This window comes from Hyperolius riggenbachi, chromosome 1, assembly GCF_040937935.1.
Source record: "Hyperolius riggenbachi isolate aHypRig1 chromosome 1, aHypRig1.pri, whole genome shotgun sequence".
Classification (NCBI taxonomy): domain Eukaryota; kingdom Metazoa; phylum Chordata; class Amphibia; order Anura; family Hyperoliidae; genus Hyperolius; species Hyperolius riggenbachi.
This window is the reverse complement of record NC_090646.1, coordinates 199,268,815-199,340,903: the sequence shown is the minus strand read 5'-3', so window position 1 is coordinate 199,340,903 and position 72,089 is coordinate 199,268,815.

The following is a 72,089-nucleotide window of genomic DNA, read 5'->3' as shown; positions in this document are numbered from 1 at the left end:
CTAAAGTATTTGAGTTTTACCACTAAGCAACTTGATCGGGGAACTGAGGTTACATGGTTGTTATTGACATCTATTGTTATATTAGGCAAAGAAGCGGATAAAGACCTACTTAGCACGTCTAAAGTCTTTAGGCACGCTAACCAGGGTGCTAAGTAGGTTAGCACCGGTTTTCTCAATCAGATCGCGCGGTACTTTGCACGCGCAAAGTCCTAAAGCTCGTTTAGACGTGCTAAAGGGGTTTTCACAGGCGTACTAACAGTTAGCACTGCTTACTGAATCGAGCCCTATGTGTGATAAGTTTAGGTGTGATAAGTTTAGGCATGATAAGTTTAGGTGTGATAAGTTTAGGCGTGATAAGTTTAAGCACCAACTAAGTTAGCACCGCAGTGCACAGCTGATCAAAAGTTTTGCGCTAGCAAAGTCTGGTGCACTTCGCATAGAGTTTAATGGCGCTGCTTTGCGTGCGGGCAGTTCTGCCGAGTACCCGCTGCTTAATCTCCCCCCAGCCGGCTCCCGACCCCACAGCCCGGGTCGGGCTGTCATGCCTCCTCAAAAATGGCCGCTAGAGGTTGCCGCGGCTGCGCAGTCCGCATAGATGCGAGTGCAGCTGCGAGGCTCTAGGGCCCCCCCAATCCATGCTACAGGCTGTCTCCTGTGCGTGGATCAGGGGGAAGGCCCTAGAGCTGCGCAGCCGCACTCGCGTCGATGCGGACTGCGCAGCCGCAGCAACCTCCGGCGGCCATTTTTGAGGAGGCATGACAGCACGACCCGAGCTGTGGGGTCGGGAGCTGGCCCGGGGGGAGATTAAGCAGCGGGGACCCGGCAGAACTGCACGGAGGGCGAAGATGGGGTCCTCCGTGCATTCAAAATTCATGCAGGCACACAACTTTTTTTACATTTGGCCTCGTAAATCCTTTAATGTAAAGGGAAGTTTCATTCTCCAATAGCTCAACTTTCACTTTAATTTTCAATTTGAGTTTATATCGCTGAAACTACTGATTGTTTTGACCTGTAGTCTTTAGTTATTAAGCCTCTGGTTTTGTGATGTTTCCAAAATATGCTTGTTTTCATTGCTCAGGTTTGTTGACATAACTTATCCTATTGGCATAGCTCCCAACTTTTTGAGATGAGAAGGTGAGATGCTTTAAGACGCACCCCTGCCACACCCCTAATCACACCCCTGCCACACCCCTGCCACGCATACCACGCAAAAATAATAAGCAAAAGATAACATTTTAAAATTCAAACTGGCCTTTTCTACCATCACTAGTTTTTCTGCATATTACCATTTGAAATGAAGAAATATAGCAATTTAAAAGATGGGAATAAAGTTTAGAGTCAATGAAACACATTTTTCAGTATAAAATACATAATTCTACATAGGTCAGTCCTGAAATAGGGACAAATGAAGAAGAAAGAGGGACAGAGGGATTTGGTTCATAAAAGAGGGACTATCCATTTGAAAAGGGGACAGTTGGAAGCTATGTATTTGGAGTGCAGACATTGGAATGTGCTGCAATTACCAATGAGTAAACTGAGAGTAAAGTTCACCAATTGAATTTTAGCAGCGCACTCACTCATGTCCCATCTGCAGACATGCCTGAGGAATTTGGTTTTTGCCCTCCCTCATTCCACCTTCTGCTGTACTGTATTTAATGAGCATCTTGTCAGTTTCTCCTTGCAAAAATCAGAAAAAGGACTCTGCTGGGAATAGGGTTAAGGCTGGGAGCACACTTCTCTGTGCAAAAAAACCCCAGCTTTCTGCCACGGCCATTTTTGCGTGTGCATTTTTGGACTGATGTTTTTGTATGCGTTTGCGTTTAGCATTTTTTCTGCATTTACGTTTTCAGTTTTTTAATAATTTGCCTTTTCAACAAGTGAAAAATTCAGTATCAGATCTATGTTTTTTCAAAAACATGTGCAAAATACATACATTTTGCCACTTCATAGGAAATCAATATATGTGATTCGCATACAGTACGTAGAAAGAAGCAACATGCTATATGATTTTAAAAGGCGTATTTGCAAATTGCAGAAAGTTGCCATTTACTATGCGGCCCATAGACTTTCATTGAGTGCGATGCAGCAAAAACGCCCGCGATTTAAACAAGTGTGCGCCCAGCCTAAATGTCATTTAGAAAATCCAGTCACGGAAATCACGTCAGTGCAAATGTGTTGACCTTTAACCTGTGTCGGGACCGTACAACACCCACAACAACTGCTGGACGGTTCACCAATGACCAATCCTGTGTATTTTTTTTTCCTGCTCAAAGGATCGTATTACAGCAAGGACATGAAAAAGCAGATTGAACTGAGAAAAAAAATATAAGCAGGAGATGTCATAGCCAACACTGTGGTCATGCAGTCACTTTTTTGTATTTTCATCCACCTCCTTAGAGAAATAAGATTAAAATATAATCAATTCCAACACCTGCATTCTGTGCCGGCGAGACACAGATAACAGAGAAAAGATGTTTTCCAATGCAGCTGCACACCTGTCTAAATCCCCATACCAGGGCCGGGCTTGGACAAAGCTGAAAGAGAAAGGCGTACGCTTCCACAGTCTTTACTGATTCTTTTAATGGGCTTTGATGGGTTTCATTTAACCACAGAAGAAATGTGCAAAAGCATTTTTATTTGGAAGTAATTGAAAATATGTTTTTCAGCCACATTACCAGCCCTCTCCCCTCGCATTCCCTTTATTCTAAAGAGGAACTCGCACAGACTGGCGTTCCGTGTGCCAATACTGGCATCCAGTGTTTAATCGGCGGCACTGCAGGCGACTGACTCCAATGATTTTTATCATGCGCTTCATGTACAGTACAGCAGCACAATGCAGATTAAAAACGCCCCAGAGCTTGCTCAAATGGCTCATGTGGCTTTTTTTACAGCTTGTTCCAGTCACCTGAATCTCACACAGTGCAAAGCACTGTAAACACTAAGGATTCTGGGCATGCAAAATGTAAATGCTAATCAGGGCATAAAACAGCTACTTTTGTTTTCCACACAGCAGTGTGGTTCTGTTTATTGGATTTGCACATTCTACAGGGCTGAGGAAAAACAAGCTGTGTAATGCAGCATGCCAGTAAAGCCTTCAGGGAATCCATATGAGAAGTGTTCAGAGAAAGGCAACCAAATGCCAGTAAGAGACATGTCAAATCTCAAAGATTTCCCCGAGTCTCACTTACTGGAAGATATTTTCATCCTTCTTTAGTGCAATCACTTTCATAGACTTCAAAGGGAATAGCTTTTTGAAGTCAGGAAGACTACATTCTCATGACAATGGCACCTGTGCTCTGTCATAGAGACGAGGGAGATCAATTTTCCTATTCCTGAACATTGAAACCTGAAAATGTGGGCTATTATAATCCATAAACCCTTATACACTATTCTGAGGTGTGCTATGAACTCATGCTAACGGATATGCATTTTTAATTTGTAGAGTCTAACTGCCCATAATGCTTTGCAGGTGTGTTTAGACAATACATTTGCATTAACAGACCAGAGCCAAAGATGAATGGTGCCAGATGTTTCTCCACAGAACCACAGGCTATCAGTAAATGTGAGCGTGATTTTTTTTCTTCTTTTTTAATCTAGTAATTCTGCCTTTTATAGTAAGATAGAACATTAAATAACTATCTAGCAGGTCTGATTTCTACTGCCAAAGCGCTGTAATTGAGCAATAAAAAAATACTTGTGAAAATATTTCATTTGCAGCTGAGGCCAGAATGAGCATTTAATAAGTAGATCATTTACAAAAAGAAACATACCTTTAATTCCCCGAGGAAATGAGCAATGAGGAAATGGAAATTAAGACTGAGATAAGGTATTGATTCATTGGGCCCAAGCCGGGGAATTTGCTTCACAGGCCTCTCGCTTCTGTGCCAGTAAAGTTTATTGGAGAAGAAGCACATCTTCGTGTCCATCTGTCTGCATGAGAAAATATATAAGCGGCATAATAGCTCTGATTATTCACAACCATAAATCGGACCACAGTCATTGCAATAGCACAACATTTATTTGCACATGTTCTGCAATGTTTTGGACATTTATCACTGCAACAAAGCAGGGGGCAAGATGTCTGTGCAGGGCAGCACAGTGGGGCAATAATGTCACATCTATGATGGATAGCAGTCTCCAGCAAGAAAAGAGAGCTTAATAATAGGACCATGAGGCCACCTGTCTACTTACATGAGCTCTGGGTTCATATTGATCTGAAAGGATTAGGATGGGAATAAGAGGGAATACCGTAAGAAACACTCAGAGGTGTAAGTAAAGTGTGGTCTGGTGTTAGTCGAGGAGCAGAAATGCAGGCATCAAACCAACAAATGTTGATTCCGGTGATACCTTTACTACAGTTAGGCTTTATAGGTATCACCGTAATCAACGTATGTTGGTTTAATGTTTGCATTTCAGAGATGTAGGTTAGTGAACAATGTCCTTTCGCATCAGGACTGCACAATGACAGAAAGGAAAACCAGCACTTTAATGGTGTAGTGGATTGGCATGTTAATAGATGAAGCAAGCCCAGGGCCGGTTCGGTCATGAAGCAAGGTGAAACACTTGCATAACATGCAGAGATTAAAGGGGCAGCATTTCTGTACTGTGAGCGAGATGAAGAGGTCATCATTGGGGAAAAGCAGCTTGTTGTGATGTGTGAGGAGTCTGACAATGAGTCAGGAGGGGGGGGGCAGGAGAGCAGCAGTGTTTCATTTGAATTAAATGAATCAGAGTAAGTTGTTGGATGCTGTGTAATCATTCCAAATCGGAAAAGGGAGCCCAGCCTCAAAAGTTTGCCTCAGGCAGCACAAAGTCTACAACCAGCCCTGAGCAAATCCATTCTTAACTATTAGTAAAAATTGACATTTCCTATCATGTTTTCTTTATTTTTGTTTTGAAATGCTATAGTGAGCCTTTGCCATATGTATATTCTTAGTACAAGCCCAGAAAGAGTGAGAAGATTAAATTGTCTGTCTGCGGTGGCTACTGCTTGCTGGACATATGAGCCTCTGATACAACTGACCAGCCCCTTCCCTGTCCTTCCCAAACCATCAATAAACATGCATGTTGTAAGGATATGTGGGGCAATGAAGAGATGTACAATAATATTCAGAACATGGTGGCCATTTTGACTGGTATCTGATGTAGCATCCATTTTAACCCTGGCTTCAAGTGGAATTAATTTTGTTCATTTTCTGTCTGCTGTGTGGCTAAAATACTATCTTAGATGTGTATGTCTGTTAAGGTAGCCATACACTGGTCGATTTGCCATTAGATCGACCAGCTGACAGATCCCTATCTGATCGAATCTGATCAGAGAGGGATCGTATGGCTGCCTTTACTGCAAACAAATTGTGAATCGATTTCAGCCTGAAACCGATCACAATCTGTGGAGCCGCCTGTAATGATCGCTGCTGCAGCAGGTGTTGCTGGAAGTAGTAGTGCTGCAGCTCAGGCAGTTCTGATCTCTTTCCATGCAAGCTGCATAGCTTTGTCTGCCTTTCCCTGCTGTCAGCTTGTGACTGATTATCATTCACCTGTGTGGGAATCTGCATGTCTGCTCCCATTGGATGACCTCAGTATAAAGATCTGCTTCCTGCAGGACTCCTCGGGTTTTCATAGCTTCAGTTTAAGCCTGTCTTGCTGTCGCTCAGCCCCCGATCGTGTTTCTTGTTCTAAAAGATACTTTGCTGGTTTTGCATCATATATTGGTTCATTGCCCATATATATGCATACCAGCACGTTTATTATTTTCCTTGTATTCGTGTTACGTTGATACATCAGTGTCGCTGATGTATACGTACACGAACTGTTTATATCCTGTGTGCAGTTAGTCAGCTTTCCAGCACGTTTTGGTAGTTTGCGCGTATCGTGAGCACCCGTGCTGAGCTAGTATCCTGGTCCTGTTCGTGGATTGCGTTCATCTCTGCGAGGAGATAACGAATCCTTCTGAATCCTGTCCTGTTACCGTTTGTGGATTGCGTTCATCTCTGCGAAGAGATAACGAATCCTTCTGAATCCTGTTCTGTTACTGTTTGTGGATTGCGTTCATCTCTGCGAAGAGATAACGAATCCTTCTGAATCCTGTTCTGTTACCGTTTGTGGATTGCGTTCATCTCTGAGAAGAGATAGCGAATCCTTCTGAGTCCTGTTCCCTGTATTACTCCAGTCCTAGTCAGCGTTCCTGCTTATGTCATATATCGGTTCATTGCCGATATATACATATGTTAGTCAGACGTTACAAATAGTTTCATTGATAGCTGTAATTGTAATACGCTAGGAAAACATACTTATTGTATATTTGTCTGTGTTACGTTCATCTATCTTGATCCTGCTATTTCCTGACTATCCTGTCCTGTCTTTGTGAGGCACGCCATCGCTGCAATCGCATTGGCTGCCTCATTCCAGTCTGTCTTGTTTTGGACGCTTGCTGTCGCTAAGTAGCCGCTAGCTAGCAAGCGTTCATTCTGTCTACCTGTCCTGATCTCCTCAGTTCTGGTTTATGCGCTCAGCGCTACTTTGCGCTGAGACGTTATAACGAAAGCATTGTTTGTGGCTGTCAGATCTGCACCGGCTCTGTGCGCTACAATCTCCTATTGGAGTCAGTCCTCCCCTCCACTATACTAGGGATAGCCTGTTTCCTTGTGCTAGTGTGTGTACCTCCTCCACGCCAGCTCATGCGTTGCATGCTGACTGTGGAGAATACACCACCAAGCCTTACACCGCCGCTGCCGCCTGTCCCCGCGCATACATTACCTGACGCTGGCTCCCGGGCATCTTCTCCGCATCTTCTCCACGCTGCACCCGCTCCATCCCGGCGCTTCCTGTGTCACTCCGTGACCAGGAAGTTCAAATAGAGCGCCCTCTATTTTATTTTCCTGGTCACTGCAGTGACAGGAAGCGCCGGGATGGAGCGGGTGCAGCACGGAGAAGATGCGGAGAAGATGCGGAGAAGATGCCCGGGAGCCAGCGTCAGGTAATGTATACCTGATCGGATCGGCTGCCGCTAGTGACGTGCTCCCTACCCGCGGGCGATCGAGGGTAATTTCCCGCATGGCGCGATCGACGGACCGATCTGATTTCGGGAGGAAATCGGATCGGCGGGTGCGTTTAGCGCGAACGATTGGCAGCAGATTCGATCCCAGGATCGAATCTGCTGTCGAAACGGCCGCGAATCGGGCCAGTGTATGGCCACCTTTAGACAGTCTGGGTGCTGTCTTTGAAACCTGTCACCTGTAAATGTTAAATCTGCATCTCTCTGTAAAGGGCTGTGAATCTCATTTGAATAAACCAGCTAAGTTCAATACACAGACACCTAGACATTGTGTGAAGTAGGAAGCGATCTGAATAGGCTGCCCGATTTCTTTGAGGTGACTCAGGTAGTCAAGAAACCCTTCTAGGTTTGCATAATCTATCTTGTTAGATCTATTGGTAGATCAGTGGAAATTTCAGCAGAATATAAATTAAAACCATTTCCCTTAAACGTGCTTGCATATCCTCAAGGGATAAATGCAAGCATAAAAGTCCTGTGCTGAGGAACAGTAAGTGTATTTTCCTGAAGGTAGCTCTTGAGCTAGAGAAGTCCTTGATTTCTAATCAGAACCCATGTCCTTCCACAACAAAGTTTGGACCTTTACGCTGGTAAAGTTCAATTTCTGTTTCATTTCCTTTTTATTTTGATAAGCAAATTGTGTTGTGTGTGTTTCTTTGTACCTTTTACTTCGTTTTTTGTAAATATCTCTGTACATATTTCCTTCTGCTCTGTTCCACTTTTTTTTGAATATTAAATCTTTATTTAATAGGCTAGTCTTCTGAGTACTAAGCAGAGCTTTACATCTCCTAGAGAGAGACTGCAGTGTAATTGTGTTACAAGTTCAGTGCCTGATTGTGTGCTCGGATTGTTCATCGCTACCGTGTCAGATTGCATTGTGTGTGTGGCGTTCTCATACATTGGCCTAAAACTCGTGGCTGACCCAAAATATGTAAACCGCCAGCCTGAGTGTGAGCAGCTCGACAGCAGAGTAGGAATTGTTGTAGTGTCTAGCTAGTATTGCCATGGACGATTGCTAGTGGTGGCTGAGTATTGCAGAGTGTTGTTGAGGGTCGACAGATTTTTGTTACCTTGAATAAGGCTGCTCCCCCTCTCAATTTTGGTCGAAACCCCATCAGGAACTGTCTCTGCAGGCTTGCCGTGGGGCTGGTTCCTGACACATGTGAACCCTTCACTTTTAATATGTACATTCTCTATAATAAACATGGCACACTAAGAACCAGTTAAAGGCCACGGGCTTCTATTTGTTGGAGGTATAACATTGCCAAACACAGTAGCCAAATCATAAATATTAACTGAAGCACATTGCCAGACAATAGCTTGGTCTGTAGACCTGGGCATTGTGGCATTTTGCAATCAGACCATAAAACAATTTAACTCTGTGCTCCCACTCTAGTTCTGTCCAGGATCCTCCTCTGTTTGTGGCCACACACTGGTTCGCACATGGTGAGTATAACTTCTGCACAGAGGAAAAAGACTGTCTCAGATTGAAAAAAGCAAAACTGTGCAAAACGGTGCATGCAAATTTGGGCACACCACGCACCGTCATAGGCTGTAATGTGAATTAAGGCTATAGCGGTGCTCAGACAGTAATTTGGGTGCCGTCAAAAGACAGGCCCAAATTACTTTTCAAACAGCGTGATTCGGCCTCTAGCAATAGCTAGCAGCCAAATTAGGTTTTACCCCCTGAGTCTGGGGTGGTCTGGAGGGGAAATAGTAATTAATTAATTAATTAAAAGGACTTTTGCAGGAGCAGGGTAAGCCGGTTTTCTGCTTCACTGTGCGCCCAAATTTCCCAGTGCTGGTTTTTCATGTATGCTGAAAAAGGAGCAGGGCAACGGTCCAAAACATCATGTAATTATGACAGTTTTTAATTAAAAAAACATAATATAACAGCTGGTGCTGGCTCTACTTCTTATAGAGTAAAAGGCATGCACAAGCAGCTTTATTCTACTGGGCATGTGCAGAAGTGCCCAGTACAGACAAGCAGCTTGTACTCGAATATGCTTAGAAGGAAACAGCGCTGCATCTGTGAACTTGAGGTAGGATAAGGGAAGCCTCTGGACTATCTAGTATTTTTAATTTTTACATCAATATTTGTTTCAAGTTTGCTTTATAAACCTAATCAGAGTAGAAATATTAAAGTGGTCTGAAACTCAGCATTTCCTCTTTGTTCTAAAATATTATTTACTGCATAAAATCTACTGCCACAGAAACAGACCAGCATTCAGTTAAACACATCACTTTGTTCTTCAGTGAAAAGCTCCTTCAGCTTCTGGCCGCATCTGAAGAGTTGATAATGTGATCTTTTGTTTGCTGCAATTAGTATCCAGCCAGCAGCGTGCTGACACTGAACTGCACACATTGTAGAACCAGAGAGAGCTGAGAAGTGATCACTGGATACATTATAATACAGTATATAAATATAGCAGTTATACAGTAAAATGCAATGGCAGCTTAGAGAAGATAAACTGTACTTTGGGAATTTGCAATGTGTAGACAGAAAATATTACTTATGCACAAAAGCAAATATGATAACTTTATGGGTAATAAAAAGTAGGAAAACATATTTTTATTAAATGTTTTGTCAAAGTTTTGTCCCACTTTAATACGTTTGAGAGATTTCCGTCTTTTAGACCGATGAACTTCGAAATACCGGGCACTTTAATGGTTTTACAGTTTTGTCCTGTCATTTAGGTCTCTTTCAATAACTGCTTATTATCCCCATAGTTTCAGGTTCCAGGAAAAGCATCCACTGGCTGCACAAACATACTTGTAAATTGATTGTAACAAGCCAACTACAGTTTCTGTATAATGACCCATCTAGACAAGGAACAGGACATTGCACTGAGTCACACTAGAGAGCATGTCTTTCAAAGTATAATGCTCTTCTCCATGTTATCATCTTGACTGTGCACTGAAAGCAAAGGAAAGTAATTGCACTTGTAAGCATCTGAAGTATCTTCTGTGAAGAGTTTCTCTGGTGACAAAAGGCAACAGAGTTACTGACAGAGAAACACAAGTGGATTATAAGCGGTTAAAAGAAAGACCTGGAACTGCTTTATCCATCTTGTATTCATAGTTTTCCTTTCTTGGCCATACTCCATTTTCTCCTCTTCCCCTTATGGCCATGTGTCACCAGCATAACAGTGGACATGGCATGGAAGCAGCTGAGAAGAACAGATTGATCCATTCGTGTGCTTTTAGCTTCCTTTTCCTGGGAAGAACAAAACTCACTGCACTGCATTATTAAATGTGAAAAGTAGCAAAGGAGAGAGGTCTGAGTCGAGCTGACCTCCATCATGAAATAAAAGTAGTACAAGAGGTGATGATGGACATGTTCTCATATTGGTAAGAGACATTATGACAGAATAAATGTCCGTATTTCTTCTTCATAATCCTGAGTGTTGCTCTACAAATGAGCAGCCTGCATTTGTCACAAAGCTCTTATCAACCCATTAGACTGCCGACGATCAGTCATAAGGAGCAGCCATTTTTAGTAAATATGCCTGTCAGCCAGCTGGCAGTAAATACAGGCCATAGGCAAAATAATCTGGTCTGCTTAAGTCACAGTCTTTATTTTCTTCTATTTGATAAGCATAGATGGTTATTACTGAGAACGAATAACTATAGTCGCTACCCTCTCCTTGTTATCTCTTGTTATATTTGAGCACAAAGGATGACAGCATGATCTTTTCCCCCCATTCACCTCACAGCTTTCACATCCTGACTTCCTCACTAAGGGGCTTTTTGTTTTTATAATCAATTTTGTTTCTCTTAGAAAAAAGTCATTACCCCGGACCACTTTGTCAATAATTTCCAGGTCTGTGGCCCTAATATCTACACTAATATCTACTGTATATCTTCTCTGTGATTTCTGGCTGAAGGGAAGAAAAGCCGTGACATCTTCTCCTTAGCCAATCAGGGCATTTCTGCTAGTCAAGGCCTCATGAGGCTGCACAGGCCTTATAGTGGTTAGTGGTACACAAAAGCTTCCCCACACAGCTGATTGGAGTAAGAGGAAGGAGCTGGTGCAGGGGTCATACAACCACTTTGGCTCTAAACTCAATCTATTACAGATTTCACTCTTCACACAAGTCAATAGGGCAGATGTCAGCATAACAAATTTGTACTGTTAACTGATTAACAAAGTCACCTTTTTCTTACCGTGAATAAAAAAAAGTTCTTTCTGAGCTTCAGCTACCCTGAGTGCTTCTTCTATGGTCATGGTGAAATCCCATGAAACCTAGCAGGTGTACGAGTATCTTGGTATTTCCCATGGTTTGAGCCCATAGGCAGAAATAAAGCCAGTGTAATGCTGGGGGGGGGGGGGCATACTTTCTAAGTCAGCATGTGTGCTCCAGACTATGTAGCTGGGTAATGGAAGAGGATACACAGATGGACACAGGAGTAATGAACAAGGGAGCAAGATTGCCCAGATTAACTGCAGCTCTGGGCCACCTATCAGGCTAGATGCTATGTGATACAATACACATCAGACTTAGTCGATAACAGGCTAGGGATCATAAACTAATATCAGATGACTGCAGTACAGGAAGGACGAGACAAAATCAAAGTGAGGGACAAGCCGGATCATACACAGGATAGATAGCAGGAGAGCAAGGCAGAAAACCAGAGAATATACAATATACAATACTGATCTAACTAGAGTACATATATATCGGCAGTGTCTGCGTATATATATATATAGCTCTGAAAACTAACTAAAGCACAAGTAATAACAATTAACAAGACAAACGACAGAGAGACAGATGGAATGCTTTGCCAATCTAGTCGCTGCCCCAGCGACGGCAACATTCACATTGACATAGACAAGACTAACAGGTAGGAGCGTAACTAATGGCAACCGCTGCTTTAGTTACCTCCTCAAGAACAAGGCAAGAAGGAATACTACCAGTCACCAACGTGGTGCTGGCAGAATCCAAGCTTTCAGGATCAGAAGGACTTTACTGTATCCCCGCGGATACAGCAAACGTCCAAGCAAGAAACAAGATTAAACAATGCAATATACAATTCACATGAATGACCCAGCAACAACTCAGAGAGCTGAATGCTATGACTGGCGGGGTCTGAAAAGGGACGCAGACTTTTATGTGGACATCAGCCAATGGATGCAGACATGCAAATTCCCACACAGCTGAATGGTAATCACTCAATCCTTAGCTAGCTTGATTACAAGTTGCTAGCTGAAGGACTCTCATAACAAATGCATGCAATATTATGTAACAACATGCATGTAGGAAATCCAGGGCTATCTGGCTGCAGTTCAACTGTAGCAAGCAATAGGAGGAATCCTAACAGCATCCTGAACTGCTCTGAACTGCAGAGTGATTGCAAATGACAATGAAACTTATTGCGAATGCGCGACCGAATGCAGGCAGATAAGTCAGAACTGGCCGGTTGCAGTCCCACTGCAACTGACAGAACATGCTACAGGAAAGATCCTGACAGCCAGTTTATACATAAGGAGTAAAATTAGTAAGGAGACTGTCAGTATTAGAAAAGTACTGCAGTAAAGCAGACCTATGAAGAAGAGTGTGCCTGTATACACATCAAATAGGGTCAGGGCCAGAATTTCCTAAGGCACTGTAGGCTCGTGCCTACATGCACCTTATGTGGGAGAGGCGGGCAGGGAATGAACAGCAGGACAAGAAAAAATGCATTTCACAATAAAAACACAATACCATCTAGTGGTCATTTTATAATATTACAGTTTAGTTTACAGGAAACCTAAAGCAAGGGGTATATGGAAGATGCCATATTTATTTCCTTTTAAACAATACCAGTTGCTGAGCAGTCCTGCCTCAGTAGTGTCTGAATCATACACCTGTAACAAGCATACAGCTAATCTTTGTCAGAAACCTCTGATCTGCATAAGCTTGGTCAGGGTCTATGGCTAAAAGTATTAGAGACAGAGGATCAGCAGGCAGGATAGCCAGGCAACTGGTATTGTTTAAAAGGAAATAAATATGGCAGCTTCCATATACCACTCGCTTCCGATTCCTTGTATGGCTTCTATTGCATAGATCCAGCTGCTGCTTGGCTTTGCATCATTCTACTGTTCAGAATGTAAATGGTCTATGCATAGAGAAAACCTGAGAAGATTATAGCCTGCGGCCCTGGAGGAGTCTGCTGCAGGTAGTGGCTGGGAGAGGGGTTCCTGACCAAGTACTTTAGATTTATCAACTATTCCAGAAGTTTATGCACAGAATAGTGCAAGCTCTTCCACTAAATACTGTATGTAGACAGGACAGGAAAAAAGTTGTGCCTGGAGACAGGCTTTAAACTTTGTTTCTTTAAAGAAAAAGCGAGCTATTACAGTTAGCCATACCTTATTCATGAGTGCTGAAAAAGCATTTCTCTGTAGAGACGGAAATCAATTGACATGCATTGCCTGTTGCCAGCCAGATGGCGAAGAGGCATTTTTCCTTTATAACCTGGGGTCCTAATGTAAATGTAGTATGTGCCCTTAGCGTAACACAGTCAGACTCTCTCAGCCATTATCACTATAAAAAAAACAAATATGATTTCTTCACAGCCTGAGCAACAGGATTTCATATTGTTAGATTCACTTATTGTACAGCTGAAATAAACTCCTCACTGCACCAGGCTGACTTCAAACACATTGTAAAATCCAGTGGAGACAGAGCACATCATCCTAATGTGAAGACAGCGTGATAAATCCCTTTCCACCATTACGTCCCTTTGCCTAGAGACACTGAAGCAGAGCGAAGTTTATTTAATGAGAATGTAACTTGTATTATTTAGGGCATGTTTAAACAGAGAGCCATAATACAACTAAATTTATATAGCATCTGCACAGCGCTCTGCTGAATCTAAGAACAACTTTTTATCCTGTCATTCTCGGTAAAAACGATCATTAAAGATCTAAACTGAGCCAGCTGTGATTTTTTCTGATTGAAGCGGAGACTTTCCTGGTGACAAATGGAAATGTACTTACTATAAATTATAATCCCACACAGAGCCTCGCACTAGGTGTTTTAAGTGCAGCTTTTGGCTCTGCCATGTCCTGTGATATATTTCCCTCGCAGTTAGTGTATTAGCTAGAAGATAGCACTTGGCTATGGGGCCAACAGAATGACAGGTAGATAGGTGTTATAGATGATCATTGCACAGCAGTTAAAAGACAATTAAAGGTGAAATTGTGATATATTTACATTCCTCGCTTTATATAGGCCTTTTATACAACCATACAATATACCACTAAAACTTCTGATCTCCATAGGTGCGCTCAGGTCTGGCAAACACTTTTATATGAAATATTATGTTAAAAATATATATAACGGAAAAGAAAATGATCATAATAATTGCTTAGGTACATATAACATTCATAGCCCAGGTGCCTTCATGGGTGCTTTGAATTAATACACATCATGGCCGAGCCTGTATATTCCAGCCGTCAGTTCAAGATATCTTGGAAAAGTTCTCAGTCGGCATTGGCAAAATCCATCAAAGCAGCCTCTATGACAGCTCTGGAACAAGGAGAATCTTTTTGAGACGACTTCCAGTAATACCAATCCAGGGGGCGCAAGATTATCGACCTTCGGACAGGTATGGGAGGACTATGTACGGGACAAGTGAACTTTGGAGACATAAATATCCAAGGAAATCCCGCTACACCAAGAGGTAGGGTGAAGTAGAAAAAACTTTATTTTAAATCCATCTTAATCCATCATCAGTGTACAGATAAAAAAGCTCAATGCGTATCGGAGCGATGTGTGGCTCCTTAATCATAGCTTGCCAAAACAGGTGTTCATACAGATTATATAGGGTACAAGACCACACCCCTAGAGGTGTGTATCTTAGCCTTAAAGGTGCATACATCATAAGCTAAAAGTGGAATATACCACTATAATATATATATAAAACAATATCTATTTAAAAACACACAGAATACTGCGTCAGATTATAGCAACCTGTCATACATAGATATAACAAGGACATGTAATGTCTACACACAATGTATAGCTATCTGTAGTAGAGAAACAGGGAATGAAAACAGGGATGGGTGGAGGAGAAGAAATGCATAGCGTCTTGGACAGTGGGTGGACGGGTGCCTCCAACCTTTGGTGCGTCGTTTACCGGGCTTTTTGTGCGATACGACGCACCTTTTATCAAGTTTAGAACCCCTGCAATGGGAGACATCCTTTGTTTGGGTTACAATGGATGTGGCCTCTTTGTATTCTTCCATTCCCCATAAATTGGCTCTTAAAGCCTTAGACTTTCATATTAGAAAATATGGGTCATTTACATCCACTGTTTGTGATTTTCTCCTCCTAGCAGTGGATCATCTACTTAGCCGAAATTATTTTATGTTTGATGGGGTGTACTATCTCCAGAGGTGCGGAGCTTCTATGGGGGCTACGTTTTCCCCATCCCTGGCCAACCTGTACATGGGATGGTGGGAGGAGCTCCGCATCTGTGGAGAGTGCAACCCCTTTTTTGATTCCTTGTTTTGGTATGCTGGGTATATAGATGATCTGCTGCTAGTGCGGAGGGGCCCTGAAGAAGACCTGCCCAAGTTCCTGTCTTATTGTAACGATAATGATTTAAATCTGTCCTTCACGATGCCCCACAATGCCACAGAAATTAATTATTTGGATCTCCATTTGAGTGGCTGTGTCACATCGCGGAGGATACAGACTAGGACATTCAGAAAAGAATGTGCTGGCAACTCGCTACTTTTGGCCACTAGTTGTCATCCCAGACATACGATGAATTCTATTCCATATGGGGAGATGATCAGAGCAGCAAGGAATTGCTCTGATCCGGCCAAATTGCAGCAAGAGTTGGATTCAGTACAATTGAGACTTCGTGATCGAGGGTACCGTGAGGATCAAATCCTAAGAGCAAGAGATCAGGTCTCGCATAAGACAAGGACAGATTTACTCACTCCCAGATCCGGTTGTAGAAACAGGCAATATAACAAGGGTGTAAGTTTTGTCACCTCATATAGTCTGGAATATAACCAAATTGTTAATATTATTAAAAAATATTTGCCTGTTCTCCATTCGGATCCTAAACTCCATACTGTTCTGAAAGAGGGCTGTGGTTTCTCTTCAAGGTGTGCTCCCACTTTGGGAACGACTTTGTCTCCCAGCCTGTTTCAGAGTACACATAAGCCTAAACCTACATGGCTCACACATACAGGCTCTTATAGGTGCGGTTATAGCACCTGTAGGTACTGTAGAGTCCATGACCAGACGCGTGAAATTATTTCACTTTTTAGGCGTAACAATTATGAAATGAGACAGTATATTAACTGTCAGACCTATAATGTTATATATTTGGTTACCTGTATGGAATGTGAGATACAATATGTAGGATGCACTACACGCCCTCTTCACCAAAGAATCTCGGAGCACTATAATGGTGCCGGTAGATGCCTTAAGAATAATGCTTTTATCACGCACGCGTCTAGTGTCTCTAAACACTTTTTTTATGTCCACCTAGGCAATATGTCAGGGTTCAGGTTTCAAGGCATAGAAAGAATAACACCTCCATTAAGGGGAGAAGATCTATATAATAAGTTATTGAAACGGGAGGCCTTTTGGATCTGGAAATTGGGGACACGTTCCCCCTTGGGATTGAATTCCAGACAAGACCTCCATACATTCTATGATAAATAGGAACTATATCTATGTGTTTTATATATACATGTGCATCCTATTTGGGCCTGTCCTTTCCTATGTATTTCTTCTCCTCCACCCATCCCTGTTTTCCTTCCCTGTTTCTCTACTACAGATAGCTATATATTGTGTGTAGACATTACATGTCCTTGTTATATCTATGTATGACAGGTTGCTATAATCTGATGCAGTATTCTGTGTGTTTTTAAATAGATATTGTTTTATATATATATTATAGTGGTATATTCCACTTTTAGCTTATGATGTATGCACCTTTAAGGCTAAGATACACACCTCTAGGGGTGTGGTCTTGTACCCTATATAATCTGTATGAACACCTGTTTTGGCAAGCTATGATTAAGGAGCCACACATCGTTCCGATACGCGTGAGCTTTTTTATCTGTACACTGATGATGGAGTAAGATGGATTTAAAATAAAGTTTTTTCTACTTCACCCTACCTCTTGGTGTAGCGGGATTTCCTTGGATATTTATGAACTTTTGGCATTGATTTCCCTGCTCCCATCTGTGTATACACGTGAGTGCAGCAGTCTACTCCTTTCTTCTGCAGAACTTTGGGGACAGTGTTAGAGGGCCATACATGGAAATTCAAGACCTCTCCTTTAATCAATCTCTTCATCCTAATGTAGATGCCAAGATTTGGTCAGAAGAAAACTTTTCTTTTTCAGTACATTACAAAATTATAATTGAGCAAGCAGCAGTAACCGCAGTACCTACCTCAGAAGAATATCAATGGATATATTCACAAATCTTCCTGGTTCGAAAGAAGACTGTAGAATGGAGACTGGTCATAGACTTGAAGAGGTTGAACCAACATATTTATCTGGAGAAATTCAAAATGGAATCATTACAGTTCATAATATTGTCTATTCAACCAAAAAGATTTCATGGTGTCAATAGACTTGAATTATGCTTACCTCCATGTCCCAATCCAATACATCCAGGCTTTCACAAGTTTCTCAGATTCTGGTTTGTAAGAATCCATTTCCAGTTCACAGCTTTGCCATTCAGCCTATCCACTTAACCCTGAACCTTTTCAAAGATGTTGGTCTCCCTTCTCCATGAAAAAGAAATAAGAATTTACCATTCCCTCAACGACATCTAGGTCCTGGCTCAATCTCAAAATCCTTTAATCCATTTCCAGTTCACAGCTTTGCCATTCGGCCTATCAACTTAACCCTGAACCTTTTCAAAGATGTTGGTCTTCATTCTCCATGAAAAAGAAATAAGAATTTACCATTCCCTCGACGACATCTAGGTCCTGGCTCAATCTCAAGATCCTTTAATCCTGCACTAGAATCTTACTTTACAATCACTACAAAAGAAGGGGTGGTTAATTGACTGGAAAAGAGTCATCTGCTGCCTAGAAATTCTATGGTTTACCTGAGAGCATAGTTCAACACCATCAAGAATGCAGTTTCATTGACCCAGGAGAAAGTCTAAAAAGTCAACGGTTTTAGTAGTCAGAAAATCAGATTATGTCTCAGCCCAGGATTGCTTGAGAGTCATAGGTCTTCTGTCCTCATCCATTTTGATGGTAAGATGGAGTTATTGGCATCTAAGACTGTTTAAACTAAATTTTCTTAAACAGTGGAACAGGAGTTCGTACCATCAATGGATTTGCCTACCATTTTCAGTGAACTGCTCTGTCCTTTGATAGGCGAACAAGAGGAACTTGATGTGTTGCCAATTACATCCCCCATGTCCCTCTGATGACGCTGCTTGTGCCCCCTGGTGTCGGGCGTATGTAGCGTCATCACATCAGATGGCAAATTCAAATTTTTTTGTGTTGGATTTAATACAAACATCTGTATTGGATCCAATATAAAAAAATCTAAGTGAATAAAAAAAGGCTATAGGCAGCACTACTGCCCATAGCAGCAAATCATAAAAGTAAAAAATAAAAAGTGCTTTGTTTATATTGTACGCATGCTTGCAGACAGCTTGCAAGATCACAACTTACAAGCGGTTCGCAAAAAATGTTTTCAGTATGAAGAAATGCTTAAAAAATTGTACTGCTTTTGGTACAAAAATTGCAGATAAATTAAACGCCGGGGAGGTTAATTGGTATTATGTACTGTGTAAAAACCTCAATATATAAATCAATGGTATGCACACCCATACAGTTCAGTATTTTTGGTGCTAGAAGTGCAAAGAGCGAGGGTGACCGTTAAACAATAATAACTATATACAAAGATACACCAGTACTCAGGATTCATATGTAAAAAGTTGAATAAATGTGTATTGAATTTTAAACAGTACAATTCCAACCATTCTAGGAACATCCACTAGATTGTATAAAACATTGAAGTACACTTAAAGGGAAGGTCCAAGCAAAAAAAAAAAATGAGTTTCACTTACCTGGGGCTTCTACCAGCCCCATGCAGCCATCCTGTGCCCTCGTAGTCACTCACTGCTGCTCCAGTCCCCCGCTGGCAGCTTTCTGACCTCGGAGGTCAGGGCCGAATTGCGTACATTTTTACACATTCCCGCTAGTGCAGAAACATTAACACATACATTTTTACGCGTTAGTGGTGCAACGCGTACATTTTTGTTCCTGCACTAGCTGGAATGCGTAAAAATGTATGCAATGTGGCCCTGACCTCTGAGGTCAGAAAGCTGCCAGCGGGGGACTGGAGCAGCAGTGAGTGACTACGAGGGCACAGGATGGCTACATGGGGCTGGTAGAAGCCCCAGGTAAGTGAAACTCATTTTTTTTTTTTTTGCTTGGACCTTCCCTTTAAAGCGGAATTGTAAATTTATTTAAACCAAACAGTTTCACTTACCTGGGGCTTCCCCCAGCAGCCGTCCTGTGCCCTCGCCGGTCCTGCCCTCACCTCCATTCTCCCGCGCAAGCTACTTTCATTACAGCCGACTTACAAGTCGACGGCCACTGCGCCTGCGCGCCCCAGGCAATGCAACGCTGTCTTCGCGTTCCCACCCGCTAGAGCAGCTATAGCGGGTGTGAACGCTAAGAAAGCGTCGCATTGCCCGTGGTGCGCAGGCGCAGTTGCAAGTCGGCGGTAATGAAAGTACCAGGAGAACGGATGCTCGAGCAGGACCGGCGAGCCGCGAGGGCACAGGACAACTGCTGGGGGCTTGGGGAAGCCCCAGGTAAGTGAAACTGTTTGGTTTAAACAAATTTACAGTTCCGCTTTAAGACAAATATTTACAAGCAATGGGATCCGTTGAAAAGGGCATCTGAGCTGCCTGTATGAAAAGGGCGCATCCATAGACATCAATATTATTTCTGCAAATATCGGCTACAAGGTGGTGAAAAGGGCGCCCGAGTTTTGATATAGGCTATAAGCGGGCACCCCTTGGTAGCCCATATTTTATTTGGTTACTTTCGGCTACAGTAGGATGCCCCTTTGTAGCCCATATTTTTTCAGCTACAAGGTTTTCGGCTACAGTAGGGCACCCCTTTGTAGCTCATATTTTTTATTCCTACAAGGTTTTCAGCTACAAGGTTTTGATTTTGCTACAAAAGGGCGCCGCTTTGTAGCCCAGATTTTTTTATTCAGCTACAAGGTTTTTGGCTACAAGGTTTTTGATTCTGCTACAAAAGGGCACCCTTTTACAGCCAAGATTTTTGATTTGGGGATGCAGGGGGGGCAATCTAGGATTAGGAATTATAAGCGGGGGGAGGGGGGTCTTAGGGTTAGGCACCACTAGGGGGGCTTAGGGTTAGGCACCACCTGGGGGGACATAGGGTTAGGCACCACCAGGGGAGTCTTAGGGTTAGGCACTACCTGGGGGGGTCTTAGGGTTAGGCACCACCTAGGGTGTCTTAAGGTTAGGCACCACCAGGGGAGTCTCAGGGTTAGGCACCACCTGGGAGGGTCTTAGGGTTAGGCACCACCTAGGGGGGCTTAGGGTTAGGCACCACCAGGGGGGGTTAGGGGAGGGTTCTGTGTGAGAGTAGGGAGAAGTTAGGGCTGTCTTAGGGTTAGGCACCACCAGGGGGGGTTAGGGTTAGGCACCACCAGGGAGGGGTTAGGGTTAGGCACCACCAGGGGGGTTAGGGTTAGGCACCATCAGAGGAAGGTTCTGTGTGAGAGTAGGGAGAAGTTAGGTCATAGTAATCATATAGCCAAATTTGGCATATATGGGCTACACCAGGCGCCCTTTGCAGCTGAATTTGCCATATGGGCTACACCGGGTGCCTTTGTAACCAAATTTGGCATATATTGGCTACAACAGGCACCCTTTGTAGCCGAATTTGACATATATAGGCTACACCAGACGCCTTTTGTAGCCGACTTTGGCATATATGGGCTACACCAGGCACCCTTTGTAGCGAATTTGGAATATATGAGCTACACCAGGAGCCCTTTGTAGCCGAAGTTGTTATATAAGCTACAACAGGTGCCCTTTTTGTAGCCGAAGTTGTCATATATGGGCTACAACAGGCGCCCTTTTTTTCCAAGCGCCCTTTTCAAATAGATGCCAAGCAATAGTAACAAATCAGCATGATGAGCTCTTGATTCAAAAACGCATTTAAGGCCATATAGCTGTAAAACAACATTGCAAACGTTATCAGTAATAGTGAAAGTCCATAGAAAATCAAGCTAAACAGCAAGCAATGAAGTACAGCCTATAGCACCATATTACTGACAGCTGCTGTTACAGGGTTGCCCCTTGATCACGGTCTCACTGGTGCAGTGATGCAGAAATTTGCATTTCTGCATCACTGCACTTCATTGACGGTAATGTTTTATACAAGAATGGCTTGAATTGTACTGTTTAGATTTCAATGCAAATACAGTGGCTTGCAAAAGTATTTCGGCCCCCTTGAAGTTTTCTACATTTTGTCACATTACTGCCACAAACATGAATCAATTTTATTGGAATTCCACGTGAAAGACCAATACAAAGTGGTGTACACGTGAGAAGTGGAACGAAAATCATACATGATTCCAAACATTTTTTACAAATCAATAACTGCAAAGTGGGGTGTGCGTAATTATTCAGCCCCCTTTGGTCTGAGTGCAGTCAGTGGCCCATAGACATTGCCTGATGAGTGCTAATGACTAAATAGAGTGCACCTGTGTGTAATCTAATGTCAGTACAAATACAGCTGCTCTGTGACGCCCTCACAGGTTGTCTAAGAGAATATTGGGAGCAACAACACCATGAAGTCCAAAGAACACACCAAACAGGTCAGGGATAAAGTTAATGAGAAATTTAAATCAGGCTTAGGCTACAAAAAGATTTCCAAAGCCTTGAACATCCCACGGAGCACTGTTCAAGCGATCATTCAGAAATGGAAGGGGTATGGCACAACTGTACCTACCAAGACAAGGCCGTCCACCTAAACTCACAGGCCGAACAAGGAGAGTGCTGATCAGAAATGCAGTCAAGAGGCCCATGGTGACTCTGGACGAGCTGCAGAGATCTACAGCTCAGGTGGGGGAATCTGTCTATAGGACAACTATTAGTCGTGCACTGCAAAAGGTGGCCTTTATGGAAGAGTGGCAAGAAGAAAGGCATTGTTAACAGAAAAGCATAAGAAGTCCCGTTTACAGTTTGCGACAAGCCATGTGAGGGACACAGCAAACATGTGGAAGAAGGTGCTCTGGTCAGATGAGACCAAACTGGAACTTTTTAGCCAAAATGCAAAACACTATGTGTGGCGGAAAACTAACACTGCACATCACTCTGAACACACCATCCCCACTGTCAAATATGGTGGTGGCAGCATCATGCTCTGGGGGTGCTTCTCTTCAGCAGGGACAGGGAAACTGGTCAGAGTTGATGGGAAGATGGATGGAGAGAAATACAGGGCAATCTTGGAAGAAAACCTCTTGGAGTCTGCAAAAGACTTGAGACTGGGACGGAGGTTCACCTTCCAGCAGGACAATGACCCTAAACATAAAGCCAGGGCAACAATGGAATGGTTTAAAACAAAACATATCCATGTGTTAGCATGGCCCAGTCAAAGTCCAGATCTAAATCCAATCGAGAATCTGTGGCAAGATCTGAAAACTGCTGTTCACAAATGCTGTCCTTCTAATCTGACTGAGCTGGAGCTGTTTTGCAAAGAAGAATGGGCAAGGATTTCAGTCTCTAGATGTGCAAAGCTGGTAGAGACATACCCTAAAAGACTGGCAGCTGTAATTGCAGCAAAAGGTGGTTCTACAAAGTAGTGACTCAGCGGGCGGAATAATTACGCACACCCACTTTGCAGTTATTTATTTGTAAAAAATGTTTGGAATCATGTCTGATTTTCGTTCCACTTCTCACATGTACATCACTTTGTATTGGTCTTTCACGTAGAATTCCAATAAAATTGATTCATGTTTGTGGCAGTAATATGGCAAAATGTGGAAAACTTCAAGGGGGCCGAATACTTTTGCAAGCCACTGTACATTAAAATTTTTGCATATGAAACTTGAGTATGTCTAAATAGATAAATAACCCCCCTCCAAATTCTTTGCAACTTTACATTTTTGTATTTCGTTGTATTTCATGTGCTGGGAAGATGGGTTTAAATGCCACAATTTTCTTTAGCTAAATAGCGTATACTGTATGTACTCTGCCTACTCACGTTTGAACTCTGGATGTACAATGTCTCCCCATCACCTGTCTGTCTATATAATGTTTTAGAAAACAAGTGGTCTTATCTATTTGTCATAAATTAGCTAAAATCCCTGTGAACCCCTCCTGACGTTGTAATTACGGCATCTAATGACATTTATTTATGTTTGCAAAAAATGTTTCTCCTCCAAATGTCCAGTGTATATAAGCTGTGTGTTTTAACATCTTGTCAATATGCAGGAGCTAATTCTGAAGAAGGCTTATTAGCTGAAAGCTTACTATTTATTTAGCTCTAAGTTCGCCAATAAATGGTATCATCCTGATTCAAAACTTCCAACTTTACATTTAGGAACGATATTCATAAATTGTTGCAATATTTGCACATGTCAGATTTTAGGTAGGAGAGATCCAGCCTCTCTGGGATGCTTTTTGTATAACCAGTCATGTAGCTGCCTTGTTACCAGGGCCGGGCCGAGGCATAGGCTGGAGAGGCTCCAGCCTCAGGGCGCAGTGAAGGAGGGGGCGCACAATTCATTCAGCTGTCATTCCTAATTGTGTTTGAAGCAGAAAGAAATAAGAAAAGGGGATACATGACAGTGACTGCAAGCCATATAACTAGATATTAAGGTGTTGGGGAGGTTGGGGGCCCTGGGGCACCTATTAGTCTAATAGCAATCAGTGTGTGATGGCTGGGGTGGCAGGGATGGAGGGGCGCACTTTGCTGTCTCAGCCTTGGGTGCTGAAGGACCTTGTCCCGGCTCTGCTTGTTACCAATGAACCTAATAAGCTGATGTTCCACTTTTTTTAGCATTACACAAATTTTCCATATTATATTTCAGATATGTTGATGGCTTCAAATTCAAAATAGTAATTAAAAAAAAAAAAACAATAAACTAAGATTAAATGTCTGCTATGCTGTCTTTGTAGTATTTTTTCAGTCAATTATACAGGTAAATCAATTTCAAATCCTTAAATTCTGATTTTAGTTACATTTTGTACAGCAACTCAGCTTTTTTGGAGACAAGTTTGTATGCCAGGAGAGTTCGTGTGCTGAACATTACATTCATAGGTATTGGGGTTGTACAGTGAAACTTTTTTCAGTTAAACAGCCCCAGAATTACAACATTACACATGTACAATAAGTAGAAGCAGAATAAAGGAGGTACATTAATCATGTACAGGAACATGCAAAACACTTAACCCTGTGTTAAAATGCTACTATAATGATGATTTTGACATTCTGCTACCCCTACATTCATGTTATAGCAGCAAAATGAAATTATTAATATGAAACCTTGAGTTGAAAAAAAAAACAGAAATACCACCTTAGTATTTGGCAGGAGTGCTGTCAGGAATGGAGATTACCCTCTTCACTCAGTCTGTTCAAACTGGTAAGACTTTTAATTGCCATTACATCTCTGCACACAGCTGCAGAGCTGTCATCTACTGTAGTCAGAAATGGTTTGTCAAGTCAAAGCAACAACAAAGTGAAGGGAAATGTATGTTTCTGGCAGCAAGGTGGCAGAATGAAATCTTTAGATCTATTTCTCATACAAATCAGTGTTGTGCCTACATATTTTTCATTTTCTGTGAGAGCTTGCCAGATAGGAGTAGTAGTTTTTTAAAATGCAATTGAATCCTTTGCAGCATCCTTTCCAGAACTTCCCAGAACCACTCTACAGATTCACAAGCCTACTTTATATCTGCTCCTCCTAAGAAAAGTCTGCCACAACCTGTCAACTGATCTGTTTAGCTATCTCAGCAGGTGTTACTTTGTTCGTGCCAATGTATTACATACAATACTACCTGATAATATATGATCGTTTGACTGGGGCATCCTGGAATATGTAATGCATACGTATGTACGCGTCACCAGTGAGTTGGGCACTGGGAGAGCCTAATGATGGCTCTCCCTGCTGCCGTAAAACTCCCCGGAGGTGTTAAATACTATTCCCCACGTGAGAGACAAAACCACCTGCTTCGTCTTTAACTTCCACTTGGGATCACCTATTCCCAAGATAAGCCCATGCCACTGTTGTGATTATAGACTATCTGTGTCATTAGTGGATGTGGGACCTAATAAAGACTAAGGTACAGTGGCTGAGACTTCGCCTTGAATTTCACAAGAGTGTCCCAAAGGAGTTGATGAATATTTTTAGGATCTTGGGTTGCTGACAGCAGGCAGGAACAATGTAAAGTGCTGACACATCAGACAAAAATGTGGTCTTGCCAAGGTAACAAACATACAAGGTCACGATCAGCTAGTAGGTCAAGGCTGGTGGCAGAATGGAAAGAGTCAGTAAACACTCCAAGGTCGTGAACAGAACATATGGAGAAAGGTACCGAGAACTAAAAGTGCAGTAGCTTGAGATAGGAGTATCTGAAATTGGACGTAATTTTTCATCAAGTGTGTCCCAAGTTTCCTTGATGTCAAAGTTCACCATAATTTCCTAAAATGTTGTATAAGATAATGCATTTTATAATTTAGCATTTGCAAGTTGTATAAAGTGTTTCAGACTGTTGTCTCCTCCCCAGGAGTAAGTTGGTGAGGAGTTAGGAGCCTGTGTTACACCGCAGCAGATACTTTTACCTTTATATATAAAACAATAAGACATTTTTATAACAGTGATAATACATGTATATTTTAATGCAATTACTACTAATAAATACATTGACAAATTGTTTGACCTGTGCCAATTAGTAGCTTATGAGCAAAATGAGAAAATAATTCCAATATCAATCGCACAGTGATACAAAAATTGTCTAAATATACAAGGTCCTGGAGACCTGTAGGAAGCAATGTTAGAAGTGGCATAAAGTTTGGAGGTGATTTGACTACTAGCCAGCCCAAGGAAAGAGAGCAGGAGGTGGATTAGTGGCCTCTGGAGCAATAATGGATTTAAGATATATGTGTGTGTGTGTGGGGGGGGGGGGGGGGCGCGGCATCACTTCGAGTGCCTGAAGAGCCTTGGCAGAAGTTACCAGAGCTCAGGCAATTGATGGCTCCACTGTCACAATCTGCCTACAGCCAGACTACTATGCCAGCTTGTAACAATAATAACAATCTTTTACAGCTTCTTCCAATAGGAGTGCTCTTTAGATTACAGAAATTGTTTGACCTAAAGTGGACCATGAGAGTCCTTGAAATCCAGGGACATTATTTTAGAGCAACTGATACTGATATTTTCAGCAAGAGACTGTATTTTCTCATAGCCTCGTGTTAGCCAGAACAGGAGGACCTGGAGATAGGCGCATACTGCAAATATCACTTCCACAACTGCAGTGGAGGGAGGGCAGGGGATACAATATGCACTTTTCCCCTCTCAGTCGCATCATAGCATTTTTCCATAAATTTTAAACAATTTGAAAAGTAAAATATTTCCAAACGTTTAATCATGATGAATATGGTAAAAAAGAATAATAATGAAAATAAGTGATCCAATAACGAAAGAACGCACCTTACATACCTACACCCTATTGTTTGCTCTCATGAAGATGAAAGTTTATTCAGCCAAAGTACAGTAAATAATTTATTGTAATAAAATCCTGCACAGATCAGTGTATAAAAGCAGATGTCAGAGAAAGAAGAAGGATCTCCTTATACATGTGTATTATACAGTCTACATACCCTTTATAGCTGCTCTACACTATTGGAGCAGTTGATCTTAGAACATGTATTAAAAGGAATTGAATTTGATGGAGAAGATGAAAAAGAAAAGCAATAATAAACTGCATTTGTTTTTCAGAATTCTCCATCCTTTGTGAGAGTCTGGGGATAAGCCTATCCTCAGGCTAAGCTAATGTCAATAACACTTTGTCCACAGGTAGACTTTCACTACACTACCAGCGAAAATTGTTCTCTGAGCTGGCCTGAGGCAGCTGTACTCCCAGGTTACTCGCACATATATTGCTGTACATCCATACAAGACATTCTGCTCCCGCTCATGTTATGCTCACTCTACCAAGCACACTGTGACAATGTAATTGGGAGGACTTGTCCGTGGACACTGGAACCATATCTTAATAAACCAAGGCATGGTTTTGTACCATAAAACACAAATGGACCGTGTTAACTACACGGCAGCCCAGCTTATGTTTATTTTTCAAATGAAAGAAGAATGTGATTGCTTGCTCAAGGCAATATAGAAGGTTGTCCTTTCAGCTACATTTCCTGATTTCAGTAACACTTTATTATTTTTATTAATTTTTGTATAAAGCACCAACATCTTCCATAGCATTGTACATAGTACAAAACATACAATAATGATGCATGAGTAGTTAGTTCAACACACTGTACATTCAGGACATACAGCGACACAAGTACAAGTACATACAATTGATATGTAGCTGTAGCTTGAAAACATCACTAATACTGGTACATGTACAGTAGATTTGATAAAGTACACAGAAACAGGAAGCACAAAGGGGAGGTCCCTGAAGTTGGGACCTTAAAATCTAGGGGGTAGTGGGATGGAGACACTAGGGGAGTACATGAAGAGGTTAGGGGATAAGGCAGGGAACCCTCAAATTTATAACAAGGTATAACCTTGTCTGAAAAGGCGGGTCTTGAGGGTGCTTTTGAAATTTCCAGGATTGTAGCATGGAGAAGCTCTAGTGACAGCACACTGTATTATACCAGTCACTGCATACCTTTCTCTGCATCTGTGTGACTGCACGTTGTTTTATATACCAGTCACTGCATACCTTTTACTGCATCTGTGTGACTACACAGTGTTTTATACCAGTCACTGCATACCTTTCACTGCATATGTGTGACTGCACACTGTATTATACTAGTCAGTGCTTACCTTTCACTGCATCTGTGTTACTGCACACTGTATTATACCAGTCACTCTATACCTTTCACTGCATCTGTGACTGCACATTGTAATATACTTGGCAGTCAGTGCATACCTTTCACTTGAATGGATGTCAGACTTGCCCTCCATAACAGATTCTCGTTAAAGGATTTCAAGTGTATTCGTCTCATTATTATACAGCATGGCCTCAAAAGAGTCCTCCTGTATTGTTATTTTTCGTCACTACCTCCCTGAGTCGGGTCTTGCGTGCTGTGCCTGCTGCCTTTCTTGGATGTGTGGTGGTAGCCGTTTCTCAGGCTCCCACTCTGGAACGGAATCGAACCCTGATTCCCGGCCTGTTACCCGTGGTCACCATGGTACTGAGAAAGTACCATGGAAAGTTTATCACACAGTTGTATGAATGGCAGACTTGTCCTCCATAACAGATTCTCGTTAAAGGATTTCAGGTGTATTCGTCTTATCATTATACAGCAGGGCCTTGAAAGAGTCCTCCTGTATTGTCATTTTTCATCACTACCTCCCCGAGTCGGACTTGCGTGCCGTGCCTGCTGCCTTACTTTGATGTGTGGTGGTAGCCATTTCTCAGGCTCCCACTCCGGACCGTAATCAAACCCTGATTCCCCTGATGAATGGCAGACTTGCCCTCCATAACAGATTCTCGTTGAAGGAACTGCACCGACAGCAGAAAAGTAATTTCAAAAAATAGATGCAAGCTTTAACAATGGTAGAGAAAGAACCATCGAAAGTCTGAGCAGCGATGAACCCCTGGACCACTGGGTGCGCAGGCTTGACCTGTGGCCAGAGCTGTCACAATTTGCCATCCAACTTCTGGCTTGCCCTGCCTCAGTACCTCTCCTTTATCAAAATGAATGAGGCATAGATCCCGGAGGGCTACTGCCTGCCTGAAGACTAAGTCAGTCCCCACACACAGCATCTCTGTCTGCACGCCGTGTGACTGCCTGCCCGAAGACTTATGCTGGGCATACACGGCGCGATAGTTCTTATCAATCGAGCCGCTGATGGCTCGATTGATAATATCCGACGTGGCCGATCACCACGGCGGATCGATACCGCGCTCGATCCCGTGCTCGACAATGCAGAAAAGAAGCGCTGATTAGGAAGCGCCCGCGGGGATGAGTGGGAATCAATCCGCGCGCATATGCGGACGAGTGTTGACGTTCCGGCATCGAGCCCAGCATAAGTCAGTCCCCACACACACCATCTCTGCCTGCACCCCGTGTGACTGCCTGTCCGAAGACTAAGTCAGTCCCCACACACAGCATATCTGCCTGCCTGCCGGCCGCTGCTGCCTGCCCCAAGACTAAGTCAGTCCCCACACAGCATCTCTGCCTGCAGGCCACTTAACTGCCTTCTCCGCCACCACCAACAGGGTCCAGGACTCCAGGTGGATTCCTGAATTTTTAAGACCGCTGCTAGCAGCCGCTAACAAAAAGAATGATAATTTTTCTGGTGCGTTCAGGCATTGCCTAATTTCTCTGGCTGCACTGCGGCTGCAACAACAAAACAAAAGGGTCAATTCCCCTTCATGGTCGTTATCCTGCCGCAGTGAAGAGGCTTGCGTATCACAATGAAGCAATGACCTATATGAGTGTGTTGGGGGGCACACCCAAGATAATAAGGTCGTTGCTTCATTGTGGACAGACCAAATTCGATCAGCTGGACAGTCACTGTTGTTCTGTCATTGAGCTACCTCAGCCCGACCATATGGGCTTGAAAAACGCCATCGCCTGCACTCTCACCATCCTGCGCACCAGTCCAGCATGGCCATCACTACACAAACAGCTGTTTGCGGTGCGTTACACAGTGAGTTTGGTCTGTCAGTGTGAAGCAGTACACTTCATAGAGAATTCATGTGTGCATCAAACCAAGCAACACCCGACAAATCTGGCCCTGCAAATTTGGCCTAATTGGCTACTCACGAGACATAGCTCATGCAAATATGCATTTGTTTTCGCATGCCAAAGTTTGCAGAGTTAAAACCAATACCACAAAGCGGTTTCCCTGTGGGACTTAGTTCATGCTACATAAGCACTATCCAGGAGCGCCACGGGGAGGCTTCCCAATGCCCCCATACAACCGGGGTGCCACGGGGCCCCAAGCTCTCTCACTGCCTGGAAACCACAGCGGCATCCCGAAGGGGGAGGCTTGGAGGTGCAGGCGACCCCCCCCAAGCGTGGCCAGCGCTGGGAAGAGCCGCCCGCACCTGCCTCCCAAAATTTAAAAACAGGCACTTACCTTAACATCCATTGGGTTCTGCTACATGAGCACGACTTGGGAGCGAACGCATGTGAAAGGAGTGAAGCATGGGCCACTCCAAGGTTTGGAGCTCAGAGCTGGCTTTCACACAACACTCCAAGGGGGGGAAAAGGCAGGCGCAGACAGCTCGCGCCTTCAGTGTGAAGCAGTACACTACTTACACTACCTGCTGCTCCATGTCTACACACACAAGATGTTTTCAAGCACTTCATGCCTCTAATTTAGGAATGCAATGTGATTTCTGCCCTTTAGGGATTATAACCCTGCTGTGCACCAAATCCGTAATTTTCCCAGGGACTTTTGGCATGTATCCCACTCTGTCATGCCCCCTCCAGGTGTTAGACCCCTTGAAACATCTTTTCCATCACTTTTGTGGCCAGAAACAGTGTTTGTAATTTTTTAAGTTCACCTGTCCATTGGAGTCTATTGCAGTTCGCCGAGTTCGCCGGTTCGCGAACTTTTGTGGAAGTTCGCGTTTGCGGCAATTTGAGGTTCGAGCCATCTCTAGCCACCATGTCTCTCTCACAGCAGTGTGGCCACCACAACCCTCTCACAACAGTGTGGCCACCATGTCTCTCTCACAGCAGTGTGGCCACCACAACCCTCTCGCAACAGTGTGGCCACCATGTCTCTCTCACAGCAGTGTGGACACCAAAACCCTCTCACAACAGTGTGGCCACCATGTCTCTCTCACAGCAGTGTGGACACCACAACACTCTCACAACAGTGTGGCCACCATGTCTCTCTTACTGCAGTGTGGACACCACAACCCTCTCACAACAGTGTGGCCACCATGTCTTTCTCAGAGCAGTGTGGACACCACAACGCTCTCAGAACAGCGCGGCCTCCATGTCTCTCTCACAACAGTGTGGCCACCATGACCCTCTCACAACAGTGGGGCCACCATGACCCTCTCACAACAGCATGGCCACCATGACCCTCTCACAACAGTGGGGCTACTATGACCCTCTGACAACAGTGGGGCCACCCTGACCCTCTCACAAAAGTGTGGCCACCGTGACCGCCCCCCAATCCAGAATAAGTGTGGCTACAACAGCACTGACTCTGAAGGGGGTCCTGTGTTTCAGAGAGAGAGGGGAGAGTAAGAGGTTGATGGCTCCCATGTCCCTGAGCCTGCAGGGCCTAGTGCCCCAGTAGCTACACATCTAATGAAAATTGTAGTAAGGTACAGATGTTGTTTTTAGTTTCCCCAAAGGATACTATGTCATTGCATGTAGTTATACCTTTTAACCAACACAATTTATGCAAGTTTCTCTCACCACAGCAAGTCAAGGCTGAGTGATGTGCAAGTTAGAAATGAAAGCTTGCTGTAGGCAGGACAGACTGATCTCCCTAGAAACACTCTGCTAAATGGAGCTGAACATTTCCTGTTTTTTGGAAACACTGAGGCTGAATTGGCATTAATCGTGTCACTCTGAGAAGTTTTCGCTTAATAATCACATGCATTTATGTAGCACAGTGGATAAGCTACTAATTAATTTTCTTTCATGAATGTTAAAAAGGTATAAAACTCAGTTTCCTTGGTGACAAATAACTAATCAGAGCGATAGGAAGTTAAATTCACTCTATCAGAGGAAAACATAATACAGCTCTAAAGAACAATAATCCTTGTTACTAAGCTACCTTATTTCACGTATAATGCGGACAAGCCATGAACGACGTTGATTTAATGCTACAAAAAGATGTTCTGTCATGGTCAGATGCTGAAGCCTGATCTCACTGCTCAGACAAATAAAGTTCCTGTCATGTTCCTCAGAATCCACCTATGCGTCGAGGCCGGATATTGTGTAATGCTAGGTGACAGCGAGAATTGACAGTAAATTGCGTTATTCTTCCACTGACTGAATATGGATCTCCTTGATTATAGGCTGTGGCTGTATTCTCCAAGTCTCTTCATTATATTATATCTGCCAATATGACTTTTTGTTATTATAACTGTTTCCATTCTGTCTGCCACCTAGCTATTTCATTTTGGTGTCAATGGCCCAAATCTATATAATTCACTTAATAATATGATTTAAGCACAAAATCTTTAGACTGTGTGAACCGTCCGCTCCCGAGGCTGTTTCACAGTTCCCGCGTATTGTTTGTTATCATTACCGAGGATCATGTGTTACTGACATATTGATACCTTACAAAAGAGAATTTTTAACGCAATGAAATTCCATTCAAGGGAAACTTTTCATATTATAATCCAGTTTGTTAAATAGCCTAACCCTTTTTAGTGAATTATTTCTGAACCTATGCATACATGTATTGTAAAATCAGTGAGGCTGGTTTTACACGTAAGATTAGTGCATTAGCACCATTTCGTACCGCAGAAAGCTTCATATGAAACTGCACCATGGTGCAGCGTCAGGGTCATATGCAACCCCGGCTAGTGACATACTCCCAGCTGGGCAGGAAGTACATCACTGGGATTCCCTTCGGCCCACGCATGTGCACTGCATCACACCGCACTCCCGTTGTTCACACTTGCTGCTGTCAATGGCCCACTGACTTGCAATGCTGCTAATTGTGCGGTAGGCCCAGATCATGTGGCAACGCACTGCAGACTGCATTGAGAATGTGGTGGTTTGGATACTCCTGGTGCATCGCGTCACATCAAGCTAAATGTGCAAGTCTCCATAGACTTGAATGGCCCTTGCTGCAGGGTGCGACAGGAAATCATAACGTGGGGTGATGCAGTAGGCGAGTGTAAAAGGGGCCTCAGAGAAATTAATCATTTAAGAAACAGATGAAGTAGCATAATACAGTTTCCATATTAAGTAATACCTACATTCAAGGGTGTCACCTAGGTCAATGTTATGTGAGGCCTGTGATCTGAATACCTTACATGATGATTCGATCCTTTGGCAAGATAAATAGTCCCACTTTGGTGCTTCAAATTGGCAGGAGGCATTACAGTCATCTTCCCTTGAACTTAAAGAGACTCTGTAAGAAAAATTACATCCTGTTTTTTACCATCCTACAAGTTCCCACGCCCCCCCTCCAGGCCCCCTCTATGCACACTCCCGTGTGTGTTATTTAGATTATGCAGCTTTTCTCTGCTCTCTTACCTTTTACAAGCTGGATAAATCCTCCTCTGTTGTGAAAGGAGTCACATACTGAGGAAATACAGACACGGGGCAGAGCTGTCTGCAGGAAGAAACAATCAGCCTGTAACTCTTCAGTGGGTGAGAGCTGCAGGGGGAAAGAAACACACAAATGATCTCTTGAGATTCAAAAGGAAGGCTGTATACAGCCTGCTTGAGTATGGATGTATTTTCTATGTGTGGACATACTGTACATCAACCTACTTCCTGTTTTGGTGGCTATTTTGTTTGTTTATAAACAAACTTTTTAAAACTGTTTTTGACTACTTTTAATGCAGCGGAGAGCAGCGAAATTGTGACAGAGGGGAATAGGAGATGTCCCCTAACGCACTGGTATGTTTACTTTTGTGCGATTTTAACAATACAGATTCTCTTTAACTCATATCTAGCTTTGAAACACTTTTATGTCATAGGCCATCGGGTGAGAACTAAAAACATGGTTAAAATAGCTTACTGTCTGGAGTGGTGAAGGATTTTTTTCCCTTTTGGGGCTAATTGGATCATGCCTTGTAAGGGTTTTCGCTTCCTCTGGATCAACAGGGATATTTGAGGGAGCATGTTGATGTTGTACTTTGTTTTCTGGTTGAACTCGATGGACATATGTCCTTTTTCAACCAAAATAACTATGTAACTATGTAATGTAACTATAATTGTACAATGAAAGGCATTCACCTGTTATGATTTGGAGAAACATGCAAACCACGTTATACATTGTCCACCTGAGCATCCTCAGAGGATCTTTGAAGCATGGGGAGCAGCTCCTGCAGCTGCAGGAGAATCCAGAGGTGGTGGGCCCCACTTTTTACCCTCCATCCTATGCAGAAGCCCCCTCTCCAGAGTCCCTCCCTCGTATAATCTAGTGATTGCTGTAATGAACGGTGCAGGGAAGGAGGTGTTGTTATAGCTACCTGTCAAGACACACACTGAAGTTCTTCTACATCTGTCTGCCTTACTCTTCTGACGGTTGCATCTTCCTTTCATCAATCTTCTATTAGCGCTTCTCTTACATCAAGTGAGCACTAGCTGCGGGAGATGGAGACGTGAAAAAAGGGAGCCACTGGGACAGTGGAGTATGTAGGAGACATGGGCTACAGTGTCCACTGAGACAGGTAGCTATAACAATACCTGCTTTTCTGCACCACTCTGCATGGGAGGGCATGGCCCTGCTAAAGGGAGACTTAAACAATTGAGTGGGACTTGGACTATGCAGAGAGGTCATGGCCGTGTTTAGGAGACTGTTGCTGTTGTGATAAAGGGAAGGATGTTGTGGCGGTCATACTTGTTATGGGGAGACAGAGCAATGATAAACACACTATTACAGGAGGGGGTCATGGAGACTATACTTGTTACATGTTCCTTCACAGATGGGCCCCCTGGTCATGATGAGGCCCATCAAAAGGTTGCCTTGTGCTTTGTAGTTACATCCCTTTCCTAGATTGCCCTGGTTTTGGCAATCAAGATAGAATGGTCATAGGCAAAAAGGTTATATCTGCACATGGCATGTGTGGATACCTGTTGTTTGGTGTGTTTGTTGGCAAATATTAAAATATAGTGTGTGACAGGTCAATTAATATTGCTTCTCTGGCTAAATGCAAAAATAGGAAACCATTCAACATTCCTTCAGGAGTTCTATCCCCATCTGATGGTTTAAGGAAATTGAGTTATTTCCTTCCGTTGTTACTGAGCGCAATATCAGGAGCTGACAGATCTGATTTCCTCTGTAGGCTTTCCATCTGAAGCCTACATCATGGGTTTATATTAGGGCTTTTCCATTTCAGAAAACTGCTTAAGTCATTGGTAAACTTTCCATTTTCCCGAAAAGACCCTGCAGATTGCTTTTACATTGCCATCCCATAACACCTGCTGAAGGCTCGAGATTGTAGTGCATCCGTTGTATGGCTCCATCGGTGGGAGCTCTTTAGTATCTCTGTGCACTTCCATTATGTTTGATCTTCTGATTGGCCGCTTGCTTGTTATTGTGGCCGTGCTGTGACTGGCTCTCTGTCTCTAGAAGGCAGATGCACGCCACAGTCTTCATGCATGCACTAAGCAAGACTGACAGCCCCGCTATGACTGGAGCAAATGACACCATGTCAATACATATCCCCAGCACATTTCATTTTCACATTCCAGAAAGATTTCCCCAAGCAGGCTGAAGCAAACAAAGCAAAACAAAAGCAGTCATTGTTCGTGTTGTTATGTGTGTGTGTGTGGTGGGGGGGATTTTTTTTTTATGTTTTCGGTGATCCATGGAAAATAAATCTGTCTGGATGTGAAAATTGGATTTTTATGTGAGAATGCCGTGTTCAGCACACGGGCCCACTTACAGCTTGATAGCCGAGATTCACTCTGTGTCTTATTGATTATACTCTTGTCCGTATCGTTTTATGTACAGTGCTGTGTACTCAGACAGACTATTATCATTGTCAAGCGTACTGATGTTTAACCTCTTCTTGGGCCTTCCGCTAGATAGCTGCTCGGGGGAAACTTTTTTATTATTTATTTTTTATTTGCCCTTGTTCTACTTCTTCCTGTCCACTTTTATAAGACTGTCCAGAAGCTGCTTGGGATTCATCTGAGAAGCAATTTCTCTGTTTTTATTGTTGGTGTTTGTGTTTGATAGAAGTAGCCTTGAATGTTGTTTTCTTCTTTCTCCATCCTGAAGCAGCCGGGAGACTTTGATGAATAACCCCTGCACTCTGCTTGTCTCTGACACATACGCAGCATTAGAACACCATTTCCATTTTAATTCAGGAATCGAGCTGCAGAGCCATTCACGCTGTTATCATCTCAATCCTGTGTCACATACATCTAATGAAAATATGTAATGTACGGGGCGCAGCTGACATCGCCTTGACTCCTTTATGCATACAAATATGACGTCTATTCTTTTTCTAAGGTGAGGAAGAAATTACGGCTGTGAGCACAAAAGCATTCTTGAATATCGAAAGTCTTTAAACTAAGTGGGTCACATGACACGTGTTGAACAAGATGAAGAGCCATCAAAAAAAATGTTGCTATCATTGCAGGGTTTAATAGCCTCCAGATGTAATAGGTGTGAATGATTATGTTTTTTTTATGGTAAATGCTTAATGTTCTGGCTTGTCAGGGTTTCTTTATAATATGTACTGTGAACTATAGACATCCATCAAAGACAATGAGCTATTCCTGTACAGCTTGATGGAGCTTGGACCACAAAAAGGAGTAGATAGTGATGGAAAGGAGGGAGTGGCGAGTGAGTTTTACAGTGATAAAAGCAAAAGTAGAGGTTGAAAAAACATTTGGCGTCCCTCTGTGTAGTGGCACAACCGGTGAGGGGGCTCAGAAAGGTCAGAAGCATTACTACAGCAAGCTCTGGAAGCTTAGGGCAAGCAGAAGAGATAAGGGCGTATATACTGTACATATGTGAGTGCAAATAATACACTTGAAGTGTTATTTTAAATTGCAGACCTGTCTCATTCAATGTGCTTGAGTAAAAAAGCATTTTTTTTTGATGAACTGAGGTCACAAGGTTTTAGTTTCTTTTGCACGTGTTCCTGCACGCACATGAACACAGACGCACGCACGCACGCACACACACACCATCAAAACCGCACAGACAACACTACAGATCTGTATCTGACACAGAGACTTTAGTTTCTTTTGAATGTCTTCCTGCACTTATACTTGAGTATAGCAGCTCAATTGCAATCATATTGGTGGAAATTAGTTTGAAACGTGATCGCAGCGGGATTATGATTGCGATCGTGTTCCATAGTGGAAAAGAGCCCTAACAATTGAGTATTTTTCAGTTAAATTTGATCAATAAAACTTGGTTAAGTCGTAAAGAGACTCTGTAACACAATGTTCAGCCTTATTTCTTCTATCCTATAAGTTCCTATACCTGTTCTAATGTGGTGTGTCTTACTGCAGCCTTTCCTAGTTGCACAGTGGCTGCATTATCTCTGTTATATAATCTAATTTTCTTTCCTCTGACGGCTTTGTCGGGCTCAGGCAAGAATGTGCTGCTCTGCTTGTTATAGGCAGAAGCTATACACACCCTCCCCACGCCTCCTGCAGGCTCTGTATGAGTCACAGACTGAGCTCCTCTCAGCCTATCACATGCCATGTCTTTTGTTTGTAAACACTGCCTAAAACTGGCAATTACAAGCCAGGATTGCAGCAGGGAGTGACAGAAACAGCACAGAGGGGCCCAGGAGAACATAATGAATAGAATGGTATGCTTTTTATTGTAAGAATTTTAGAGTACAGATTCTCTTTAAGAAGGAACTTAAATATCGGGTCTTTTTGTGATCATAACTTGCTCGTGATTAAGGGAAATTACACAAAAGGTTCCCATTTTGCTTAGGGCTGATGTCTCATCTAAAGTCTTGTATGTAATAAATCACCTTTAGCTCCGGCACCAGCAACTCATCAGAGCTGCAACTCACAGCGACAGCATACAGGAGATAGAGCGGAGACAGCCTTCTTCACCTTTCAAAGGGGTTTATTAAGCATCTTGTGTTACAGTTTGATTTCTTCAAAGTATAAATAGTCTTTCCTATGTCCTATGTACATCACATATATTTACATCATACATACAGGAAGCTAGTATTCTAACTAGGAAGCATAGAGAGCCGGATAGCTGGAAAGAAGAGTGCACCCCCTTTTCCCTCCGTACTCCCTCTTTATATGAACCAGAAAGAGTTAAATGTGACCTCATCTGAGCCATCTATGATTGGTTCAGATCCCTTGTGATGTTAGGACACACACCTACTCGATTAATACTCAATAAGATATTATGCCCTAGTTGCAAGAATGTTATGTTTTATAAATATGGCCCATGTTGATTGTTCCCGTAGTCCATTTGTCTGGGGCAGTGTAGGCCTAAGACCTTGGACTAGGAACATCTTCTCAGTATCTGCTTGTATCATTTGCTTCAAGCAGACACTGAGATGCTTCTGCCTGCATCACGAGAAACTCTATTTAAAGGTATATTCTGCGAACAAGCCTTTTACCTAAAACTCAGTCCCAATAACTGAGGCCTACTTAAATTATAACAATCCCCCCTAAAATGGCTTGATCCGCAGATCACAGCTTCGGAACCCAGCAGTACCTGGTTTCTTTCCTTTATGTTTCACTTTTCGATGCTCGTGCTCACACACCTTCTCTGCTCTAGGTGGTTATCCCTGGGAGAGAGGGCAAGACCTCTTGGTCTTCCTGTAACCAGGCTCTCTGGGGAGGCCCTACTTCTAAGTCCCTCTATACCACATTCTCAGCATCTGCGTCACTTGCGTATCACTCACAAACTTGCATGAGCACAGAAAAGTGAAACTCGTTTGTCTGTTACACAACGGAGCAGTGCCAGGTGCCTTCTAAAAGAACGCCTTTATACAATCAGCTCCATCCCAGATACTACTACACCTATACCCATAACCCTGTATATCCCTTAATTTGGAAATATTGGATAATGAGATTGTTTATGAGGCACCAATCTCTTGACCAGGTTAATTTGTTTTGCGTAATTTAACACAACCTCACCTGGATAATGATGCCCAAAGTTGTCATCCCCATCCCGACGACCAGTGGGTGTAGAAAGAAATTTTGAACTGCAGAGGCCCAGTCCGAGTGTCCCTGGAACATCGCCGGAAACCTTTTCCACCAGGTCAGACTGGAACTCACCTGCTTATTTTTGTGTTCTACCTCGTTAGGATCACCTGGATCATGGTGAAATCTTACCTCTAACATAGTGTACTGTTTGTTTAACCGTTGTATCAAAGTGTGGTCGTCTTGGATCAAACCCTGTTACCCTTAACAGATCCCCCTTATCGGAACAATTATGAAAATGTACCTTGACTGTGTCCTTACACATGATGCTAAAAAAACAAACCTTTCCTTCAGCCACCGGAACTATCGGTTTGGCTTCAGGGTGGATCTTTTGAATGGTATCCTCGCCTTCTGTGTTATTGAGCCCGCAGGCTTCTTCACTAAATTTTACTTGCCCCGGCAAACACAGGTACCTCTGGGAGAATTGCCCGCATGAGGACAACTCTACTCGTTTCACCTCCCCGTCTAGCACCAAAAAAGTTTGACCTCTCAGGTCCTGGTGTAAGACATGTGTTGAGGTGGGAACTAAGGAAGTGGCGGTGCCTAAAGGAATGTTGCACCGTTTCCATTTGTTCACCCAAACATCTCGAAGCTTCCATGCAAAAGATCCTTTTCCAGAAAAATCGATATACCTCCCCTTGTCCAATCTCAGTTGTACAGGATCTTCTAGCATCTCCCTGACAAAATATGTCCCCAACTGTCCTGATTGGACCTCTTCCCCCCCTTATGTCCTGAGGCACACTATGTACCTGAGGTCGGGAAGACTGTACTCTCTGCAATCTTTCAATTAAGAGTACCTCTTCACTTACCCAACTAGCATGAGGATAAGCGGCTGCATATGGACTGTGTAATATCGTCCCCTGTTGTGACCCGTGTAGTGTGGATGGGGTTCCCTGTGTTGGCTTTCCCCCCCCCCTGGACCGCTCTCTCCACCCTCTTTGTCACCTGGAAATGTGGCTTGATCTCGATTTTTTACTTCTTGTTTCGAGAACCACCACCCCTTGGCTTTTCAGCCTTTACGTGTGTATAGTTGTTTCAGAGGCACTCTCTGTTGGTTGCTCCAGAGTGTGATGTTGTCCCCTGCGTCTCTCTGGTAGGAGAATTGACGCCTCCTGCTCGTTCCTCTCCAATCTGGAACCATCTCACTCTGCATAACCAAGACAAGGTACCCCTGAATCACACACTCCACCTTTTGCATGTACCCATTGTACTGCAATGTACCTTTTAACAAAACTTTGGATCGGTGCCTCGATTCTGGGAGTGTGGCATTCAATAGCAGATTTACACTGCCATTCAATTCCCACTGCCCGCACGCACTAGGTGGAGAATCTAGAATGTGTGCCAACCTCCCTAGGTTCCTAGGCCAAGTGCTGGCCAAGGGTATTCTTCTCCCCACTCACCCCGCCCGCTTCGTGCCACTCCATTGTATGCCGCTCTACCGACCCTCCTCCTGCTCCATAGCAACAGAAAGTGACAAACAATAGAATTAGGCATAGGCCTGTGTTTAAAGAGAAACTCCAACCAAGAATTTAACTTTATCCCAATCAGTAGCTGATACCGACTTTAACATGAGAAATCTATTGCTTTTCACAAACAGACCATCAGGGGGCACTGTATGATTTATATTGTGGTGAAACCCCTCCCACAAGAAGCTCTGAGGACCGAGGTACTGTTGGCAGTTTTCTGTCTGTGAACCTTGTTACATTGTGGGAAATAGCTGTTTACAGCTGTCTCCAACTGCCAAAACAGCTAGCAGCAGCTACATACCTGCCCACAGTAAAAATGTCACCATGTAATAAATGTCAGAATGTAAATCAGGGAGAGGAAAGATTTTACAATGAGCAAACACTGACTTAATCATTTATACATAATTATTGTAAAAATGAAGCACTTTTTTATTACATTATTTTCACTGGAGTTCCTCTTTAAGGTTTAAGGACAGTTATATAACTTTACTATTGCAAATTCAGTTCAACTACTGTATAACCAGTATATTATATCCTCATGATTGATTAAAGACATTTATTATATACCTAGATGTCAGTCTAAATATTGATGGAAAAAATAATCTTTTCTACAGTGACTGGACAGCTTAAAGCTCTGTTCCCACTAGAGCAGAGAACGGACACTGACATTGTTTGTCCCTTCTCCGCTCATTGAGTGAACGATTTTATAAATAGGAGGCATTCAGACTTGTCAGGCTGCAACATAGCCACGGAATCTGTGGCAGTAAGCGGACCGCACTTCTGTGCAGTCCGCAATAACCCTGAGGTAACGCATCTGCCTGGGCTGCAACCGGACCATCGGCGCGGACGTTACACTGTTGACCCTTGGCACAAGTGAGAACCAAGCCTAAGAGGCAAGAGCATCAGCAGGACAACCAGGCAATATGCATAGCTTACAAGGAAACAACTATGGAAGCCTCTATATTCCTCCCAATACAGGGTAACTTTAAACACACCTGTCATGAGATAAGTATGTATGCTGCAGTGATATCATTCGGTTTGTGTATCATTTGTTCAAAATCACTCACCTGGCATAAGTATGTAGCTGTTTTGCCCATGCTTATCTACACATTTGTTCCGGGGAAAGTGGTTGAGGAACTATTACAGCCAGAGAACTAGCCTTAGAACCAGGTTACTAGCACTTTCAGGAGGTGTCAGCAGTACTTGATTCCATCATTTTCTCCTCATGAGTCATGACAATACATCAGGAAAACAGAAATATGATTAGCTCAGTTTTTTAACCCAGTGATATCTGTTAACATTTGCTATAGGTTGCATAAGTTAAAAAGAAGCGTATATAGCATTAAAAACATTACTTATAAGAGGTTCATACAGAAATGATTTAGACTTACCTGAACTCCATGGCCATTGATGCTGCTCGCGCCACATAATCTCCCTGTGGATGAGACACCATTGCCATCTTTGTGGGAACATCCGTATTTTCTGGTGCAACTTGTTTTTGGTGCTGCTTGTGGGGCCTCCTTCTCTGGTAAATGGCGACTCCAACTCATCAAACATGATGCATTTGTTGTAGCTGATCAGTTCTGACACAAGTTGACAAGTTGCCGGTGTTTGTGAAGGGTCAGCCAACCACTGTCATGTCTTTTCTTGCCAATTGCAAAGCCGGACACCCATCTAAAACCAGTTTCACTGTTATCACAGACAGCCACTAAATGCCTGTGAATGTGTAGCTTTATTACCCTCCTTCAACAGGAAACATGAGGTGCACTTATATCCATAATAATCACCTTCCATGGTTTGTCAGCTTCAGCACTAAGGTAAGTGCGTACTGTAGAGAGAACTGTAGTTGGCCTAATGCTTGCCATTTTAGCACTCTTCCATTGGAAAACAACCATTAAAACTCATACTTTATTAAATCCATTTCATTCTCCTGCCACTTACAGAGTCCGATCACCAGACTCCGTCTAAATCATTTCTGTATGACCCTCTCACATATCCAGTTTTCCCAACGTTCTCATATGTTCCAGTTATTAATGACGGTATTTCAATATGGCGACATTAACATTAGTGAGGCTTGTTAGAACGTATATTTGAAATATACCGCATGTCCTCCTTTGTACTATCCAATTTATTATCTATATTTTCTATACTTTCTGTATGGTTTTAAAGTTTAAGAACGCCAGCTCTGCGCAAGACAAGAGGCTGGTGAGTGTTCTCTTTATAAGAGCTGTTGGAATCAGTGTGTGTCCTTGTAAGCTTATCATCACAATGGCATAAAAGCCTATTAGCCATACACTTGTGGTATGTGCAAATGTTTTATGTAAGAAACAAATACACTCCGTGTTCAAAGAAGATTTTAATACTAACCCAAGGACGTTATAAGAAACCTGAGCGGGCAAGTAAAGATAAGAGTAGAAGAAAATACACTGAGAAATAACAGGGGAGCAAGCACGATTCAATGTGCATAAAGAAACGTCAGAAGATATTGTGCATGATGAAAAGAAAATAACATAATATTATTGAGAAGAGATATGAAACCAAAGCAAACATATTAATAAAAGGCTTTGATGGTTCATAACATAAAATAAAACTCCCAACTGTCTCTATTTTGTATAGACAGACCATGTTTGGGAACCAAATCCATCATCCCTCTTACCTTCTTAAATTGTCTCTTTTAGGTCTTAAGTGCAGACATGTCATGCTGTAAATTATTGTTGTTTTATTTTCTAGTATTGGTATGAAAACTTTAGAGCTACCTCTTGTAAGGGAACCGTAGTGATAATAGGTACAAGAAAAGACAAATAACATTTATATTGCGCTTTTCTCCTGGCGGACTCAAAGCGCCAGAGCTGCAGCCACTAGGGTGCGCTCTATAGGCTGTAGGGAGACTTGCCAAAGGTCTCCTACTGAATAGGTGCTGGCTTACTGAACAGGCAGAGCCGAGATTCGAACCCTGGTCTCCTGTGTCAGAGGCAGAGCCCTTAATCAGTGCAATTTTAATAATGTATTTTTTACAAATACTACAAATAACAAATTTATACAAATAACCAGAGAGATGTGTGATATGTCTTTTACTCAAAATGTTTGCACTGAAAGATGTCTCTCTTGCTCGTCTCAAAAAGTTTTGACAAGTGATCACAACAGGCATAAGTATCCAGTACAAAACTAAAAGGTACAGTAAGTAATACAATGCAAGACGGCAAGATAGCAAAAAGTAACACCTGTTTCTCATAAACTTTGCATAAAGCCTTGAATAAAATATCTTCTAAGTTCTGCTATTACTATTCAGGAATTTATATAACACTGACACATTTTCTTAGCCTGAGTTTGGGAGGAAGCAAAGTAACACACCAGTTTGTTTTGGGGGATATAAGAGGAACCCAGAGTGACTGGAGGTCACCTGTGCATGGAGGACATGGAAACTCTACTGTAAAGACATTGTCATGGCATTAAATGTAGGGTAACAAGGCCAGAGTGCTAAGCAATCAATCACTCTGTTACCAATAATCAATTACTGCAGTTGACTTTATAGTTGTACTAGGCTTTAAATTAAGTAGTAGCCTATGGATCAGCAGTACAGCCAAGCAATATGCATTGTTTAAAAGGAAATAAATATGTCAGCCTCCATATTTCTCTCACTTCAGGTGTGCTTTGACGTTGCCTAATCCTAACCAATAACAGTAACCTTCTTTTACCCTGTTCCCTAACAGTAATTTTTCCAATTGACACCTAACCCTAACCAATAATCTCTTTTCATGGTCTCCACTCCTATTGCCAACTCCGATATCAGATTCATCACTGGAAAACTACTCAGCAAGTGATGTCCAAATTTCAACGCTTAGATTAACCGATTCTCGACCATTGCTACGCAAATCTATGCCATTGTGGACTTCACTTCACACCAGGGGTGTAGATATGCGTATTTGTTTATTTACCTCGCTGTTCCCGATTACAGCCCCGCTGCCGTTCCCGATTACAGCCCCGCTGCCGTTCTTTCCATCACAGTCCCATTATTCCGTGATTGGTGAATGGGAACAACTTTTTCCCAAACCCGATCACAGTGCCTGTAATTACTAGTTCCAGTAGCACACTGGTTTACTGAGAAACACACTATTTCTCCATTTACATCCATTATAGCTTTACAATAAACAGTGCTAACTATAAGTGAAACCCACTAATGTTATTTGCTTATTCATCCTGGTTATAACAACATTTAGATTATGTTCCTAGCACAATGTATGGTGACAATATTGTATTTGAAAATAAAGGTGTCTTTTTTCTGTTTTTTGTTTTTGTTTTCTCATGGTATACTATTGATGATTATAAGACCTTATTTGCAAAAATAATAGTAATATACCTTCATGACATACATATTTAAAAAGCCAAGTTTCTAAGGTAACGATATATGTGGTTTCTTTCATATTCTGTCATTTTGTTTTCATTTTACAAGTCTTTTATTTTGGTACAGCATATGCAAAAATGTAATTGCCTTTGATTCGGTTTGCGACTAAAAAGAATACACAAGACATGGGCCTCAACCCTAAAACTTTCTCAACTCTATTCTACTACTTATCACGGTTAAAATTTTACTACATATGTCTCTTGTATTTTTGCTTAAACTTTTACAAATTTGATCATAATTTAGAAAATGACTTTTTTATGTTGAATTGAGTTTGTCTGTGCCTATTTTTTAGGTGATGTGTGTCCAAACTTTAAAACACAGCAGAATGTATTCTACAACTCGCCTCGGTTAAAAATGATACCATAAGTGCCTCATTTAGTAACAAACTGATGGTGCACTCTCCACAAATACACTGGGCGTTTATAAACCTCCAGTTGTCATTAAGTGGTTAAAAAAATACATAGTTATCTTATGGACTTTTTAATATGTATGTCATGAAGGTATATTACTATATTTTACTGCAAATAAAGGCTTGTAATTATTGATATAGTATTAAAAATCACTAAACAGAAAAAATACACCTTTATTTCCATATAAAATATTATCTCCATACATTGTACTAGGGAAACAAGGAAACAATTTAAACATTGTAATAGCCAGGACAAATGGACAAATTTAACATGTGGGTTTTATCTATCAAAGCACCATTTGGGTTTTATCTATCGAAGCACATTTTATTTTAAAACTATAATTGGCTGAAAACTGAGAAATAATGATTTTTTTTTTTCATTTTTTCCTATGATTCCCTTTAAAATGCATATAAAATAAAATAATTCCTAGCAAAAAGTACCACCCAAAGAAAGCCTAATTTGTGGCAAAAAAACCCATTATATAGATCCATTTCGGAGAAAAGTAACATTAAAGTTATTGGTGAATGAATGGGAGGAGCATGATGTGAAAACTGCTCTGGTTTTTAAGGGGATAAAAAAACCTGTGGTTGGGAAATGATTAACTCCTTAAGAGTATAAAACCCCCAATCACTGAGCATGGGTGTTCATAAAAACCCAGTTTAACCTATCTCTGCTGAAAACTCCTCAAGTGCAATCATTTCAGCAATGTATAGTGAAGCAGTGGCACTCAAATGAACTATGCCATATTTAGTCTACCTGTAATCTGCACCTGCAGCTGACTCTTGAGCATCTGAGATCATTGGTCTAAAATCAATATCATTCAGACAGACTTGGCCAGAGGGTTGAGTAAAGTGACAGTTTAAGAACTATTTTTTCATCTCAAAACATTTGACAGGAAAACACATTTTTAAAAGGTACAAATTAAAAGTGCTTAGTTGCACTGTGCAGTACAAGAATTGTCATTGGTTTCACTCTCTTTATAGGGAGATGAAAATATAAAGCTAAAGTGTATGTTCTTCAAAAGAGCTTCACATACAGTATTCCTGCCTAGCACCTAGATAGACTAGATTAAATATACCTCTGTGTTATATAATAGTGCATAGGAATACTGAGAGTTGTAGTCTGGAGAAGTAGGTTCAGAGACTTACAGTGGGATGCAAAAGTTTAGGCAACCTTGTTAATCATCATGATTTTCCTGTATAAATCGTTGGTTGTTAGGATAAAAAATGTCAGTTAAATATATCATATAAGAGACACACACAGTGATATTTGAGAAGTGAAATGAAGTTTATTGGATTTACAGAAAGTATGCAATAATTGTTTAAACAAAATTAGGCAGGTGCATAAATTTGGGCACCACAAAAAAGAAATGAAATCAATATTTAGTAGATCCTCCTTTTGCAGAAATTACAGCCTCTAAACCAAGGGTCCCCAAACGATTTGGGTAGAGGGCCGGGCCAACATACTTCAGACTGCTGGGGGGCCAGTGTGTACATAGAAGTTTTTGCGGGCCAGACAATGATGCATACTAAGGTGACAACCTTCAGTCCAATTGGACAACAGTGTCACCTGATGTGGAATTTGATTGGAAACCAGCGAATTACTGCTTTCTGGCTTCATTCTATATGCAGACCACCAATATTTAAAGATGTAGCTGACTGCATCTATAATACATTTTGTGGGGTGGGGGGGGGGGGCGGTAAGAAAGCCTCAGGGGGCTACATTCGGCCAGCGGGCCATTTGGACCATTCCTCTTTACAAAACATATTTTCAATTATATTCAGGTCTGGGGACTGAGATGGCCATTCCAGAATGTTGTACTTGTTCCTCTGCATGAATGCCTTAGTGGATTTTGAGCAATGTTTAGGGTAATTTTCTTGTTGAAAGATCCAGCCCCGGCGCTGCTTCAGCTTTGTCACTGATTCCTGGACATTGGTCTCCAGGATCTGCTGATACTGAGTGGAATCCATGCGCCACTCAACTTTGACAAGATTCCTAGTCCCTGCACTAACCACACAGCCCCACAGCATGATGGAACCACCACCATATTTTACTGTAGGTAGCAGGTGTTTTTCTTTGAACGCTGTGTTCTTTTTCATAGTTACATAGTTATTTAGGTTGACAAAAAAAAATACGTCCATCGAGTTCAACCCCTTGTTATGCCCAAATAACTGAATTGCAGTTTCATCAGTCCACAGCACCTTATTCCAAAATATAGCTGGCTTGTCCAAATGTGCTTTAGCATACCTCAAGCGGCTCTGTTTGTGCTGTGGGCGGAGAAAAGGTTTCCTCTGCATCACTCTCGCATACAGCTTCTCCTTGTGTAAAGTGTGTCGAATGGTTGAATGATGCACAGTGACTCCATCTTCTGCAAGATGATGTTGTAGGTCTTTGGTGCTGGTCTGTGGGTTGATTCTGATTGTTCTCACCATTCATTGCTTCTGTCTATCCGAGATTTTTCTTGGTCTGCCACGTCGAGCCTTAACTTGAACTGAGCCTATGAACTTCCGTTTCCTTAGTATGTTCCTAACTGTGGAAACAGACAGATGAAATCTCTGAGACAGCTTTCTGCATCCTTCCCCTACACCAGGATGGTGAACAATCTTTGTCTTCAGGTAATTCGAGAGCTGTTTTGAGACCCCCATGTTGCTACTCTTCAGATAAAATTAAGAGGAGGGAAACTTACAATTGACCGCCTTAAATACTCTTTCTCATAATTGGATTCCCCTGTGTATGTAGGTCAGGGGTCACTGAGCTTACCAAGCCAATTTGAATTCCAAAAATTAAAGGTTTTGAAATCAATAAAATGACAACAGTGCCCAAATTTATGCACCTGCCTAATTTTATTTAAACAATTATTGCACACTTTCTGTAAATCCAATAAACTTCATTTCACTTCTCAAATATTACTTTGTGTGTCTCCTATATGATACTGTATATCTACCTGACATTTTTTATCGTAACAACAACGAGTTATAAAAGAAAATCATGACAATTAACAAGGTTGCCCAAACTTTCGCATCCCACTGTATTTAATAAGCTTGCTTCAGCCTGGCTCCCATCATCCAACATATAGCTGTACTTATTTCCAGTAACACTCTGCTTTGCTGAGGACCCTTACTTTACATTAACCCTCTGTCCTTCTTTCTTCCGCATTTGTCCCTCTTTCAGGATTCATGTAGAGATGTACATAAATATATGTATATTTCTATTGAAAAATGTGTTTAACTGACTCTAAACTTTATCCCCATCCTTTAAATTGGCATGTTTCTTATTTTTAAATGTTAATATGAAGGAAAATGAATCAGGATAGAAAGGACCAGTGTGGTTTGAATTATAAAACAACATATTTTTCTTATGAAATCTTTATAGTATGCATGACTAGGGGGTGTGTTGGGGCTTGGTTAGGGGTGTGGCAGAGGTGTGTCTTAAGTGTCCCTCTTTCTGATCTCAAAAGGTTGGGAGGTATGTACTGTACTTACTCTACTTGTCTCTACCATTTATCCTTGAGAAAGCAAGCTCAATTAGGCAGCACCCTCTTTTCTAATGTTTCCTGATTGCTTTATTTATACTGCGGTTCCAAATCTATATTCATTTTACATCTGTGCTGTTCAAAAGTGTATTACTGTATCTGCTTACCCACATGAGCTATATGAATTTATTGAATGTAAAATCATAAAAGATGATGGAACTATAGAAATCAATAATAATAATATTAAAATGATATAAAGAGGCGATATAAAGAGTGACACAGATTAAAAACAAACAAACACATTTTTAATCATCAATTCAGAACAGTCAGGAAAATGAAATGTGCTTTCTATGACATTGCTATGGGCTACAGTGCAGGAATAGCTTTATTACTAGCAATGCATGCTATACTGAGGTTCATTAAATCAAATAAGCATTATTTCATTTCTACAGTGGATAGCTACATATGTCCAGGGGACATGTTATCAGTCCACAAAGCAGCCACTGTAGCCAAGATGAAAGGGAGACTGTTAGATGGTGAAACTGCCATCTAATAACAGTGTATAGTGCTGCGATCCACGGCACCGCTGCAGAGGCGTAGCTAGGGTTTTCAGCCCCAGGGGACAAAGACTATTAATGCGCCCCCAAGGTGAAGGTTGCGCCGCGACAAACACGGGGCGTGGTCAAATAAATGTGGGTGTGGTTATGGGTGGAGCCAAATGTACATGGAGGTTAGCAGGCTCACGCTCACCCACCCTCCCTCAGTATGTACCTTCCAGCATGTTCCAAGACAAATTCAGCAATCATGAGCCCCCCCCCCCCCCTCATCAAGACAAATTCCGCAATCATGAGCAAACATGAGGCCCCCAACATGACCAACTCAGCAATCATGAGGCCCCCAACATGACCAACTCAGCAATCATGAGGCCCCCAACAAGACAAATTTAGCAATAATGAGGCCCCCAACAAGACAAATTCAGCAATCATGAGGCCCCCAACAAGACAAATTCAGCAATCATGAGGCCCCCAACAAGACAAATTCAGCGCTCTTGAGGCCCCCAACAAATCATGAGGCGCCCAACAAGACAAATTCAGTAACCATGAGGCCCCCAACAAGACAAATTCAGCAGTCATGAGGCACATAAATAGACAGCATTTCACATAAATAGGCAGAATGCCCCCTTAATATGGTAGACACCTCTCACCTGGCAGCAGTTCCTCAAAATACACTCAATTTGACAGCGGTGGTTCCCCAAAAATAGGTAGCCCCAGGTCTATAGGTGTCCCCAGAATAGGTGGCCACTGGCCAGCAGTATAGATGTCCCCAGAATAGGAGGCCAGCGGTATAGATGTGCCCAGAACTGGTAGCCAGGGGTATAGATGTCCACAGAACAGGTAGCCAGGGGTATATGTGCACAGTATATGTAGGCATGGGTATATGTGCCCAGTATATGTAGCCAGGGGTATATGTGCCCAGTATATGTAGCCAGGTGTATATGTGCCCAGTATATGTAACCAGGTGTATATGTGCCCAGTATATGTAGTCAGGGAGTTATATGTGCCCAGTATATGTAGCCAGGGGTATAATATGTGCCCAGTATATATAGTCAGTGGTATATGTGCCCAGTATATGTAGCCAGGGGTATATGAGCCCAGTATATGTAGTCAGGGGTATATGTGCCCAGTATATGTAGCCACGGGTATAATATGTGCCCAATATATATAGTCAGGGGTATATGTGCCCAGTATATGTAGCCAGGGGTATATGTGCCCAGTATATGTAGCCAGGGGTATATGTGCCCAGTATATATAGTCAGGAGTATATGTGCCCAGTATATATAGTCATGGGTATATGTGCCCAGAATATGTAGTCAGGGTTATATGTGCCCAGTATATGTAGCCAGGGGTATAATATGTGCCCAGTATATATAGTCAGGGGTATATGTGCCCAGTGTATATAGTCAGGGGTATATGAGCCCAGTATATATAGTCAGAGGTATATGTGCCCAGTATATGTAGCCAGGGGTATATGTGCCCAGTATATGTAGCCAGGGGTATATGTGCTCAGTATATGTAGCCAGGGGTATATGTGCCCAGTATATGTAGGCAGGGGTATATGTGCTCAGTATATGTAGCCAGGGGTATATGTGCCCAGTATATGTAGCCAGGTGTATATGTGCCCAGTATATGTAGCCAGGGGTATATGTGCCCAGTATATGTAGCCAGGGGTATATGTGCCCAGTATATGTAGCCAGGTGTATATGTGCCCAGTATATGTAGCCAGGGGTATATGGCTCAGTATACTGTATGTAGCCAGGGATATATGTCCCAGTATATGTAGCCAGGGGTATTTGTGCCCAGAGTAGGTAGCCAGGGGTCCCCCTCCCCAGCAGGAGGGGAGCAGCGCAGAGAAGAGGGAGAGCTGTGAGCAGCGGTAGGGAAGGGAGCCATCTCCCCCCCTTCCCTCACCTTAGGGGGCTCTCCCTCCCTCGCTGTCCCCTCCATTAATGTCTGGGTGTCTGGCGCAGCGGGCGGAACTTACCTCCGTCTCGTCGCAGCGCCAGATGGATTTGCCGCTACTCTGGTCTGGTCCAGATCAGAGCAGCGGCTGCGGCACCCGAACTTCCGGCGCTGGAGCGAGACGGAGGTGAGTTCCGCCCGCTGCGCCAGACACCCGGACATTAATGGAGGGGACAGCGAGGGAGGGAGAGCACCCTAAGGGAAGGGGGCCCTTCCCTACCGCTGCTCACAGCTCTCCCTCTTCTCTGCGCTGCTACCCTACCCCACCCCCACCCCCCCCCCCCCAAAAAAAGAAAAAAAAAGAAAACACTGCAGCTCAGTTGGGCACCCTTGGGGACCCGGCACCCGGGGGCACTTGTCCTACCCCGACTCCCCCTAGCTACGCGCCTGCAGCGCTGTACTGGGGACAGCCATGTGACACAGCTGTCACCCTGGGGCAGACCAAAATGATCGACTGTCATAGGCTGAAGCCTATGACACCTGATCACAGGTATTGGCAGGCGGGGGGAGGGAGGTCCTGGAAAAAAAATAAACATTAAAAAAGGGTAAAAAAATATTAGAAAAATAATAATAAAATAAATATTTGGCAAAAAATAAATAAATAAACCTTTGGGAGTGATCAGACCCCACCAACAGAGCTTTCTGTTGGTGGGGTCTGATCGCTCCCCAATGTTTATTTTGCTGAAACTGAAAAGGGGGGGGGGATCACTTGTGTGCTGAGTTATGCGGCCCTGCAGCGAGGCCTTAAAGCTGCAGTGGCCCATTTAGTGAAAAATGGTCTGGTCCTTAGGGGGGTTAACACTGTGGTCCTCAAGTGGTTAAAGATAAAGACCAAACATAAGACCTGTGACCTGATATTCTAAACCAGTTAGTAAAGTGTTATAGGAGTTTCTAGCAGACTGCAGTATTCCCCGCGTCTTTATCAGACTTCTATTTTGTGGTATAATTCCCTCCCCAGCCACTGAGCCAATTTACCTGCGTGAGTCCTGATTGGTTTATCAGGGGAAGTGAAAGCAGGTTTTGCTGTGTTCAAACAAAAGTGATGTACGCAAAGGCGTACAAAAAAAATGACATGCACTTTCAGAAGGCATAATTGCAGGAGCTATTGAAAACATTTCATTGTAGGCTGCTTAATTTCAAACTAGTCACTCTGAAAATGTTATAGATTTTTCTGTGGCTAAAGTACTTCAATATTTATTTACATTATTTCTGGGGGAAGCAAACAAAAGTAACCAAACATGCTTTCATACTGGGATTTATTCATTAAAGGACATCCGAGTTGAAAATAAACTGATGAGAAAAACAATGGTATCTATCCTCCTTCTCCTAGAAATGACTTTTTTTAGATATCCCACAGTTTTATTTTATATTTAAATCTAGCTTCTAGGTTTTTACAGTTTCATTTTCTCTTCTCAATGACAACTTAATTGAAGTATGCTAGAGCTGAAATCTATGAATGATTGACCCTTTTTTATCTCTTTCCTGCTCTCAGAAGCCATTGACTGACAGGAAAGTGTTTTATGGTGATAATTACTTATCAGTGAGGGTTATGCTATAGTTTGACCCAGTCCGACTCTGTCCCGACCCGGACAGAAACTATGATGTTTAACCTTTTTAGACAGAGAAAGAAAAAAAAAGGTAAAAAGAAAGAAGAATAAAGGAACACAGCATAGTTCTTTGTGTGCTAGGCTCTATACATGCACATGTCCAGGGGCGTAACTAAGCCTCACCGGGCCCACTGCAGAAATTAACAGCGCCCCCCCCCCTCCCCCGGGGCCCGCTCGTGGCCGTTTTTTAGGGGGCTGGAGGGGTGGCAGCATGAGGGGAAAGCCTTGCCCACAGTCGGCGGGGAGAGGGGAAGTTCCCCCCTCTCCCTCACCTCGGGGCTCTCCCCTCTGCGCTTCCCTCCAGCTAGTGTACTAGCTCCAGTGTGTGGGCAGCGGGCAGCGGCGGGCAGATACATACCTTCTTCCGTGCGTTCCATCGGAGACTTCTCGCTCTACCGGCTGACGTCACTTCCGGAAGTGACGTCACTTCCGGAAGTGACGTCAGCCGCTAGAGCGAGAAGTCTCCGATGGAACGCACGGAAGAAGGTATGTATCTGCCCGCCGCTGCCCGCTGCCCACTGCCCACACACTGGAGCTGGTACACTAGCTGGAGGGGAGCGCAGAGGGGAGAGCCCCGAGGTGAGGGAGAGGGGGGAACTTCCCCTCTCCCCGCCGACTGTGGGCAAGGCTTTCCCCTCATGCTGCCACCCCTCCAGCCCCCTAAAAACGGCCACGAGCGGGCCCCAGGGGGGGGGGGCCGGGCCCCCCCGCGGGCGCAGGGGCTGCAGGGCCTATTGTTACGCCCCTGCACATGTCTATCTCATCATGTCACATGTCACATCGGTTGTCCTTTAAACTACAGTAAAATTGCACAGGTAATGCACAGCAATTTTATTGGTGCTTACACACGCAATGTACTGTAGTTATGACTACAAGTGCATCTTGTTAATATCCTGCGCAACATGTAAATAGATTGATGCACGTTATAGAGCTGCTGAAATCCGGATCCGGAAGACATCCGGATATAGTTCTATCTGGATATCTCCCAGTAACCTGTGCGGGGTGGGCGGGGGGCTCAATCTTACCTGTCTGACGTCTTCTTTGGTCCGTCCCTCGGCGCCTCCCACGATGCGGTCCAAGCGGCGGTCCCGTGATTACAAACACTTCCTCCTTCCGGGTTGAAGGAGGAAGTGTTTGTAATCACGTGACGTGCGTGGAGCGCATCGTGGGAGGCGCCGAGGGACGGACCAAAGAAGACGTCAGACAGGTAAGATTGACCCCCCCCCCCGCCCAGGTTTACTGGGAGATATCCGGATAGCAGCTATCCGGGTATCTCCCGGATCCGGATTTGAGCAGCACTAGCACCATATAGAAGCATAGCAAACATTGTTTATATCATGCAGGTTGCACTACATGCGCAACACACTGTACTTTGCTTGCACAGTTCAATGAATCAACCCCATTGTCCGGTGTAATGCAATTACACAGAGTGCAATGCTAAATGAAAAATGCTAGCGCTTGAAACTGCAAGGTTATAAATGTGTAAAGCCATGAAAAGCCAAAATGTCATGTCAAGGTGGCCCACAGAATGACACATTTTAAGAGCTGCTTCTTATTTGTCAAATGTACCTCCCGTACCTCCTGCTTTAGTAATCAGAAATGATCTGCTAGTGCATTAACACCACTTACATAAGCTAGTAGACTACTCATATCTGAAGGTTCATTCTTACTTATTAGCTTACAGCAAAGAGCCAGCGCACTCCAGATGGTGTAAGACATTTTGATTGCTATGCTTGCCGACAGCCCCGCTAGCTGGAAAGAAAATGACTTTTTATCTTTGGTTTATTTCTCCAGCATCACCTCAGCGAAGGTCAATTATGCTACATGCATTCAGAAGCAGGTAAAGTAACCCATTCTGCGCTTGTGGGGGTTACCGTTTAGTCACAACGTATAAAGATACATTGCTTCCACTTTTATTAAAAAGTTCACATGCGAGTCTCTATTGATGTCCCTTTGCTCTGAAAGAGTATAAGAAATCTATAACTGCTGGCTGAGTGCTTTATTGTTTTATCCTGAGGGCATCCAAGAGACAAAGGAAATATTATAAGCTGTATTAGAAAAGACCGCAGAAACGCAGGGAACAAACCTCATAGAAACATAATTGCTGAACACAGCCACAGACGTTTCTCACAAAGTAAATTAACACGTTATTTGCATAGTAATTCTCTTAGTGTTCATTCTTCATGTCTTTGTTTGCCGGGCGGAATGGATTACATTTTCATGGAATATTAGTAGTTACTGCAAATATGGATGTGCCAGCTGCAAAGCAAACAATATATCTGCAAACTGGACTCTGGACGCAAGTCACAGCAAAAACGCTTTTCCTAATGTCATTTCAGCGACTAAATAAACGGTATAATTGGCAAGCTGAAAAAAACCTCTTCATTGTAAGTTAACTTTCCAAGTAACTTCTGCAGTTCAGCTAGAAAATCCAACTGTTCTGGCAGTAGGGAATGTTTGGGCCCAGCTGTTTTCACACATCCTACCGCATGAGAGACAAATTTTTACACTTTTGAGTTATTATTTAGTATGTATATAGCGCCAACATCTTCCACAATGCTGTACAGAGTATATTGTCTTGTCACTTAACTGCCACTGAGAAGGGCTCACAATCTAATCCCTACCATAGTCATATGTCTATGTATGTATAGAGTAGTGTATGTATCATAGTCTAGTGCCAGTTTTTAGGGGAAAGCCAATTAACTCACCTGTATGTTTTTGTGATGTGGGAGGAAGCTGGAGTGCCTCGAGGAAACCCACACAGACACATGGAGAACATGTAAACTCCATGCAGATAGTGCCTTGGCTAAGATTCAAACCAGGAACCAGGCTCTGCGAGGCAGGAGCGTTAACCACTATGCCACCCTGCTGACATTTTTTGTGTACTGTTTTGCAAGCCTTGTTATCCTTAACATGTATACAGAGTTTCAGGACCAGGCCAAGGCAGAGGCTAGAGAGGCTCCAGCCTCAGGGCGCAGTGTAGTAGGGGGCGCACAACTCACTCAGCTATCATACCCCTAATGTGTTTGAAGCAGAGAGATATAGGCAGTCCCTGCAGGCCAGATAACTAGAGATTAAGGTCTTGGAGGGGTTGGGGGCCTCTTAGTCTAATAGCAATCAGTGTGTGATGGCTAGGGTGGGAGGGATGGAGCGTCGCACTTTAATGTCTCAGCCTTGGGTGCTGGATGACCTTGTCCCGGCTCTGCAGAGTTTCATAGATGTTTCAAATAGGGCAAGTTTGAGTGAAAAAAAGTATGATCTCTCCAGTTATCCACGTTTCCACCACCCCCTCCCACCCAGTCTTAGTCAGATGTACCACCAGTATCAGTTAGCCAGAGGTGGCTCCCAGTATTTGTAGCTAAAGGTTCCCCTCAGTATTAGGTAGCAAGACCATACAACTCCAGTATTAGGTAGCCAAAGGTGCCCCTCAATATTATTATACTCACTCTCTCTCTCTCTCTCTCTCTCTCTCTCTCTCTCTCTCTTCCCCCACAACACACACACAAACCACTGATTGCCATCTTACAAAGCCCTATACATAAAGTAATTACACTTAATACATATCATTAAACACAGCTTATTTACCTTTTTTATAGTGCCGCTGTATCCGCTGCTTCTCTTTCCTGTGTAGCAGTACAAGTCTGTTAGGTAAAGAGCCACTTTCACCCTTCTGGGATTATTCTTCTCACCTCTTGTTATCTGTCAGCTCTGCAGCTCATTTATCTGTCAAGAGTGTCCACATTGTGCAGGAGAATGCACTGCCCTGGAATCTGTAATGAATATCTGAATCACACCCTGCTTACAGATCCCAAACTAATCCATTATCATGTATGCAAGGTGCAAAGAGATACAGCTGACATAGCAGAGGATCGGCCGATGGCCTGATCACACCATGTCTTTTGTGTATGCATATAATTAACATGTAGGAACACACAACCCATGACTATAAATGTGGCTGTCTGCACTTAGTGAGTTGTAATGTGCAGCGTAATTACATACCTCCCAACTTTTAGAGAATAGAAAGAGGGACACTTAAGCCATGCCCCTGCCACACCCCTGATCACGCCCCATTCACAACCCTAGTCACGCATACCATAAAGATTTCATAAGCAAAATATGTTGTTTTATGAATCAAATCACACTGGTGCTTTCTATCTTGGTTCATTTTCCTTGATATCAACATTTTAAAATTAGTAATATATTAATTTAAAGGATAGGAATAAAGTTTAGAGTCAATCAAACATATTTTTTAGTAGATAAATATATATACTTACATAGAAAGAGGGACAAAATCCTGAAAGAGGGACAAATGAGGAGGAAAGAGGGACAGAGCTCCCAAAGAGGGACTGTCCCTCCAAAAGAGGGACAGTTGGGAGCTATATAATTATAATATGCTGCTGGGCAACTTTTTTGCACAATGCAGACTGACAGTTGACATATAGCATAGTGTGCGCATTGAAGTGTGCACATAATACATGATATAACACACAAGTTTTAATTTGTGCTTTACTCAATGCACACGCTAATATAAGCTAATAATAAAAAAACGTATCTTTTCATTGAAATTTGCAGCCAGCTGAGGATTTTCAAATCAAAAGTTGCAATTGCTCTTGTTTGCAATAGTGGAATTTAAACTCTCCTTCTGGAGTATGGGCAATTACTCCCAACCTACTAAGATAAGAAAGAGGGACACCATTAGCCACTCCCATCACACCTCCAGCCACACCCTAACACATGCCTTGTCATTCATATTATGAAGAATTTATGAGTAAAAGACATGTTTTCATAGTTCAAATAAAAATAAGCTGTACATTAATTTAGAGGGTCTGAATATAATTTAGAGACGAATAAGCATTTTGGTAGAGAAATGCATATAGCTAGCTATAGACTATACCTGTCAAATCTGGCCAACAGAGCTATCAAATTTGGCCAACAAGTGGTTTCCCTGACTTTTCATTATGTTTGGCCCACTCTAGACCACCAAGGAAACTATATTGGATGTGAAGCCATATATGGAGGGAGAGGGAAAGCACTATACAACGGGGAACTGAATAGGGATGGAGGGGGTCACTAGACACCAGGGAACTGTATAGGGGAGGGAGGGGCCACTACACACCAGTGAACTTTATAAGGGAGGGAGGTGGCCACTAGAGGTTGGCCCTCGGCTTGGTCCCAGTGTTGAATTTCGGCCCACCTTCTATTTGAGTTTGACACCCCTGCTATCAGTCCTGAAAAGGGGTCAAATAAGGAAGAGAGAGGAAAATAAGGGATTTGGTTCCAAAATAGACATTGTTCTTCCCAAAAAGGTACAGGTAAAAGCTTTGTCAGCATAATTTAGGTACGTTACCACAGCACTACTGATCAGTACTAATCAGACACTTTATGGAAATAGTATGTAATGATCGGTTGACTTTAGTAGCAGGATGGTTCAATAGTTAGATTATCTAGTGGGGACAGTTAGTAATATTCATAAATTTGTGGAGGGTAGATAATAATAAGTAGCAATAGTGGCGGTGCATACACACTTCCAATTTTGAGGTTTTGGGTTTTTTTTTATTTTACCAGCTCCATGTAGTATGTAAGCTTACCTACACAATCTGTTTATAGTATTCTAAATCTGTTGGCCATCCTACCTGGAAGTGGAAAAATTAGCCAATCATTGGCCAATCAAAATTGGATGTGTGTATGCACACTTAGAATCCAATCGCAGGCAGGTAGTGATCAGTAGATTTTAATGGCAGGCAGTAAAGGATCAACAGATTTTAGTGTCAGACAGGTAGTAATAATTAGATTTTAGTGGCAGGTAGGTAGTGATCAACAAGCTATAGTGGCAGGCAAGTAGTGACAGTTAAGCAGGCAGAAGGTGACAGGTAGTGGGTAACAATCAGCGGTAGATACAGTTGGTGCCTAGTCCTTAGACCTAATCAACTTTAAATTGGAGAGTGATTGTTTGCTATAATGGGCCATTATCAACCCCTGCATTGCTAAGATTAGGATGTGTCCTGGTATTGTTCAATAATTCAGCACGTGAACTCACTGACCAAACAACTGTATATGGATGTGTTCAAATCCCTGCGTTGTAATGGATTGCATTATCATGATTTGTGATATGCAGCGCATTTCTTGATAATATGTGTGAATATATGCTCCTTACATTGGCATTCACCAGGTTTTGAAATATTATTGCATTACAATACACATGCATTATAACGCAAACATTATTCAATGCATGCAGTGTGAGCCCAGCCTTATTTTACAATAAGAGAATAGCACTACAGCACTACACAAATGAGAAAGTCCACACTATGCTGCTCCAATACTGCCAAGTAACTGGTATTTCTTAAAAGGAAATAAATATGGCAGCCTCCATATTCCTCTCAGTTAAAGTGTGCTTTAAAGAGAAACTCTGACCAAGAATTGAACTTTATCCCAATCCTCTTTTACATGAGAAATCTATTCCTTTTCACAAACAGACCATCAGGGGACGCTGTATGGCTGATATTGTGGTGAAACCCCTCCCACAAAGAAATTCTGAGTACGTACTCTTGGCAGTTTCCTGTCTGTGAACCCTGTTGCATTGTGGGAAATAGCTGTTTACAGCTGTTTCCAACTGCCAAAACAACAAGCAGCAGCTACATCACTTGCCAGCAGTAAAAATGTCACCATGTGATAAATGTCAGAATATAAATCAGGGATTTAAAATATTTTACAATGGGCAAATACTGACTAATATTCATAATTATTGTAAAAATGAAGCACTTTTTTTATTACATTATTTTCACTGGAGTTCCTCTTTAAGGTTATACAAACGGTTTTACTAGGCTTACATTTTTGAGATCACAAAGAGGGACACCATAAAGACACGCCCCTGCCTCACCCCAGTCATGCCCATGTGACAAGCCTCTGTGACATCCTTTATCATACAACAACAACATTCATGGGCAAGTGACATATTTTCATAATTTAAACCACACAGGTCTTTACTTATTCTTTATATTAGCATTTGAAAATAACCAATACATCAATTTAGAGAACAGAAAAAAAGAGTCACAGACCCTCGATAGCAGGAAATTTGGGCGTCCGCTAGCAGGGGAAGTTTGGGTACCGCCATAGGTGAAATAGTGGCCATGATGGGAAATAACCCCTCAATGCCTCTATTTCAATGGGCGCCGATGGTGGCACCCAAAAAAAAATAATTTTTGTATCTATTTTTTTTTTTGTGGCGATTGGCAGCATGAGGGTGTTTAAGATTAGGTGGTGGGGGATAAGGTTAGGTTTGGGGTGGTAAAGGTTAGGTGTCAGGTAGTGTGTTTGTGCAGGGGCGGGGGGGGGGGGCGGTTAGGCAGGAAGAGTGTCTTTGCCATAAGAGGGAGGAAGGTTAGGCAGCAGGGGGAAGGTAACTGTGTGACAGTAGGGTTAGGTTTAGCTATAGTAAAATATTGGTATTTACTGTGTATTCTGGCATTGAAGACTACTTTTTAACCCTTGAAAATCATCTGAAGAGTCAGGGGTCGTCTTATATAGAGATGGCCCGAACCTCTTCCGCAAAAGTTTGGTTCACGCAAACTTTCACGAACCACAATAGACTTCAATGGGAAGGCGAACTTTGAAAACTAGAAACACTTATGCTGGCCACAAAAGTGATGGAAAAGATGTTTCAAGGGGTCTAACATCTGAGTTTTTGCACGAATGAGTGGGATAGACGCCAAAAGTCCCGGGGAAAAATCTGGATTTGACGCAAAGCAGCGTTTTGAGGGCAGAAATCACATTGAATGCTAAATTGCAGGCCTAAAGTACTTTAAAACATCTTGCATGTGTATACATCAATCAGGGAGTGTAATTAGAGTACTGCTTCACACTGACAAACCAAACTCACTGTGTAACGCACCGCAAACAGCTGTTTGTGTAGTGACGGCCGTGCTGGACTGGTGCGCACCATGGCGAGAGTGCAGGCCATGGCGGCTTTCAAGCCCATATGGTCGCCGGGCTGAGGTTGCTCAATGATAGAACAACAGTGACTGTCCAGCTGATCAAATTTGGTCTGTCTACAATGAAGCAAAGACCCGCCTCGAGACACTCATATCGCCGTCGGTCATTGCTTCATTGTAATATGCAAGCCTCTTCACTGCGGCAAGGTAATGATCACGAAGGGGAATTGGCACATGTACATGCCTTTTTTTTGTTGCAGCTACAGTTCCGCCAGAAAAATTAGGCAGGCATGTACACGCACCAGAAAAAGTAGTATAGCAGCGGCCTTAAAAATTCAGGAATCCACCTGGAGTCCTGGACCCTGTTGGTGGTGGCGGATAAGGCAGTCAAGTGGCCTGCGGGTAGAGGTGCTGTATGGGGAGAGACTTAGTTTTGGAGCATGCAGTCACATGGAGTGCAGGCAGAGATGCTGTGTGTGGGGACTGACTTAGTCTTCGGGTGGGCAGTAGCCCTCCGGGATCCATGCCTCATTCAATTTGATAAAGGTGAGGTACTGAACACTTTTGTGACTTAGGCGACTTCTCTTCTCAGTGACAATGCCTCCAGCTGCGCTGAAGGTCCTTTCTGACAGGACGCTTGAGGCAGGGCAAGACAGAAGTTGGATGGTAAATTGGGACAGCTCTGGCCACAGGTCAAGCCTGCGCACCCAGTAGTCCAAGGGTTCATCACTGCTCACAGACAGTGTCTACATCCACACTTCAGGCCAGGTAGCCGGCTACCTGCCGGTGTAGGCATTGGTGGAGGGTGGATCCAGAAGGGCTGAGGCGAGGCGTTGGACTAAAGAATGTCCGCATGTCCAACATCACCATGAGATCGCTGGAGCCTGCGTGGACATGGGAGAACGATTACTGGCAGTGGTATCTTTATTGCGTTGTGCTGTGAAACCCTCCTAAACGCATTGTAAAGCATGGTTGCCAGCTTGTTCTGCAAGTGCTGCATCCTTTCTGCCTTCTGGTGATTTGGAAACATCTCCGCCACTTTGTGCCTATACCGAGGGTCTAGTAGCGTGGCCACCCAGTACAGCTCATTCCCCTTGAGTTTTTTACACGGGGGTCCCTCAACAGGCTGGACAGCATGAAAGATGCCATCTGCACAAAGTTGGATCCAGACGTACTATCCATCTCCTCTTGCTCTTCCTCAGTGACGTCAGGGAAGTCCTCCTCCTCCCCCCAGCCACGAACAATACCACGGGAACGTTGAGCAGCACAAGCCCCCTGCGACGCCTGCTGCGGTTGTTCTTCTGCCGCCTCCTGGTGTGGGGTCAGCCACTGATCCACCTGTTTGTTAAGAGCAGCCTGGAGAGCTGCTCCAGTGTGACTCTCCAATTTGAGGCAAGACATGTCTAAGATGGCGTGACACCGTCATACCTGGCATGCAGCATAGGCCCTGGGGAGAGCCAGCCAAGGAGGAGGAGGATGATGACAGCGAAGAGGATGTAGCAGGTGTAGAGTAGGTGGCAGGAGGACTGCCTGCAAGCCGTGGAGGTGTCACAAGTTGGTCCGCTGCACAGCCACGTACTCCCTGCTTGTTAGCAGTCACCAGGTTGACCCAATGGGCTGTGTAAGTAATGTACCTGCCCTGAACGTGCTTGGCAGACCAGGCATCTGTGGTCAGGTGGACCCTTGACCCAACGCTGTGTGCCAGAGATGACACCACTTGCCTCTCAACTTCACGGTACAGTTTGGGTATTGCCTTTTTAAAGAAATAATTGCGGCCTGGTATCTTCCACTGCGGTGTCCCAATGGCCACAAATTTACGGAAGGCCTCAGAGTCCACCAGCTGGTATGGAAACAGCTGACGAGCTAACAGTACCGCCAAGCCAGCTGTCAGACTCCAGGCAGAAATTGGCTTCTTCCGCTCAAAGATTACCTTCACAGACACCTGGCTGCTGTGGGCAGAGGAGCAGGAATCGCTCAAGGTTAGAGGCGGAGTGGAGGAGGGTGGCTGTGAAGGTGCTAGGGAGAAAGCGGCTGAAGATGCTGCACCTGAAGGAGGAAGAGGAGAAGGAGGGTGGCTTTTCTTTTGTGTGCTGCTTTTGCTCAGGTGCTCTTCCCATTGCAGTTTGTTCCTTTTCTGCATGTGCCTTCGTAAGGCAGTTGTCCCTACGTGGGTGTTGGCCTTTCCACGGCTCAATTTTTGGAGGCAGAGAGAACAGATGGCATTGCTCTGATCTAAGGCAGACACATTAAAAAATTTCCAAACCACTGAGGCCCCCTGGGGTGATGGCACTATGGTGGCATCAGCAGCTGACGTTGAAGGGCATGTTGGCTGGCTGTCCATAGGTGACGATACATGGCGCCGGACACTGCCCCCAGCTGTTTCTGACAACGAGCTCCCCCTGCTTCTTTTAGGAACTCATCTCCTCCTACTCCTCTCTGACTCCCCCTCTGAACTGTCCCCCTGTTCATCTCCTCTATTGGGAACCCACGTGGAATCCGTATCATAGTCATCATCATGATCATCCTGCCTAGCTTCGCTTGCCTCAGACACCTCCAAAACTGCACCAACAGCAGGTACTTCATCATCTTCCTCCTCACACGTTACATCCATAGTGTCGCCTAATTCAGACATATGAGGTGGTGTAACTTGCTTAGCGTCTTCATCTTCTTGTAACAATAATGGCTGTGCATCAGTGATTTCCCCACCAAATAACTCCTGCGAAGTGTCTAATGCAGCGGATGTGGTGCTTGTAGTAGCGCTGGTGGCTGTGGAAGATGAGGTGTTCTGTGATAGATAGTCAACCATGTCCTGACAATCTTGGGAGTTGATGGGACGTGCCTTCTTCTGAGCACTGTACTTTGGTCCTGGGCCGCACGAAATCACATCAGCACGACCTCGCACAGACCTGCCAGGTGGCCTTCCTCTGGGTCTGCCTCTACCTCTGCCTCTACCTGTTTTGTCCATTTTGTCCATGGGGGATGAAGTGAAAGGTATGCACTGACTTGACTAATACAATGTGCAGTCACACAGGTGCAGTTAACAGGTATGCACAGAGTGGTATATCACACTGCGTGCACTCACGTAGGTAGGTGGGTCCACTGAACACTACAGGTAGGTATATGCAGTGATGGGTTTTACAAATGTGCACCTGTCTCAAACACACGTACTGTGAACAGGTACAGTGACTGGTGGTATTAAATATCACACTGCGTGTGCTCGCGTAGGTAGGTGGGTGCATTGAAGTGAACAACAGGTAGGTATATGCAGTGATGGATGGGTATTACAATGTGGACCTGTCACACACAGACAGGTACCAGACAGGCACAGTGACACTGCGTGTGCTTACGTAGGTAGGTGGGTGCACTGTGAACAACAGGTAGGTATATGCAGTGATGGATGGGTATTAAAATGTGCACCTATCACACACAGACAGGTACCGGACAGGCACAATGACACTGCGTGTGCTCACGTAGGTAGGTGGGTGCACTGAAGTGAACAACAGGTAGGTATATGCAGTGATGGGTATTATAATGTGAACCTGGCACAGTAGTAATTATACCACCAAGGGGCAAAAGGCCAGCTGCGACTGACTAACAGGGCTGTATATAATGTAAGTGGGCCACACACACACAAAAAAAAAATAGATCACAAGAACAAGATTAGCTCTCAAAAGAGCTGTTGAGGGGTGCTTTTTTAGCAATAAGAATCAGCAAGGAGCAAGCTAAGAAGCCTACAAGAGACTTACTAAGCTTTCCCTATGAGAGTCTGCAGCAGCTTTCCCTTCTTTAATTACTGCAGGCACACGAGTGAGTGAAAAGCCTGACGCTGCCTGCCTTTTATAAGGGGGGGTGGGGCTCCAGGAGGGAGTGTAGCCTGATTGGCTACAATGTGCCTGCTGACTGATGTAGAGGGTCAAAGTTGACCCTAATGATGCACTTTGGGGGCGAATCGAACTTCCGGAAAAGTTTGCAGTTCTCCGCGAACGCGAACCACTGAAGTTCGCTGGGAACCGTTCGCCAGCGAACCGGTCAGGCCATCTCTAGTGTTATACGCCGGGTGTCATTGATGCTGGGTGATACATCTTATCCTGTTACCGACTCTCAGATCTTGCTGCTGATGACTGAAGTGGCGCAGGCGCACATGTGAGAGATCTGAGAGGCAGAGAAGGAGGTAAATAGGATACAAGGGTGGGCAAGAAGGGTGAAAGAGGCATGTTTTATGGGCAAAGCGCAATCTATTCTTCCACACTGCTCTGATAAACAGGTAGAGAAGGAGAGCTAATCAATCCACTTAGGGAGAGGAGAGTTGACCAATCCAACCAGTCAATCGCCTATATGCTGCTATATACTGGGTACCACATACAATACAGCACTAGTATCTGTTAATACATGGCACCAGTATATGATATTTTTAACATTTTTATTTGGTGTGTGTTGGAAGAGAGGTAGTCTTATACACGAGTATATCCCAAACTCTATATTTCACCTAGAAAAGTTGGGGAGTCGTCTTATACGCTCAGTCGTCTTATATGCTGGAATATATGGTAATACCAATATTTTATGATCCTTCTTCACACTTTTAAAGTAGAATATAGGTACATTTTCCGATATTCTCCTATTGACTCTCCTGGGCGCCCACATTTCCTGGCACCCTTTTATTACAGAAACTCAATTTTAGTCATGAAATGCATATATTTGTACAAGTCTGTACATCAATCCGAAAGAGTGACAAATGAGAAAGACAGATGGACAGAAAGATTAGTGATTGTCCCCCTAAAAAAAGGATCAGACGGGAGCTAAGGTTTTACCTAAATCCTGAACCTCAGCTTATAGCAATAAGAGAGCATCAGTGGCGTAGCTAAGGAGCTGTGGGCCCCGATGCAAGTTTTACAATGGGGCCCCCAAAGCACTCTATACATAACAATTTATACGGCGCACCAAAATCTGCCAATGGCAACTACAGTGTCAGAGGTGCAAGAAGGGGATGGGGAACAGTTTGTTAATGATTACCACTATTCAAAGTATCTACAGAAGTCATTATTATGAGCATAGGACCAATAGAGAGCTAATTCTGTAGTTAAGGGAGGGCCCTTCGGGGCCCCTCTGGCCCAAGGGCCCCGATGCGGTCGCTACCTCTGCACCCCCTATTGCTACGCCCCTGGAGAGCATACAGAGCTTCATAATCATTCGGAACATTCAGAGATCGCATGATGGGAGGACGACTTAGCATGACATGATGCATGATCCTTACCTCGGCTGAGACATGCAATTATGAAGGAACATCATACTCCATGCTTATCTACTTCACACCCACATGCACAACCTGAAATTTACTCAGAGCTTTGCTTTTAAATATCATCTTCTTCTCTGCTGCATTTAGAAAAGTGTAAAATAAACATTCAGGTCTGAAAACCATATTTGCCAAAAAATGATAATCCTTACATAAAGTGCAAATCCTTAAGTGTAGTGAGGAGAATTATAAGTGGTGCAGCTTTTCATTCCCGTTTTGAACATCAGAGTTCTTGTAATAACCTTTAATACAAATATGATAACCAAAATTTTAGAAATAGCAATAAGAATCCATGAAATGTATTTTTTCCTATAAAATGAAAATCCTGAGCTGTCAGCTGTCTTCAGAGATTTCATAAGAAATAAAATAGTAATTATAACAGTAAAGCCCAACTCCAAGTACGGAAATAAAAGGATCCTCTACATTTCATGAGAACAATTGTACTACAGTTTAAAGGTGGCCATACATCAAGCGACTTGGCGGCTGATCAACCATCCATTTCGATTATTATAATCGAATTGGATGAAAATCGGTGCCGCCAAGTGCATGCCCGACCGACGAAGCAACCAATTTCGGGACGAAAATTGGTTACATGGTCATTTGCGCATGCTGCAAGATGTCGGGCTGAAGTTGGTTGGTTGGGTACCCGGGGGTACGGCGGACGATTTTGGAACAAACAACGAAACGACAAAACCTCTGCCGCTGCAATGTATAAATGTGCCCCCCTTTGTGTGCATTTACACATTACCTGTCCTGTGTCATCCACCACGCGGTGTCCGTCCATCTCGCCAGGTTCCTCATGCACGGTAGCGGTGCATAGCGTCTGACGTCAGACGTTATACGCTGCTAGCGTGTACGTGTGTATGCGGCTCTTAGAACTCAGCGAAATAGATGGACACCATGCAGAGGCTGCTACAGGACAGGTAATGTATAAATGCACACACTGGGGGGGGAGAGGGCTGGGGGGGGGCATAGCTCCTTGGCTACGCCACTGTCCTCCACTGACATGACACTGCTGCCTTGTTACCATAGGACAGAGCACCTGACTGCCAGAAGACCAGTGGGCTTTTGATCTGCATACCCAGAACTGGGCTCAAATGAGAGCTATGATGACAACAGGGCCGTAACTAGAAATCACGGGGGGCCCCTGCAAAATTTTGTATGGGGCCCCCTCCCACTTTCTCTCCGTGCCCAGTCTCCTCAAGTATTACTACAGGACACATCAGTTGGGGAGGGGCAGAGCAGTCTGTACACTGAATAGGGAATGTCTACAAATCTTAGTCTGCAAAACATTGTATGATTCCTTATCAGTGGCTAAGCAGATGCAGTCATTAGAATAACTGTGCATAAAGCAGAATTTTTCCCTCCTTGCCCTTAGTTTTCAGTCTCTCAGGACTAAGCCCCCTGTGGCTTCTGGGCCCCCCTGCGGGATGCATACCTTGCAGGGTCTATTGTTACGCCCCTGGATGACAATAATGAAAATGTGAAATTGTAAACTGGGCTCGGAGGGGGACATGCTGTGAGCCTTAATCCTAAGCCTGGGTCAGGGCAACTGTTGGGCAGGTCATTTCAGAGCGCACAGCGGAGCAGCAATTCATATTCACATCTCTAGGATCCAGAAAAGCCAAGGATTTTCATAGAGACTTTGAGTGTGCCCTTAAAGAGCACCTGAGGCGGATTATAGGACACAGAGGCATGTTCTCTGCTGACTCTGTGTCCTTCTAGTGCCGCTGCCAGTCCCCCCGGGCTCTGCTGTCCCCCCCCCTCCAAAACTAGTGACAGGCTAGCGACAATCTGCTTGTCACTAGCCTTCTGTTTAACATCCACAACTCAATCATCCTGCTCCCTGCCTCCTCCATGGCTCGCTCCTCTGCCTCCTCCATGCCTCGCTCCCCTGCATCGTCACCTCACTCCCCGCCTCCACTGGCATCCTCCAATCAGGATCTAACCCGTGACCCCGGAAGTGCTTCCAGGTCGCGGCCATCTTGGATTTCCTCTGCTGGTGAATAGAGGCTGCGGAGGATGAATGGGGATCGAGAGCGGCGTGGAGCGGCGCAGATGGATCCAGGAGGTGGCATGGAGCTGGTAGTATAGGTTTGTCTTTGTTTTTTGAGGATGGTGTCTCGGGTTCTCTTTAAAGCGCTTTTTCTGCCCATTTCCTGCATGTTTTCCTTCAGCCAGTATGGCATATAAATTATGTGGCCTGCCCCCCTGACCTGGGCTCTCTTCAGGAGAGTGTAGATACTTGGCAGACCAGCTTGAAAGAAGACATCTATGTCTGGAACCTTGTCCTGCCAGGTAATTTTCAGCAGCCTTCTCAAACAGTTCATGTGGAAGCGATTCAGCTTCTTAGCATGGCGCTTGTACACGGTCCATGTCACACAGGCATACAGGAGCATGGGCTGTACAACTGCCTTGTATACTTTCAGCTTTGTGGACAGTGCAATACTTCTCCTCTCCCACACTGACTCCCGCAGCCATCCAATTGCAGAGCTTGTTTAGGCAATGCGGGTGTCCACCTCAATGTCAGTATTTACAGATCTATACAGTGTGCTGCCAAAGTATATAAACTTGTCAAGGGATGTCGGGATTTCTCCTTCAAGGACAGTTGGTTCTGTGTACATGTTCCTTGGCACTGGTTGATACAAGACCTCTGTCTTCTTGGTACGGACTGTTAGGCTGAAGTTTTTGCAGGCAGTGAAGAAGCAACACATACTCTGCTGCGCCAAAGCAGAAACCCTGAGTAAAACACACATAAAATGTACATTTCTCAGTAAAATGCACTACAAATGCTTTTTTTCTCCTATGTTGCTGTCATTTACAGTAGATAGTAAAAACCTACTAGATCTGATTTTGAACTAGTCCATCTCCATATAAGGGATTTTCAGTAACTTGTCTATTCCTTAGAAAAGTACAGTACTCCCTAGAAATGATTTATACAAATATGCTGCCAAGTAGGGCCGTTTTCTCGGGCAGTGCGGGCAGGGCGCCCTGGGTGCATACCAGCAAGTAGAAGAAGGGGGCGCAGGCGGAAGGACCTAACCGCTAGGGAGCTGGTGATACACGGTGCAGCCAAATGGAAGAAGATTACCAGCTCGATCACCTTCCTTGTCTCCTCCTGGGCTGCCGCGTCAAAGACGTCAAGTCATCAACACTTCACCACCGCGTGATGACACCTGATGTCCTGTATCTGTGCTGCAGGCTGTCAGTGTGCGGCATCCATGCAGGAGTCGGCATTCCGGGCTCTCTTCACCTGTGTGTTTTCCTGGTCCTGAGCAGCTGGTCACTAGTAACTAGGCAGATCTATTTGTGACCTGTGGCTGTGTGACTGTCCCTAAAGAGTAAGGGTTCGCTAGTCCACGGGGTGGGGAGGAAGGGGGTGCAATTTTTACACCCTCACCCTGGGTGCAATTTAGCCTAGAAACTGCCCTGCTGCCAAGTCTTCCAACTTGTTTTAACACTATTTTGGCAGTTAGACTCAGCAACTGCCTTTCAGTAAGTGCTATTGTAAATAAATACCTAATAATCCCCCGTGAGGAGATGGACTAGTCCAAATCCTGTTAGATCTGCCAGATTTTCAATACATATTGTAAGTCAGAATCAGAATAATTTATTTCACCAAGTACCACAGAAGTTGTACCCGGAATTGTTTGTGGCACATATAGGGGGTTGTGGCAGTAAGATCATTTATAGTGCTCTGGGAGAAATGTACACTTCATGGATGGAAAAAAGGACATTTTTATTGAAAAATAAACTACATTTGAATTAATATTATAAAAAAAAGTTGCAGAAGCAATCAGATGCCACCAGCAGAAAGCTCTGTTGGTGCCAAGAAAAGGGGGCAAGATTAATTTGTGTGCTAAGTTGTATGGCCGTGTGCTGAATTGTTAAAAAATGGCCTGGTCACTAAGGGGGTGAAAGCCTGTGGACCTCAAGCAGTTAAGAGGAGATAAATATGGCAGCCTCCATATAACTTTTACCTCAGGTTCATGTTAACACCACTTGCAATTACTGTAGTGGGCAAAATACATTTGGTGCATTATACTGCCCTCTGAAATGAGCATAAATATGAAGAGGAATACCCACAGTACAAAACCACATCTCTGCGATTCACCCACTGTAGACTTTTCTGTGTAAGCTGAGCTTTGTTATAACAAGCCACAGAAAAGTGATATATGGTAACAAAAGAAATACTGTATTGTAATGTACTGTATGTTTTGTACTGATATGTAATGTATATATCCTCATGCTCATACACAACTAAAAAGTACAACACTGCCTCTTTGTGCAGCTACAAATCCATTATTTCTTGTTAAAAGAGAAAACAGCATTCTATCTTCAAGGAGAGGGTATAGAAATTGAAGGTAAAATTCAATTCGCACAAGTGAAATTTAAACAGCATGAAAAAATACACGTTGCCATATGCAAATCACAGCACCGTAGAAGAGACAGTCATATTCAAATGATTACATTTTCATGCTTATCAGTCACGTGACACCCAGTTTCAGCTGAGACGGTATCATGAAGCTGCGTGACCTGAAATTGTCAATGCATGTAATTGCTATGCATACTGGGCATGGTGGGGGTACTATCCAGCAATGTGTGTCAAAATAGGACACAGGAACATCAGTGGGTCTCAGCTTTTGGAGGTATGGATGAGAAGGGAAAATATGCTGTGGTTTTAAAAGTGTGCTGCACATGAGCAACAATTGTAGACTTGTCCTTCTTTAGCCATATATGACCAATCAGAGCGGGAGATGGGGGGGGGGGGGGGCACCTACGCAATGTAGAATGTTACAGGCTAGTGCAAATGTCAGTTGTGGCTCGACGTCTCCATGGAAATGCCAGACACTGCAGGTACAAATGCTGAGGCATCTTACTATATTGAAGCCTCCAGTTTGCAGTGAGCACAGGTTGGTGCTCTCCACTTCCTCCTTTCATTTACAAGTTACAATCATGCACATTTGAAGCTCTCTCTCTCGTGGCCCACATAAAATGGCGAGGCAGGCTGGTTTTGGCTAGTGTTGGGCGAACAGTGTTCGCCACTGTTCGGGTTCTGCAGAACATCACCCTGTTCGGGTGATGTTCGGGTTCGGCCGAACACCTGATGGTGTTCGGCCAAACTGTTCGGCCATATGGCCAAACTAAGAGCGCATGGCCGAACGTTACCCGAACGTTCGGCTAGCGCTGTGATTGGCCGAACGGGTCACGTGTAGTGTTGGGCGAACATCTAGATGTTCGGGTTCGGGCCGAACATGGCCGAACTCCGAACATAATGGAAGTCAATGGGGACCCGAACTTTCGTGCTTTGTAAAGCCTCCTTACATGCTACATACCCCAAATTTACAGGGTATGTGCACCTTGGGAGTGGGTACAAGAGGAAAAAAAATTTAAGAAAAAAGAGCTTATAGTTTTTGAGAAAATCGATTTTAAAGTTTCAAAGGGAAAACTGTCTTTTAAATGCGGGAAATGTCTGTTTTCTTTGCACAGGTAACATGCTTTTTGTAGGCATGCAGTCATAAATGTAATACATATAAGAGGTTCCAGGAAAAGGGACCGGTAACGCTAACCCAGCAGCAGCACACGTGATGGAACAAGAGGAGGGTGGCGCAGGAGGAGAAGGCCACGCTTTGAGACACAACAACCCAGGCCTTGCTTGAGGACAAGAAGCGTGCGGATAGCAATTTGCATTTTGTCGCCATGCAGTCATAAATGTAATACAGATGAGAGGTTCAATAAACAGGGACCGGAAACGCTAACCCATCACAGATGTTCATTGTTCATGTTACTTGGTTGGGGTCCGGGAGTGCTGCGTAGTCGTTTCCAATCCAGGATTGATTCATTTTAATTTGAGTCAGACGGTCTACATTTTCTGTGGAGAGGCGGATACGCCGCCGATCTGTGACGATGCCTC